This window comes from Lolium rigidum, chromosome 4 (genome assembly GCF_022539505.1).
Source record: "Lolium rigidum isolate FL_2022 chromosome 4, APGP_CSIRO_Lrig_0.1, whole genome shotgun sequence".
Classification (NCBI taxonomy): Eukaryota; Viridiplantae; Streptophyta; class Magnoliopsida; order Poales; family Poaceae; genus Lolium; species Lolium rigidum.
Genome location: NC_061511.1, coordinates 237197391 through 237269479, shown reverse-complemented (window position 1 = coordinate 237269479; position 72089 = coordinate 237197391). Strand labels below are relative to the sequence as shown.

At 43.1% G+C, this 72089-nt stretch overlaps 1 protein-coding gene across 1 annotated transcript; it reads left to right on the top strand.

The window, feature by feature from the left end:
* The first annotated feature begins 20752 nt into the window (after positions 1-20752).
* On the top strand, positions 20753-46879 carry LOC124648453. Its single transcript, XM_047188221.1, has 4 exons — positions 20753-21298; positions 24790-24813; positions 27381-27413; positions 46295-46879. The coding sequence occupies exons 1-4, from the start codon at positions 20753-20755 to the stop codon at positions 46877-46879; spliced, it is 1188 nt and encodes a 395-aa protein (XP_047044177.1).
* The last annotated feature ends 25210 nt before the right edge of the window (positions 46880-72089 follow it).

Genomic DNA, 72089 nt, shown 5'->3' with positions numbered 1-72089 from the left:
GGGATAAAACATCGATGCTTTGTCTAAGGATATTTGTGTTGATTACATTACGCACCATACTTAATGCAATTGTACTGTTGTTTGCAACTTAATACTGGAAGGGGTTCGGATGATAACTCTGAAGGTGGACTTTTTAGGCATAGATGCATGCTTGGATAGCGGTCTATGTACTTTGTCGTAATGCCCTGATTAAATCTCATAGTACTCATCATGATATATGTATGTGCATTGTTATGCCTTCTTTATTTGTCAATTGCCCAACTGTAATTTGTTCACCCAACATCTGTTTATCTTATTGGAGAGACACCACTAGTGAACTGTGGACCCCGGTCCTATTCTTTACATCTGAAATACAATCTACTGCAATTGTTCTTTACTGTTCTTCGCAAACAATCATCATCTTCCACACAATACGTTTAATCCTTTGTTTACGGCAAGCCGGTGAGATTGACAACCTCACTGTTACGTTGGGGCAAAGTACTTTGATTGTGTTGTGCAGGTTCCACGTTGGCGCCGGAATCCCTGGTGTTGCGCCGCACTACACTCTGCCGCCATCAACCTTCAACGTGCTTTTTGACTCCTACTGGTTCGATAAACCTTGGTTTCTTACTGAGGGAAAACTTGCCGCTGTACGCATCACACCTTCCTCTTGGGGTTCCCAACGGACGTGTGTCTTACACGCCATCATGCTGCTGTGGACCTACAAGGAGCGCCACGTCGCACACTATTAGCAGAGGCAGCAGCAGTAGAGAGACATGATGCCCGACCACCTGATGATGCCCCAGCACCAGATGATGCCTGGCCCCTGTCCACATGGATACGAATTTTACCGAACCGGCAAGAAGCATTCAAAGCAAAAAGAATTCCCAGATCGTCTTCGGAAATTAGTGGAACAAATCTTCCCTCCGGGCTGTTGAAATATTCGAAATGAACTGCATCGAATGAGCTCCAGGTGTACTTATCGCAGGGAAGTAAAACCCAGTCTTACAGCGTTTAGAATCACGCGTAAAGCTAGAATCCAGCCTAACCACCAGCCGAAAAGCCAGCGCTGGATCCATCCTATTCGAAAAGCAACGCGGTTAGTTGAGCAACAACGATTGGCGCTCAAAAACTGCTCTACCGTTAATTCACATAGGCGAGACGATGCTTACCCGGATGGAATCCATGCGTTAGATCCCTCCGATTCCCAATCTTCTCCACGGCTGGCGGGAATAGTCGGCGCACCAGACGGAATTACAAAGAGGACAGGGGTAGATCCAGATCCGGTGGAGGCGGAGCCCGGGGGTGGTGGTGGGGGCGGGGCCGGCTCGGCGGCGGACGACGCCATAAGGTAGGTGGGAAGGATGGCGTGGCGGCGGAGGGGCGGTGTGTGAGCTCCTCCAGTCTCGGGCGGAGGGGAAAGCTTTGGGTCAGCTCTTCCAGTCAATAGTCAACACATTTCGAAAGCAACGGTCAAGTCAAAACCACCGCGGCTCCCTAGCCGTCACCTGTAACGGAAGGCCTCTGACCAGATGACAACCCTCCCGTCCGAGCCTCTGCGAGGGGTTTCAAACTAGAAGGAGGGGAAAACTGGGGAAAAGTTAAGAGGCTGGGGAAAACTGAGTACAACTAACGAACCAGGTGCACGAAAATAGAAATCCCTTCATTTTACTTCATCCTTGGAATCATGACAAGGAGATAAACCCTAGGAATATATATATTCTTCTCCATTCCAAATTTATATACATCAAACCTAGAGAGGTGAGAGTTCTATGTTATTTAGAAGAGAAGCAATGACAAACTTGGAGCTAAACCTTGGATATGCATCCATGTACTCAAATCATCATTCTTAAGAGAAACCCCAGGGTATTATTCAAGACAACCCTAGAGAGAGATAACCATTGATGTTAAACATAGATATTGATGATCACATCAACCTCTATGGAGCCTAACCTTAGGTTAGTATTAAAGACCTTCCAAATGAGAGAGAGAACAATCATACCAATCCTAGCTTTACCTATTTAAGAATAAAGGACAACCTTTGAACTAAAGTGTTAGGTTGTAAACCATTTTTCCTTGGAGTGGTGAGATAACCTAATATCACATGGAATAATACCATATCCATGAATTGATAAAGCAAGTAGAGAGTAATTCAACTAAGATATCCAGGTGGAGACATAACCTTTCACACCTAAAGAAATCTTATGAGTACACCATAAACCCTAGAATATCCTATTCATATATGAAAGAGCTCAACCTATGGTGTTATACCCAAGATAGTTGAGGCAACACTTAAATCGAAGGGAGAGAACTATCCATATGTCCTGATGATTAAATCATCATTCCTTAAGAAGAACTATAAGTTATTATCTCAGGCATTCTCCTGGGATATAAATTATTAAGACAACCATAGTAGACTCATCCAAGAAAGTAAAATAGAAGTGTTATATCCTAGTTGATCAAGACAAAGCTTGATCATGGAAGTGAGAACCCCATTTAATAAGAGATCCTTAGGAAGCCAAACCTTGATCATTATAAATTGAGTAATGATCATAAACCCTAAGGACTTGAGGTAAGGATATTAAGAACAAGTGGATCATGCCCAATCCATGATCATGCTCTTGAGGTATGTGAGGATAAGTTAAATTATAGGGAGGTAACTAGTAACCAACCATAGGCTTATGTCCTAACCTTCACTTGTGAATCACTTGGTGATCATAAGTAGAACCCCATTTACATTCCACTTATTCCTCAATTAAAGGACCTAAGAAAACCTTAGAGTCAAACTCCATACTTTATATGGTGAGAAACAATTCACCCATATAACCAAAGTTAACTATAAAAAGAACCATAACCACTTTAGATACTTTAATGATAAATTGAGAATAGTAATAGAAGTTAAATTGGGAGAAGACAAAACTAATTCTCAAGTCCTTAGTAACTAAAGGAGAACCTCAACTATTAAGCAAGTAACCATCTTATAATGGATAGGGAGACTAAACCCTAGTTGGTGCATCACTTAGGTGATCACAACTATAAACCTAGTTCATCTTTAAATTCCAAACCAAATGCTATTAGGTGAATATAACTAGAATACTAGAATCCACAAGATTGAGAGTATGAGTTATCAACATAATAACACTTATTGAACACAAAACCTAGTCATCATCACAATACAAGTATGTAAGCCACATAATTAACATGTTACCATGTTCTAACAAACAAACCATGTTGTCTCTGGAAATAAACCAAAAAAAAGTTAATTGAGACAAACATGTATGAGAAAATAAAGAATTAAAAATCATCTCCATAAAGATTTATACCCATTTGGAATGTTAAGTTATTATCTAAATAAATAAAAAGGAAGTAAATATCCATGGAATATATTAATACAACATATTCCAGAACCATATTAAGATTAATCAAAGGGGTCTATATATTCAAATACCTGCAAATTACAAAAGGGTTCAAATTTGAATTAAAACAGAATTCAAAAACAGAAAATAAGAAGAAAAAGAAGACAGAGAAAAAAATGGAGAAAGGCTTACCTGCAGCAGCAGCCCAGCTACCGAGCCCAGCACTGGCCCAGACCACAGCCCAGGAGCGACTGATGACCCACAAGTATAGGGGATCGCAACAGTCTTCGAGGGAAGTAAAACCCAATTTATTGATTCGACACAAGGGGAGACAAAGAATACTTGAAAGCCTTAACAGCGGAGTTGTCAATTCAGTCGCACCTGGAAACAGACTTGCTCGCAAGAGTTTATCGATAGTAACAGTTTTATAGCGAGTAGCGGTAGTGAAATAACGAGCAGTCGAGTAACAAAGACAGCAGTAGTGATTATAGTAAACAACATGATTAAAATACTGTAGGCACAGGGATGTATGAACGGGCGTTGCATGGATGAGAGAAACTCATGTAACAATAAAAGCAGGGCATTTGCAGATAATAGTAAAACGGTATCCAAGTACTAATCAATCAATAGGCATGTGTTCCATATATAGTCGTACGTGCTCGCAATGAGAAACTTGCACAACATCTTTTGTCCTACCAGCCGGTGGCAGCCGGGCCTCTAGGGAATCTACTGGAAATTAAGGTGCTCCTTTTAATAGAGCACCGGAGCAAAGCATTAACACTCCGTGAACACATGTGATCCTCATATCACCGCCTTCCCCCTCGTTTGTCCCAATTTCTGTCACTTTGGGGCCTTAGTTTCCGGACAACAATACGTGTATACAACTTGCAGGTAAGATCATAAAGCAATGAATATCATCATGAATCAATAACATGTTCAGATCTGAAATCATGGCACTCGGGCCCTAGTGACAAGCATTAAGCATAACAAGTTGCAACAATATCATAAAAGTACCAATTACGGACACTAGGCACTATGCCCTAACAATCTTATGCTATTACATGACCAATCTCATCCAATCCCTACCATCCCCTTATGCCTACAGCGGGGGAATTACTCACACATGGATGGGGGAAACATGGCTGGTCGATGGAGAGGCGTCGGTGGTGATGATGGCGATGATCTCCTCCAATTCCCCGTCCCGGCGGAGTGCCAGAACGGAGTTTCTGGTCCCGAGACGGAGTTTCGCGACGGTGGCGGCGTACTGGATGGTTTCTGGCGATTTCTTCTAACCCCCCGTGCGTTTTTAGGTCGAAGGCATTAAGTAGTCCGAAGGAGGGCGTCGGGGGCCAGCCGAGGCGGCCACACAACAGGGCGGCGCGCCCCCCTCCTGGGCCGCGCCGGCCTAGTGTGTGGGGCCCTCGGGCCCCCACCTGGCTTGCCCTTCTGGCTCCGTCAATATTCCGGGAAAATAGGACCTTTCGCATAAATTCCGAGGATTTTCCCGAAAGTTGGATTTCGCACAAAAACGAGACACCGTGAACAGTTCTGCTGAAAACAGCGTTAGTCCGTGTTAGTTGCATCCAAAATACACAAATTAGAGGCAAAACAATAGCAAAAGTGTTCGGGAAAGTAGATACGTTTTGGACGTATCAACTCCCCCCAAGGTTAGCTTATTGCTTGTCCTTAAGCAATTCGGTTGACAACTGAGTGCGATAAAAGAACTTTCACGAACACATTTGTTCATATGATGTAAATATTCTCATGATATGGCAAGTACTTAAGCAGTTCATAATAAGATACATGCAAATAAAATCATCTAATAGCTATGTCAATCATGGAAAAGGTACCAACAAATTAATAATGAGCATCATGAATCATGTCTATCAGCAGGATTGCAATGTTCATAGAATGATATGATAAAGTGGTATCTCGCTTGCCCGTAATTGTACAGCAAAACATAAATGCTTGGGCACCTTTGAGGTTCATGAGAAGACTGGAAGTAGAGGTTATCAAAGATTAAAGCATCAAAGTTATACCACAATTAATCACATTTTGGGACAAGCATATTATACTAAGAATGACAGTTGTGCTCTCAAGAAGGTGCTCAAAGAAAGGATGGAGACTCAATGTAAAAGTAAAAGATTGACCCTTCGGAGAGGGAAGCAGGGATTAACATGTGCTAGAGCTTTTCATTTGCAAAACAGGAGTAAAATTATTTTGAGAGGTGTTTGTTGTTGTCAACGAATGATAGTGGGTACTCTAACTACCTCGTCAACCAGACTTTCAAGAGCAGCTCCCATGAAGGACGTTATCTCTACCAGGCAAGGTAAATCATCCCTCTTCTCTTTTGTTTACACACGTATTTTAGTTTCATTATGGATGACACTCCCCCAACCTTTGCTTACACAAGCCATGGCTAACCGAATCCTCGGGTGCCTTCCATCAATCACATACCTTGGAGGAGTGTCTATTTGCAATTTAAGTTGCTTATCGATAAATCGGGGCAAAACATGTGAAGAGAATTATTAATGAAAGTTGATTAATTGGGGTCGGGAACCCCGTTGCCGGCTCTTTTTGCAAAATTATTGGATAAGCGGATGTGCCACTAGTCCATTATGAAAGTCTGTCAAGAGTAAATGACAAGATTGAAAGATAAACACCACATACTTCCTCATGAGCTATGAAACATTAACACAAATTGAGAAGCATTTTGAAGGTTTAAAGGTAGCACATGAGAATTTACTTGGAATGGTTCGTGGTGGACACTCTGGAATAACTTGGTTTTCATGTGTTTGGAAGCACGAGCAGCATTCCCGCTCAGTACAAGTGAAGGCTAGCAATAGACTGGGGAGCGACAATCAAGAGAGCAGTAACTGTCATAATCATGCTTGCGACAAAAATAAATTAACGAAGGCATAAAAGTGATACAAGAACTCTGAGGTAAAGTAAATCATTGAGGCTTAATTGACATTTTGTTCAGTCATATGCATGCGTGAGCATGTGCCAAGTTGATTCAAGAGAATTATTCAGAGGAGGACACCACAATGTCATACCTATCTATGAATAAAGCAATGCAAGCAAATATTTATGACATGCTACTCATATTAATAAATTGGAGCTAATCATGAGAGATCATGAACTACTAGACTTTCTTAAATGACATATACCTCACATGAACCAACTAAGCATGCTCACATGGATGAGTATATGTACAAAAATGAAAACAAATAGAGTTCATACCAGCCTCTCACCACAATCAGATCGTCGTATATCGTCATTATTGCCTTTTCACTTGTGTAACTTGAATAATATGAAATGAAAACCACGCTCCAGCCACTGAAGACCATTGAACTCATAAAGAACTTTACAAAACCAAAGAAGAACAGAAAATATTTTTGGTGTTTTTGAATTTGGAAGCAAGAACAAAAGAAAACAAGCAAACAAAGCAAAATCTTTTTGGATTTTCTTATAGCAAACCAACGATAGCAAATAAAGCAAGAAACTAAAATAAACAAGTGGTGAAGAGAAACAACAGAAATATTTTTGGTCTTTTTGTGTTTTAGGAAAGAAACAAAGCAAAAACAAGAAAATGAAAACTAAAAGAGTCACATAAACACAAAGCAGCAGAAATTCGTCAAACTTGACAGCAGTACAATAATCGATTTTTAAGAAATTCTTCGCTGCTCAGCTCGAAAAGTGTTCAACTAATGAAAGTTAGATAATAGCCTGGGGAACATGCACAAAAATTGGCTTCGTAAAATAACGTTCTGGCTATTTTTGGGAATTTTTTTGGTAACAGTCCAGAATCTGTTTTCAATTAGCACTTCCCCAAATATCATCTTCCTCTCATTAGAAAACCACTCAAAGAAACTAAACAAGTATATACAAGTATCCAGCAACCATAATATGCAAAGAATGAGTGGTGCCGGTATACCTCCCCCCAAGCTTAGGCTTTTGGCCTAAGTGGAGATCAACCCCAGCGAGGGTCTGGGTTCCACGCCGGTGGATCATACAGGGCGTAGTCATAATAAGGTCCCGATGCAGAAGAAAAACGTGAAGGCTCCTCATGCCCAGCTTGTTGATGCGAAGAACTTGCTGCATCGGATGACGAATTGAGGTGTTCCTCGGCCTCCTCCGTGTTGTTCCTTGCACGGTGGCCTCCTCCCTCTATGTATGCATTCAGTGCACCTTCCATGACTGACCAATCCTCCCTGGAATCAAGGTTAAATAGAACAGGTGCAGGCAATCCTACTAATTTTTCAGTTTTCTTAGTTGTTCTCCAAGTTTTCTTGTAAAATGTTATTCTGTAAGACAGGTTGCTCAAATTAGACAAATCAGAAACAAATTCATGCTTAATCATGGAGACTATGTCAAGTTTCTCTATGGGGAGCTGAATATCAGGATGGTGAGGTTCTACACCATGCATAGCTAATAAGCGAGAGGCAATGAGACCTCCACAAATTCCTCCCTTCTCACGGTTAGTAGCAAGTCTAAAGGCTATCAAAGCACCAAAGTTGTAAGTCCTATCACCTTGTAATGCAGCAGCTAGAAAGGCTAAATCCTGGATAGATAACTTACTTGCATTCTTTCTAGCAAGAACGCACTTGGTGATGAAATAAGCAAAGTAACGAATAGCTGGGAGTTGAATACTATTGATTTTACCACCATCCTCTGAGTAGCTTCTTCCATGACAAATCATCTTGAAGAGGTTCAAGAGCTCTTGCGGCGATCCCCTTATCTTCTCGCATGATCTCCATTGCGGCACTCTGATTGCTGCACAAAAATCATCGAATGGAAAGTTGACAGTTTTATTATAAATTTTGTACCGAACCATGGAGTTAGATCGCGACCAATTGAATTCAAAATCCTGCACTGCAGACATAGTCAATTTTGCATATTGGCATGGTTCACCAACAACAAAATCATCCAACCCTGCACGAGAAATTAGACTTTGAACATCTTGCAAGATTCCTGCACTTCTCATAAAATCCACGCACGGGTAGTAAGCGGGGTATACTCCTTCTTCGCGGTGAACTCTCATAACCTGTTGCACCTCCAATTCTTGTTGGTTCAGTTGGTGCCTACTCCACTCCATTTTCTGAAATTTTTCAACAAACATTATAAAATTTGATTTGGTGACATATAATTGAGGGAAACTACCATAGGAACTTGCTAGATTACTAATCATGCATCAAAACTAGTTTCTACCACTTAGAACAAGCATGCAAGCTCACTAAACATGTTACCTACAGCAGCAAAATATTCAAGATATACTCCACCAAACAAAATTCTACTTGGATAATCGGAGGAGTCACATACCGGAGAGCAAATGTGCCAAATTTCAGACAGAAATCTGGGCTGAGCAAAGAGATCGAAAAATCTTGAGCTCTTGAGCAGAAACGCGAGCGAGAGGAACCTGGTGCGAGTTTTTTCGGGAGAGAGAAGAGAATGGGAGAAAGAGATGAAGTAGTGGGGCAAGGAGGGGCCCACACAACAGGGTGGCGTGCCCCCTCCTTGGCCGCGCCGGCCTGTGGGGTGCCACCCTAGGGTGCCCCACTGGTCATCCCCAGGTGTTCCCAGGTGCCTCGTCGAAAAATAGGACCAATGGTATAATTTTTGTGAATTTTTGAAAACTTTGAAAAATGCACATTTCTGGGTGTTAAGTTTATTATTACTGGGCAGAAAAAGATTTTTGAAATCTCTAATTAACTAAAGAACTTTGCAAAACGAAAGTGCTACAGCAAGTAGATCAAGTGGAGGAAGAAAGAAATGTTGTTTAGTTCCTCTATGCATATAAAATGAATTTGGTAACAAGGTTGATCAAGTCTTGCCACCAAATAAATTTTACATAACATATGAAGAAATAAACCTCAAATGAATCATGTTACCTTGTATTGTATTGATATGGATCCAATCACAAGAGTTTGATATTCTTCTTTAGGCTCATATATTGGACAATCAATAGTTCCCACTTTGATAGTTCTCACATTAGAAATTGTATTAACTCCACATGCTATCTCAATCCTCTTGGGAAAATAAACGGTATGCTCCTTGTCATCAACATTGAAAGTAACTTTTCCTTTATTGCAATCAATAACAGCCCCTGCGGTGTTAAGAAAAGGTCTCCCAAGAATAATAGACATATTATCATCTTCGGGCATTTCCAACACAACAAAATCAGTTAATATCAAGCAGTTATTAGTAACTTGAACAGGAACATCCTCACATATACCAACAGGAATAGCGAGTAGATTTATCAGCCATTTGCAAAGATATATCAGTCGGTATCAACTTATCTAAATAAAGTCTCTTATAAAGAGAGAAAGGCATAACACTAACACCCGCTCCCAAATCACATAAAGCAGTTCTAACATAATTATTCTTAATAGAACAAGGAATAGTCGGTATACCTGGGTCGCCAAGCTTCTTTGGAACCTTACCATTAAAAGAGTAATTAGCAAGCATAGTGGAAATCTCCTCATTAGGAATTTTCCTTTTGTTAGAGACAATATCTTTCATATACTTTGAATAAGGAGGCAATTTAATAGCATCAGTCAAAGGTATTTGCAGGAATAAAGGTTTCATCCAATCAAAGAATTTGTTATAGTGTTCTTCTTCCTTCGATTTTAGTTTCTTAGCAGGAAAAGGCATTTGCTTTTGAACCCAAGGTTCCCTTTCACTACCATGTTTCTTAGCAATAAAATCTTCTTTAGTATACTTTTTATTTTTAGCATGCTTTTCAGGTTCTTCTTCAACCTCTTCTTTATCGAAGCATCATTCTTATCATTATCTTTATCATGTTCATTACCACTTTCAGTTTCAGCATCGAAATAGAAATACTATTAGGATCATTAACGGGCTCAGAGGATTCTACAACAGTTTTATGTTTCTTTTTCTATTTCTTAGATGGAGCACTAGTTTCAGTTCGTTGAGAATCTTGTTCAACTCTTTTGGGATTCCCTTCAGGATATAGAGGATCCTGGGTAGAAACACCACCTCTAGTTGTTACTTCATAAGCATGTTTTTCTTTAGAATTATCTTTTAACAAGTCATTTTGCACTTTAGTGAGTTGATCAATTTGAGTTTGAACCATTTGAAAATGTTTAACAAGCATCTAAACATCATTGGAGGTTCTCTCCACAATACCAGGCAATTCACCAATAGCTCGAGAATTTTCCATTAAATGATTCTCTACTCTCATATTTAAATTACTTTGCTTAACAATATAGTTATCAAACTCATCTAAGCATTGAGCAGGAGGTTTTGAATATGGAATATCTTCTCTAGTAAAGCGTTCAAGAGAGTGTACCTCAATCATGGATGAAGGGGGAGTGATCTTGCATAAATCTTCTATGGGAGGTAAATTCTTCACATCTTCGGATTTAATACCCTTCTCTTTAAGAGATTTCTTGGCTTCCCTCATATCTTCATCATTTAATTTAATCATACCCCTCTTCTTCAATATTGGTGTCGGGGTTGGTTCAGGTGTAGACCAATCATCATGATTCCGGCCTATTCTTGCCAATAATTCTTCGAGCGTCGTCCGGAGTTCTTTTCCCGAAAACACAACCAGCACAACTATCCAGGTATGCCCTAGACTCAATGGTTAGTCCACTATAAAATATATCAAGTAAATCATGCTTTTCCAAATCATGTTCAGGCCGAGCTCTAATAAGAGAGCAAAATCTAGCCCAAGCCTCAGACAATTTCTCTCCATCTTCCTGATCAAAATTATAAATTCTCTACAAAGCAATATGTTGAGCACTAGCAGGAAAGTATTTTCGGAAGAAAACATCAAGCAATTCTTTTGGACTATTAATAGAATCAGGTGGCAAACTATTATACCAAGTTTTAGCATCATCCTTTAATGAGAAAGGGAAAATTTTAGCAACGAAATAAGTACGCTTCTTAACATCATCAGAAAACAAGCTACTAAGAGTAGACAGCTCGATCATGTGTTCTACAGCACTTTCTTTTTCAGTACCACAAAAAGGTGTTTTCTAAACAATAGATATATGAGACAAATCAAGAGAAAAATCATAATCCTTATCCTTAATGTTTATAGGAGATGTGGCAAATTTAGGATCAGGAGACAATTTATGTCTAACAGTATGTTGTGCAAGAGTAGTAGCATTGCATTTATCAATAAAATCATCATCAAGTTCTACATAATCTTCATCAAGATCATAACTAGAGTATTCAACAGACTCAGGTGAATTAACAGGTGTAGCAGCATTTTCATTAGGAGTTTCAGTACTTTAAATTTGTCTAGACCTAGCAATCGTAGCATCTAGAAAAGATCCCAATGAGCCACTATCCTCAAGCACAGCAGAAGCATCATCAATATTATAAGAATTTTCAGATCTAGCAGAAGTACCAGCATGTGAAGCATGTGGTGGTGAAACAAGTTTATCAATCACAGATGGTGAATCAAGAGCAGCAGAGGTACTCAGAGTTGTACCTTTTCTTGTAGTGGATGGTAATATGGCGACTTTAGGATCGCGAAGTTTACCCATGATGGAGAATTTGTTGTGAACAATATCAATCCAAGTGAACTTCCAAATAAAGCTATGCTCCCCGGCAACGGAGCCAGAAAATAGTCTTGATGACCCACAAGTATAGGGGATCGCAACAGTCTTCGAGGGAAGTAAAACCCAATTTATTGATTCGACACAAGGGGAGACAAAGAATACTTGAAAGCCTTAACAGCGGAGTTGTCAATTCAGCTGCACTGGAAACGAGACTTGCTCGCAAGAGTTTATCGATAGTAACGGTTTTACGAGCAGTAGCGGTAGTGAAATAACAGCAGCAGAGTAACAAAGACAGCAGTAGTGATTATAGTAAACAACAGGATTAAAATACTGTAGGCACAGGGATGGATGAACGGGCATTGCATGGATGAGAGAAACTCATGTAACAATCAAAGCAGGGCATTTGCAGATAATAATAAAACGGTATCCAAGTACTAATCAATCAATAGGCATGTGTTCCATATATAGTCGTACGTGCTCGCAATGAGAAACTTGCACAACATCTTTTGTCCTACCAGCCGGTGGCAGCCGGGCCTCTAGGGAATCTACTGGAAATTAAGGTGCTCCTTTTAATAGAGCACCGGAGCAAATCATTAACAATCCGTGAACACATGTGATCCTCATATCACCGCCTTCCCCCTCGGTTGTCCCAATTTCTGTCACTTTGGGGCCTTAGGTTCCGGACAACAATACGTGTATACAACTTGCAGGTAAGATCATAAAGCAATGAATATCATCATGAATCGATAACATGTTCAGATCTGAAATCATGGCACTCAGGCCCTAGTGACAAGCATTAAGCATAACAAGTTGCAACAATATCATAAAAGTACCAATTACGGACACTAGGCACTATGCCCTAACAATCTTATGCTATTACATGACCAATCTCATCCAATCCCTACCATCCCCTTCAGCCTACAGAGGGGGAATTACTCACACATGGATGGGGGAAACATGGCTGGTCGATGGAGAGGCGTCGGTGGTGATGATGGCGATGATCTCCTCCAATTCCTCGTCCCGGCGGAGTGCCAGAACGGAGTTTCTGGTCCCGAGACGGAGTTTCGCAACGGTGGCGGCGTACTGGATGGTTTCTGGCGATTTCTTCTAACCCCCCGTGCGTTTTTAGCTCGAAGGCATTAAGTAGTCCGAAGGAGGGCGTCGGGGGCCAGCCGAGGCGGCCACACAACAAGGCGGCGCGCCCCCCCTGGGCCGCGCCGGCCTAGTGTGTGGGGCCCTCGGGCCCCCACCTGGCTTGCCCTTCTGGCTCCGTCAATATTCTGGGAAAATAGGACCTTTCGCATAAATTCCGAGGATTTTCCTGAAAGTTGGATTTCTGCACAAAAACGAGACACCAGAGCAATTCTGCTGAAAATAGCATTAGTCCGTGTTAGTTGCATCCAAAATACACAAATTAGAGGCAAAACAATAGCAAAAGGGTTCGGGAAAGTAGATACGTTTTGGACGTATCAGCGACCCATCGTACCGATTCACAGGAGGGGCCTCGTCTTCTTCCTCCTGCGCATGGACGACACGGCGGAGGCGTGAGCCACTTCGCTGGCCACCTCCTCGTCGAGGATAAGGGCGTGCGGACGCCAAGGACCAAGCCTGAGGTGTCCATAACCTCTCTCGCGTCCACCGCATCCAAAATCATCAAGATTCGTATCCAGTAGCTCTGCCGACATCGTCGGAATATCCCGACCATCGGCAGCGAGTGGCCGTCGACCTGGAGCCTCTCTCGGGCTACAAAACTACCAGGAGGATCCCCAGAACCCTAGCTAACCGAAACACCATCCCATTTCCTCTCTCGCTCTCTTAATTCCTCACCCTAACCATCACCATCACCGGACAGTCTCCGGCGACCCATTGATTCCGACCACCCTAGCATCTGTGGCGTAGCTCAATCAACGCGCCTTACCGCATAGATCATCCTGGTAGAAGGAAACAAGAAACGATGCGCTCGGACAGACGAATTCGAGCGTTCCCTTTCGCCGGTGTTCACCGGAAATCAAGTCCGTGAGCTCGTCTCCGGCCACCACTGCCCACGGCAAGCCCTCTACAAACTCCACGGTGAGCTCGTGCGTCGATTGCACCCTTATATCCTCCCTAGCATGCACCATAGCTTGGTTTCGTGGTCACGCCGGTGATGTTCCGCCGCGGGCAAGCTTACCGGCGATGCTCCGATGACCTATTAGCGAAACCAACACTACCATCGTACTCAACGTGTCGCGGAGGTTCAGTAGAGCCTAGCCGCGCGTCCTGGGGCGCCAGAAATCGGCGGCGCCGCCGCACGCGGACTCGCCGGCGTTTAACCGCCGGTGGAGTCAAACACCCTGGTCAAAATTGACCAGTCTCCGCTCGCGTGGCAGCCTGCGTGGCACTGGCCCCACTGGTCAGTGTCTGGCGCTAAGGTCTGCCACGGTACAAAACGTTTTGTTATTTATCTTAAATTACAGAAAATTGTTGAATCTTTGCAAGAGTTTACAAAATTCATTTTAACTCGAAAAAATACATATGAGATATCAAAATGATCCTAAAATAAACTCGATCCAATAAAAATATAAAATGAAATTTTTATTTTTAATAAAAATTCAATTATTTAATACTTGTTATTTAAGCCTTTAATTTTAATTCTAAATTCAATTAAAATTCAATAATTAGTAAAAATTTCCAAAATTAAATAAAAACCAGTAAATAAAATAAAGAAAACATTAAAATTAATTTTCTTTATTTGTTATTTTGTTAAATCATTATTAGAGGGATTTAAACCCTTATTAATAATTACCCTAATTATTAATTGTTTAAAAATAATAAATGCCAAATTCAATATTATTTTTTTATTTAGAAGTTATTAATAACTTCAAATTCAAAATGAAGTTATTAATCATATAACTATATGGTAAATAGTAAACCCTAGTTCCATAAGGAAGAAAACTAGGAACTCATCATTTCATGTGTAATCCTAAACCCTAAATTCATTTAGAAACCTAGCTCTATTATTACATGAGAACCTTAACCTGCCTCTAACCTAAACCCTAGGTTAGAACATATGATCATGATACCTTGATTTCATTCATAGCTCCTTAGTAGCAACTAAACAAGTGCCATACCTGCATAAAATAATAGAGACCCATCTCTAATACATTGGTATTGCATGTGTTCATCTTCATCAGACTTAGATAATCAAGTAGGGTTAACCAAGTGTAAACCCTAGATCCTATTACCAAAACAATCATCCTTAACTATCCATTATTAGCATCACACCAATGTGATGAACCTCAGGAGCAACTATGCCAAACCTTGAGCATTACCTAACCATATTCCACTAAACCCTACTAGTGTTGGATACTTATCAACCATCCTATTTAGGAGCCAATTATTCCTTACTTAATAGAACCAACAGTAAAACCTAGACCACCTCAACCCTAATTGATATACTTCTTATTATTTAAGAAGTATGTTCTTCAAAAGTTATTCTTTTGAAGTAAATAAAGAATCATCATCAACCCTGCTTATAAGGACCTATAAACCCTAGCTAGCTATCACCAATAAGATAAACCAATCTTGATAGCAACCTTGTATGAATAATTGCTTAGAATGCCCAGGCTTAATTCAACCTTACAAGCTCTAGGTGTTGATGAATCCAACTAGAACCATACTTACTCCAGAAACCAATTAGAACCATAGAAAACCATAGAACCCCACAAACCTAATTAACATACTTGTTCTTCGTTAAAGAACATGTTCTTCAAAAGTTATTCTTTTGAATTATATAATAAGTAATCATCAACCATGCATTATAGGACTTAAAATTGACAACTGCTCTTTACGTATTATACAACTACTATTCCTGGGTGTGTATGATTGTTACTATTCATTTTACCACCTGCTTATGATTCTAAAACAACACAACCCTGCATAAGAACCTTGTTTGTGAATCATTCCAAAAGTGCAACACACCCAGAACTAATCATTACCACTTACTAATCCTAAATCATCGGGATTAGGTCACACTTAGAGCGATTGCATCTCATACTTATGCATTATTGCATCCTTGCCAATCTTTTAAACATCGTCCTTACCGGACGATGATGCTATTTCAGAATTTGGAGTTATTGCGTATCGAAGACCTTGTCTGCATAATCTTGCGATCAAGAAAGGCAAGTTCATCACTTGCTCATGTCATTTGAGTATTTTTACCAAATTACTTGCAAAGTACTATGTTAATCACTATTGCATAAAAAGCAAAACCACTATTTTCATAACTATGAATATGACTATGTGGTGGGCAATGGAACCATGGATTGTGTTGATATGGTGGAGGTTCCATTGCAAGGGTTTATATCCATCTAGGATTAAACAACAAATGTCGTCCAGTGATTCTTGTGCCGTAATACCCGTGTTAACCATAAGATCCGGAGTGGGACGGAGTAGTCAAGAGTGTTTCCACCTCTCGTTCATCAACGGATGCGCATTACTGTAAGCACTTGATCTCGAGAGACAAGTTGCAGGGGGGAACCCGTAGAAGTCCCCACGGTAATGTGGTCTATGATGGGTTGCAACTGCCGGCGAATGAATGTATGATAGAGCTCTGCATTGTCGTCGTGGTCGGGGTCCATCCTTAATTGGTGTAAGAGGACCGGCGAGGACCCAGGGTCAAATATTGCAACAAAGGGTGGGTGTTCGAGGTAGCGGAGGAACATGATTGGCTAGACCTTATACCGGGCCTCACACCAAAGGAAGTGTGGACAGGAATGTACACCTGGTTGGCACCAAGGTTAAGATCTCTTATGGGTAAAGCAACACACCTCTGCAGAGTGTAATGAACCGTGACCTGTCACTTCCTGTTCAGGGATATGGAACTGCGAACGCTGCCGGAAAGGAACTCCATGAAGTTCTAGTAAACCGGTGAAGGCTGACGGACATAGTTCTTCTGAATAAAAGCAACCTTTTGAAGAAATGGTTATGAAAACCTGCATTGGTATTAGACTTTCCGGTCTAATGTTGTAGCTAGTGCATTAAACACCTCTTTCCTATAATGAACTTGTTGAGTACACTCGTACTCATCCCACTCTTAAACCCCTGCTTAGATATGGAGGCATCGAAGGAGGATCTACAGTGCAACTCGAAGGCCGAGGAGTCAACAACTACTTCAAGAGACAGGACCCTGTCAGAGGAGTCAGATACCACATCCAACAAGAAGAAAACCTAGTTTAGCCATAGAAGGGAACTAGCTTCCTAATCCTAGCTCCTATTTAGCTAGAATTTATTCATAGCCTCAGTAGCTAGTTAAATACTCTACAAATAGAGTTCGTGTTAGGATTAGACCACGAATCGTTCTTCTGGAGTTTATTTGCAGATTTACATCATTGTAAAGTAGGAGGCTGTGATGATCTTATGTAACAGAGTCTGTGTGTAATTCTATAGACATGCCTTAGACCCGCATATGTTTCTGTTGTACCACTCTGAGCGATATAATACTAGTGGAACGGTGTTTCATTGGTGTTATATCAGACTTGCATACTACACCATGCAGTGGTATGCCGGGTCACCACAATCGTCCCCAGGGACGTAAAGTTCGTCCCCACGAGTGTCCTCCGAGCCATCGACGCCATCGCCGCCAAGCAAGCAAGAGGAGAAGAGAAGGGTCGAGAAGATTGTAAGGAAGTGGGGTAGATGAGCCTCTATTGCTGCCCTAGCCTCACCCCTTTTTACAGAAGTTAGAGGGGAACGGTCCACTTGGAGCAAGCCTTGTCCCCTCCCACATTTTTCTGTGTTTGCGAAGGATTCGAAGCAACTGCAATAAATAAGGACTCTCCGTGGAAGACGAGGCGAGGCACGTTGCCTGCGCTCGCACTCGAGTACTGGCGTTTGCACGGGCCGAATCTGAATAAGACTTGGCGCACCATCCCATCGCTTCGTGCCCCGGGACAGGCTAGGCCCGCACACCGCCGTAGGGAGAAGCCCGGCAACGAATCCTTCTGATGAAAACAAGATGAAGATCGATCGTGGGCTAATCCATGGCGTTGCCGGCCCTTGGCCGGGGGCTTTTGTCAGCGTAATGGGACGTAGGGTCCACACGATTACGCCGCGGTGCGCATGGGATCCAGCCCATGGCATCTCGGATGCAACCATGATCGGCCACCCAGGTATGACTCGTGGTAAAAATAGCCCAACTGCACTAAGATTCACCTTTTGACGTAGGCCACCTAGTGGAGAACAGGCGCTCCCAAACAAAGGCGAGTCTAGACGACAGACAGGACACGAAGATTAGGACAAACTGGGCAAGTAGCTGCCCTTGGCCTCCTCCCAGGAGCATCCCATGGAGAAAGGCCAAGGACCCAGAAGCGGGGCAACCAAGCCAAGGCATGGCTCGGACTACCCCGGGAAGGACTCAGGAGCCTCCTCTCCTTGGCCAGGTGAGGCCGGGAAGGGTTCAGACTGCTGGAATAGATTAGATGTGTCAAGACTTGCGTGGGAAACAGGCCAGGCGCCTGCACCCCCGCGCGCCATCATGGCGCAGACCGACAGAGGCCTACGCCGCGGACAGGAGTGATGACTCGCAGCCCGAGCTGTCACGCCATCATCACAAACATGAGCGCACCGTCTGTGGCCGTCCATTGGCCACGCACACCACCCACCTGCCCGTCGCCCGCGTGGCTCCATCTGATTGAGCCCGGGAACGCTCTTGGGCGGTGCTCGGGCGAGCTGTTGAGACCATCTCCGGAGGTATATACGCCAATGATCGGCTTGGAGGAAAGGGGTTCGGTTCGTTCGGTTCGTTTTGGTTCAAACAATTCATGGTCGGATAGTTCAGCTCAGTCAGATCAATCTCGGTTAGGTTCAGATTGGTTTGATCGAGAGAAGAGAAAGAGCTAGATCTTTGTTCTTGACAACATCAAGGCCAAGATTAAGTTGGAGAGAGTGAGTAAAAGAAAGAGAAATACCAGAAGGTGTAGGAGCTGATCAAAGCGTCCTCCCGGCACCAGAGAGTTCATCTCCTTTGTACTTTGTGCATCCCAGATAATTCACCAAAGCAGTACGTAGGGCTGTTAGCCGAAGGGCGGCCTGAACCTGGGTAAAAAACGACCGTGTGTGCTTTGTGTATGCTTTTCCTCCGCGTGGGAATGATCCTAAGGCGACGTTTGAGGCCGAAACTCCTTCGTTCCCACTAACCAACATAAATGGGGGTGTGCTCATCCCCGATGTCCGTGTAGACGAGACACGACAACCTCAGACACGGTGCGATCTTCGAAGCGATGAGGGGGAGAGTCACCAGTGGCCATACAATGAAAATCCCACGCGGGCACTAGGGACAGCACACGGAGCTATGGGAATCTGCTCGACGGCTCAAGAGTGGCGTCACATGAGATCCCTGCCTCGTCATCGTTTGCAGTGGTTTTCCAAAATCCGCCCAAACAACACGGTGTCGAGGGAGGGGTGTAGGTACGGGCGCAACGATGATGCGCGTCCGACGCAACCATAGGAGACAGAGCACATAGTCATGGGATGCCGCGCAACGACAAGGGAAAGGTGTGACGTGGGAGCTCCCGCCATCGCGGTCGTTCGCCATGGTTCCCAAGAGCACCCAGGATGGCACGGGGCTAAGGGAGCGATAGTGTGGCGGCTCGATCTTGATGACCACCTGAGCGGCTATATATGGCGGAGTAGAGCTCGATCGGCGGACCGGGTGGGCCAGACATCAACTATAGGCCAGTCAACCTGCGCGTGGGGAGGCAGATCGAGCTACGACGAGGCTCGATCCCCCTCTGTTTCGACCTCCTTCAGCCGAAATTGGCGGCGGCACCGATGGAATCGTGGTGAAGATAGCTAGTGTCTCACGTGCGGCCAGGTACAGGACGGAGGGCATAGAGTGTCGAAGAAGCCGTGTTGTTGGACTCTCAGTCGTCAACGATATATCATGCAAAGCAGACGCAGACGATAATAGAAACGTCGCAAGTAAGAATCAGAATCAAACAACACATGCATATAAAATGCTTGTCAGCGGTATACGTGTAGCCATGAAAACCGAGGAAAAACGCATGTCATTAGTTTACGAGAAGAATCGGCGATGAACAAGTTGTGCAACTTTTTGTCAATGATTTGTCCTACATTGTAACACCTGCAAATTGTTCATTGTCGCCAATTTTTTCATGCCCCAGGTTGGACCCCGATGCAACAATCAACGATGTATTTTTATTTAAGCTTCATTGGTAGAAGACGCGGAAACCAGAAAAGGACGTACCGGTGGCGGTTTTTCTTTTTTTTGCCCATCAGCGATACGGGTTACCGCCGACAGACCTTCGGTTTTGCATCATGAGTGCAATTGCGGCTATAAACATTTTCCAAATAGTGAGATGCGTCAAGCAGATTTTCATCTTGACATAAGAGGGATCCTAGGATCGCCACCTTTATTGAAACCAAGCTAGCAGCCTCCATGCTACCGGCCAGCAACCTGCAAGATCCGCCGCTTTCAAATTTAATGACGAGACAAGCAAAGACGATGCCTTCGATAAGGTCACGACGCAGGAAAATGATAACCATGGAATGAATTTATATCTTACCATACTAGTCAAGTCCACGTGGATTTAAGATAATCTTGATAATTTTGTTTCAATATTTGTCCTAAATTAGCTCCTTTAAATGTTTCCTATAAAAACGCTGCATAAATAGTATGTTTTAAATATCGTCCAGAATTAGTTCTTTATTCTTTAAATGGTTCCTTTCAAAAGCTACTTAAAGAAGGAAACATATAATTTATAAAGTTACGGGAATCATCCAAATAAATGCAAAAAAAAAATTTGCGGCTACATATTGTCAATATAAAGCCAAGCAACTCAGGTCTTGAAGAAACAACATTGGTACGAACATAATTTATTGTCAATGACTAGATCGAGAACCATGAAACCCCGCTTCTTCTTCCTCCACATCCAGCTACTAGCCATCACCCTCCAATGCATTGCCAGCAATGCAACACAACCTGTGTTCGACACAGAAGGAAGCCAACTAGATAGCAATCACAATTACTATATCCTCCCGGCCAAAGGTGGCGGCGGCCTCAAAGCCATCCCTACTGGTCTACGATGCCTTAACTTTGTGGTCCAGGAAAGTAACTCAAATCTCCTCGGCACCACCCTGCAATTTACCCCGCTACCACCGAACACTTCGGCCAGTGAGACGATCCATCTGTCCAGCGACATCTGGATTGAATTCCACGATCTTGAAAGCTTTTGCTCTGATAGGCTAGATTGGCACATTACGGAACGTTCTCCGGAGGCGGCAGATCGGCTGAAACATGTGGCCGCTGGCAATGAAGATGGTGTAAGGTCATTTGCGGTGTTCCGGATTGAGAGGCATGGTGCGGATGCGATGGGATATAAGATAATGTCATGTGTTGACAAGGGGCCATGCAAAGATCTGGGTTTGCATGTCTATAAGGATAAGACATGGCTTACGATCAGCGAGGAGCCTTTTATGGTGGTCTTTAGGAAAAAATAGATTTAGGTACTTTAAGTCTGTTTTAGTGGTATCGCTACTACCTGTGTTCATGTTATGATTGTGTCACATCATGTGCAATAATGCGATACTAATTACATTGGATGAGGCTGATTTGTTCTAGAAATTTCTATTTTTTCGATAATGTCTAGAAATTTCTATTGCAGATTGCCGACTCGCTCCTTTTGCCTCTCTCACTGCTCTTGTGTTTGTCTCCACGTGGGACAAGATTATCATCTCATGTAGTATTGGCATTGCATCGGACTAGATGGAATCGGCGCGTACCACGTGGTGCCTTTTTTGTTGATACTTCACGACTTTGTTTCTGGCTCGTTAAGTTTTGGCATTGTGTATAGTAGTATGAGCTGTGTTACGGTGATTGGGTAGTACTACTAAGTGCTACCAAGTACTACCGCTCTGATTAATTCTGACCGTGCGATCAGGCCAGTTAACTTTGCATTTTAAATTAATGTATTAGGGTTATTATTGTAAATTTGTAGGCAACCGCATGACCGCGTCGTGAGCTCCTCCCGATCTGAATCCCCCACTCCCCCAATCCTCTGCCTCCTGTGATCCTGCCTTGAGACGTGAACCCCGCCGCTGCGGCGACGACACCAGAGCTTGCTGATCCTCAGTTCCTTCTTCTCTACAGATCTCCTTTCCCGTGTGCTGAGCCCCTTTCACGCCGATGGCGGCGGTTCGTCGGTGTGGGAGTAGGTGTAGGTGCTGTCGGAGCGGCTCTACGGACTACGGTGACGGTGTTGGCGTCGTCGGTGTCGAAAGATCGGAGTGCAGCCACCGCGCATTGCCGGACGCACATTTCTGCACCGCATCCGCCTCGGCCGCCATTCTGATTACTTAACTTCCGGTATGATTAATGTCCTTGATTCTAATTTTCGCAAAAAAAAAGATCACCGTTCTGATTACTCTTTCGAACAAAAATTATCCATATGTTGAGTATCGTGTGCTGGAGTCTGTATATGAGCATACACTAGACTCCTTCACTTCTACACTTCTAGATCATAAAGACCACCGAGTCACACAGCTCTTCTGAGTAGTTTATTTATCAAGATGTGATTTCAGCATAAGATTCTCCACAAATCCTCATGCTATTTATCTAGGAATTGTCTTGTATGCACTGCTAAACACATTACGGTGCAGACTGTCTCACACGGCAATACGAAAGCAATTTTTCCTTTATACTCTTATTGGAGCCTGGCAACAGTTTCAGCTTTCTGATGCTGGCGGACAGTCTGCACCCAAAATATACAAAGAACAACTAATACCACGATTTGTGCCTTGATTCATGCTACTACTAAAATCTTCAGCTAACTTCACTTGTTACCTTACCTGAATTAGACCAAGAGACCCATCATTTATGGCTAGCATATGCACTGGACTGATGCTTTGTTTCTGAAGTGCAATTGTTTCAATTTCAACTTTAGTGATGTTCATTACTGCAGTATATTTCTTTAGTTAATAAGCTTACACTGAAGAACTCTGCCCAAATGCCATTAAGCATGCCACTAATGTTATTTATCTAGCTTGTTTGTTACAGTGTGGTTATTTATTTCGAAGTCAGTGTGCTAGCTTATTTGCTTGAGCTGCTCTCGCCACCCAGCTTGATTTTGTGTAGCTTAAATCTTTGATCTTATGGTGACTCTTGATCTTGCATACATCATATTAAGATTTCCTTTGTTACTTCCAGATTTATAAGTTTTATAATGCTCCCTCATTACTGGTCTACACTTGATTTTGTTTATACTGCTATAGTTGAATCTCTAATGATAAATAACAATATATGGTCCAAGTATGCGTGGCTGCTTTGTGGTTAGTAAACTTGGGCCGCATTTGACAGTTTATTTGACACAAAAATAATTCTAATTTTTATTTGACATGATATTTTTTATGCGAGGTTGATGGATTCGAGTTCTATAACAGTTATGCTCTTGAGAAAGATTTTAGTCTGTAGAAAAGCTATGTTGAGTGGAATGAAACCAAGCAGGAGATAATTCAGAGGAAACTGGTCTGTACTCGAGAAGAGAAGCACATGAAGAGAGAAGATAGGAACATGAAGCCACAGAATCTCACTCGTGTTGGATGTCGAGCCAAATTTGTTGTTGGAAGACTCAAAAAATGGGCCTATAGTTTGTGAAAGATTTTGTCGATGAACACACCCGTCCGTTTCGATAATACATAAAGTAGATTGCAAAGCTATTAGATGAAAGCTGACTTGTAATACACATTTTATGTTCTGCAAGAACAAAGAAAGAGCTAATTTAATAGCCTAGCTATACTGACGTGCTTGTAATATTATGCTGAATTTTTCCTTTTGCAAGAATGTCGCATTCAATCCGATAGAGTACGGGTTCTTTTACCTCGGCTGTTATCAACAGGGTGATGATATAATCATGTTGTTTGAAATTCCTAATAATATTACTGTTAGAGATTAATTGCACATATACACCAGCTACATGTATCCTTGAAACTATGTTGGAACAGTGATTTCCCCATGATGCCTGTAGGGTACCAATGCCGTTGCTGTTCATATGGTAAACCACACTTAATTGTTGGAGGTGGGTTAACATGTGAGATGTTTAAGAACTGCAATATCGCTCTGAGGGATGTGATATTTGTGAAGAAGCTCCTTCATAAGTATCATACCCCCCCCCCCGTAGCTGGAGGAGCCAGAGGAGGGACCGACCGGAGTGGAAGGCGCCGCCGGAGTACATCATGGTCGCCAACGACTTTAGGTGCCCCAGCGGCCCAAAGGATTTCCCGGGCCAACGTGTGGCCATCCGCGCCTCTCTGAAACCGCCACTACCGTCATCGGTGGAGGCTGGCCGATCCTAGTGGGTGAAGGAGGAACAGGCCTACCGTGCACACCGTGGCGGCGACGGCCTACGTTGTAGTCGCTGCGGCCATCTGTCCCCGCAGCGTGCGACATCACAGCCTCTGCGGATGCTACCACCACCGCCGCCTCGTAGGTTCGAGCCGCGCCCGGCAAGCGATGACCACGGCTCCTCCAACGACGGCGACTACGAGTACATGTACTATAGGCCTAGATATGAGTATGACTAGTCTTTCATTTATGTAATAGAATCAAAATAATTTTATTTAAAATATGCATACTTTGTATGGGGATCACGACTAGGGCCGACCGGCCCCCGAATTTTGGTTAGCCCGTCGGATCCCCCATATGGCCAGGCTGCGCCGGAGCCTATATGGGGGACGAGTGGAGATGCTCTAAGGCTACTTGATCTTCCTACAAAATGAACTCTTTTAATCTGATCCGTCAATTAGCTCCACTGTTTAATTTCTTTCGGCTCCAAGATTCTTTGGATCTCGACTGAATATTCAGCCAATCACTGGAATTGTGTGGTTCATTAGCCAATCGGTGCAATTCTTCATTCTTAAAACATAAGAATAAGAAAACGCAGGCGACATCAGTGCAGATAGACATGCCAAGTTGCCACCAATTCTTCCATTCCATCACACACGATAAGCACTATTGGACCTGTCCTTCGGCGACAGCAGCGCTGATAGCAGATAGCCCTCTGCATCATACTTTGGCTCACTCTTGACCTTCAGTCCATCCACCGCGCGCTTCACGCTGCTGGCCGGCACCTCCAAACGTAGACAACGATGGAATCCAGCCAGGTAACCCGCGACGCCCTCTCCCATCGTCAGGACTGGCTTGAGAGGATGGACTGCGTCGGAGCCGATCAAAAAGGCGCCCACCCGTGGACGACGTTCTCCCTCATGGATGGAGGCATGTAGCTTGAGAGGACAGAGGACACCCCGCCAGGCCCTCACCCATTCCCGGGTCTAGAGAGGATGGACTTTGTCTGCGCATCAGCAGCGGCTGGAAAGCGGATATCTTGTAGGGGCAATGGGATGACGGTGGTGAGAACGCTCGAACGGACGGCGAGGCCGAGGTGGGAGGCCGTCGAAGAACGCGTGGCGGTGGGAGGGGGCAAGAGGGCGCGGGCATCGAGGGCGGCGACGCGCAGAGGCGACAGGGCAACGACTGCCTCCACGGTGCGACTGTCGGTTCTGAACTTCTGATACAGAGTGAAGTCAAGGAGAGACAGACGAGGGACGCGAAATTACCGAACTACCCCTCCAGTAAATAAAAATAAATAAGTATTTCCAGTACTTTCCAATACTTTCCACCACTTATTTTCCAGTGCTACTCAGTACTAGTATTTTTTCCACCGTTGGATTTACTAGCTTGGACGGCTCCTAAAATCCCCAATCATGGTAAAACTTGTAATAGTAGTATAATGTGGCTTACATAATGCAATGAAAACTACATAATATAATTTGAAATTAAATCTATAATGTACTGTAATGAACAGATTCAGATTTGCTACAACCGATTTCATGATTTCTGCGCACGCTTCACCAAGCCGGATGGGATGAGCTCAATGCGTCTAATTTAAAACGTATGATAGCTTCTTCTTTGCCGTTACTAGTTTGGGAAAGAAGGTTTTTTCCCCTTTTCTTACAAAAAAGTGTCTTTGGCTATTGGGCATGAATTCTCCTGCCGTTTCAAAAAATGGAAAATCATAAATAATTGTTTCAAAAAAAAAATCTAAAGGCACTTCATTGAGGTTGCATGACCATTTCTTCATTTTTTCGATAAAGGCGCTTCATTACTCAAATATTTTTAAAAACCTTTCACCCAGCCAGCCGTTCAAAGTATCAAGACTGAAACAAAACGTAGTTATAAAGAAAGATAAATAGAGCCAACTAGACTAAGCTTCAATTGGCTTCGAGAAAATTGTGTATACCAGCAATCCTTGGGGCAGATTTTGCGCAAAACAGTGACTCAAGTTTAGTTTTCGCACAGACCAGCGACTCTAGTTCTAATCGTTGCAAGCAGCTGTAATGATCTGGTTATATGGTTAATATGATCGCTAGAGGGTTTTGGTTTAACGATGGGGACTTCCATCGGTTGCGTGTTAATTTATATGCCAACATCGGCAGAGGATGAGTACACGGAAGGTTACAACAAACAGAGAAAAGGAAGGGATGATCCTGATCTTATAGTTACGATCGGATCATCACAAATACATCTGAACTCCTATCTATCTCTATCTGAACTTCCGTCAGGGTTTAAACTGAACTTCCGTATCATAACAGATACTTCAACACCCCTCCTCAATCACAGCCTTCTTAAGGTTGAGGTTGTACTTAAATTCTTCAAACTGCCGAGCTGGTAAAGCTTTTGTGAAGCCATCTGCCACCTGATCTTTTGATGGAATGAATCTAATCTCAAGTTGCTTCTTTGCTACTCTTTCTCTTACAAAATGGAAATCAATTTCAATATGTTTAGTCCTAGCATGAAAGATAGGATTAGCTGAAAGATATGTGGCACCCATATTATCACACCATAAGCACGAGACTTTATTTCTTTGGATTCCCAGTTCTTTCAGTAAAGACTCAATCCAAATGACTTCTGCTGTAGCATTGGCCAGAGATTTGTATTCAGCTTCTGTACTTGATCTTGACACTGTTGCTTGTTTTCTAGCACTCCAAGAAATTAGGTTGGGTCCAAAGTATACAGCAGAAACCTCCTGTAGACCTCCTATCATCCACACACCCTGCCCAATCTGCATCTGAGAAGGCACTGACTAGTGTAGAAGAAGATCTCTTAAAGGTTAAGCCAAGACTCACTGTACCACTGACATATCTCAATATTCTCTTTACTGCTGTCCAATGTACAGTAGTGGGAGCATGAAGAAATTGGCATACCTTGTTGACAGAAAAAGCTATGTCTGGCCTGGTAAGAGTCAAATATTGTAATGCTCCAACAATACTTCTATACCTTGTGCTATCTTCTGGTCCTAGAAGTTCTCCTTCAGTGACAGAAAGCTTCTCTGATGCTGACAATGGAGTAGGTAATGTCTTGCACTCTTTTAATCCAACTCTGTTGAGCAAATCTGAAGCATATTTCTCTTGGGTTAATATAATACCCTGATTAATTTTCTTTACCTCAATACCCAAGAAGAAGTGTAAATCACCAAGATCCTTTAATGCAAATGCCGAGCTAAGATCTTGAAGGAGTGCATTGATCGCTTTGTTGGAAGAGCTAGTAACAATAATGTCATCAACATATACTAGCACAAACATAATAATGCCCGACTTATTATATATAAAAAGTGATGTATCTCGCCTTTGATGCTAGAAAACCAAGTTCTTGTAGTTTTGAACTTAACTTTGAGAACCATGCTCTTGGTGCTTGTTTCAACCCATAAAGTGACTTATCAAGTTTACACACATGATAGGGTGCATTGGGATTTTCATAACCAGGTGGCTGCTTCATATATACCTCTTCTTCCAGAACACCATGAAGAAACGCATTCTTCACATCTAGTTGCCTCAAGCTCCATCCTCTTGATACTGAAACAGCTAGAACAAGTCTAATAGTAGCAGCTTTAACAACAGGACTAAATGTATCTTCATAGTCTATGCCATATCGTTGTTTAAAACCTTTTGCTACCAATCTAGCCTTATATCTATCAATAGTACCATCAGCCTTTCCTTTTTATCCTATAGACCCATTTACGATCTATCAAATTTGTTCCCTTTTTATATGGTACTAAATGCCATGTTTTATTTTCTATTAAAGCCTTATACTCATCATTCATAGCTTCTCTCCATTTTTTATCAGCTAGTGCTAGTTGCAAAGTTTCGGGTTCATTTGTAGAACAAGATAAGCCATACCTCACAGTTCCATCAGTGTAAACTTTTGGTTTGGCATGACCAGTTTTGGACCTTGTTATCCGGGCTGGAGGTGCTGCTGACTGCGCTGCAGATCCACCATGCGCAGAAGATCTGGTCACTGGCACTTGATCCGAAGTTGCAGCAGGTCTTGATCCTGTTGGGGACGCGTTCCCGCGCGGTGGACTGGCCGCATGCCACGCGGCGTCGTTCTGGTGGTCGCCAGCGTGTGGCGACGCGACTGACAGCGACCGGCCTGTGCACGCGCTCGTGCGCATGCATGCGCCCGTGGGGCTCCGTGACGGGACCACGCGACGTGTCGTCCACGGAATGGCGTGCTGCCGCAGTACGCGCATTCTTCTCTGCTGTCCGAGGTTCCCGTGATCCGAGGAGAATCAGCCTCGTGTCTTGTGCGATTTTGGCTGGTTCCCAAATCTGCTCCGTTTGGCCGCGTTTCTGGTCTGTTTTGCATGGAATTTTCACCTGCATTTTGCTTTTCACCTGCATTTTGCTGTTCCTGCAGAGCACTTGCAACACCAGGAATCACTGAAACATTAGATGTTAGATCAGTGCAATGTTGTGCCCCCTCTTGAGCTAACATGGGTGAGTTTTGGAGAGATTCGGGTAGGAGGAGAATTTCTTGACGAAGGCGGCTACCAGCATTGGAGTGAAGGCTAGCAAAGGGAAACACTGTTTCATCAAAGACAACATCGCGTGAAATATAAACACGACCAGAAGCAATGTCTGGACATTTAACACCTTTGTGCATATGACTATAGCCAAGGAAGACACATTGTTGGGAACGAAAGGCTAATTTTCTTTGATTGAAGGGACGAAGATTAGGCCAGACATGCACAACCAAAAACGCGAAGAGAAGCATAATCCGGTGTTTTGTGGAGTAGTCGTTCCATGGGTGTTTCATGGTTAATGACCTTGCTCGGCAACATGTTAATGAGATGTGTGGCGGTTAGGAAGGCTTCATCCCAAAATTTGAGTGGCATGGATGCATCTGCAAGAAGGGCAAGGCCAACTTCAACAATGTGGCGATGCTTTCTCTCAGCAGAGCCATTTTGCTGATGTGCATGGGGACATGACACATGATGTTCAATGCCTATCTTTCGAAAGAAGGAATTTAATTTCTCATATTCACCACCCCAATCAGATTGGATAGCTAGAATTTTTCTGTCAAATTGGCGTTCAACAAGTTGCTGAAAATTATGAAACACTTGGAAGACATCAGATTTTTTCTTGAGAAGATAAATCCATGAAAATTTACTAAAATCATCGATGAAGCTTACATAGTACTCATATTTCCCTACAGACATAGGTGTTGGTCCCCATACATCGGAGAACACAAGTTGCAAGGGATATGTAGATGCACTAGTAGACCTCTCATAAGGGAGTTGGTGGCTTTTGGCTCTTTGGCAAGAGTCACAAACCGACTTAATGCTAGGTTTATTTGAATAGGGAAGTTCATAATTGCTAAGAACTTGTTGAACAATGCGAAAGGAAGGATGTCCTAAACGACTATGCCATCTCGACAGTCGAAGGCTTGGAGATGCTAAAGGCATGTTTATTCTTGATGGATGGTGAAGATATCAACGGGTAGAGGCCACGCACACATCGTCCTTTAAGAAGAATTTTCTTCGTTGCCTGATCCTTGACATAAAAATACCACGGGTGAAATTCAATAAACACTTGATTATCTCTAGTAAAGCGATGAACTGAGACAAGGTTTTTGGTGGTATGTGGAACATGAAGAACATTTTTTAGATGCAAGGATTTAGGGGGTTTTAACAATTGCATGACCAACATGACTAATGTTCATACCTTGTCCATTGGACGCATGAATCTGCTCACGGCCGGTGTATTTCTCCTTCATGGTGAGCTTGTTGAGCTCACCGGTGATGTGGTCGGTGGAGCCCGTGTCACCATACCAGTTGGTGTCCACGCCGTATGATGCAACGTTTGCGCCCTTCTCCTCTTCCTCTTCATCCTCGGAGTAGCGGTGCCAGCACTTCCAGGCCTCATGGCCCGGCTTACCACAGATTTGGCAGGTGACAAGGTCACGGTCCTTGTGGCCGCTCCTGCCTCTGATACGTCTCCGACGTATCGATAATTTCTTATGTTCCATGCCACATTATTGATGATATCTACATGTTTTATGCACACTTTATGTCATTATTATGCGTTTTCCGGAACTAACCTATTGACGAGATGCCGAAGGGCCAGTTCCTGTTTTCTGCTGTTTTTGGTTCCAGAAATCCTAGTAAGGAAATATTCTCGGAATCGGACGAAATCAAGACCCAGAGATCCTATTTTTCCACGAAGCTTCCGGAACACCCGGAAGGACCGGAGGGGGCCACAGGCCCACTGGACCATAGGCCGGCGCGGCCCGGGTGTGGCCCGCGCCACCCTATGGTGTCGCCGCCTCGTTGACCCTCCGACGCCGCCTCTTCGCCTATAAAAGGTCCCGGACCTAAAACATGATAAAAAAAGCCACGGTACGAGAAACCTTCCGGAGCCGCCGCCATCGCGAAGCCAAGATCCGGGGGACAGGAGTCTCCGTTCCGGCACGCCGCCGGGGCGGGGAAGTGCCCCTGGAAGGCTCCTCCATCGACACCACCGCCATCTCCATCAACGCTGCTGTCTCCCATGAGGAGGGAGTAGTTCTCCATCGAGGCTCGGGGCTGTACCGGTAGCTATGTGGTTCATCTCTCTCCTATGTACTTCAATACAATAGTCTCATGAGCTGCCTTACATGATTGAGATTCATATGATGATGCTTGTAATCTAGATGTCGTTATGCTAGTCAAGTGAATTTTACTTATGTGATCTCCGGAGACTCCTTGTCCCACGTGTGTAAAGGTGACAAGTGTGTGCACCGTGTGGGTCTCTTAGGCTATATTTCACGTAATACTTATTCACCGTTATGAATGGCGTAGTGAAGTGCTTATTTATATCTCTTTATGATTGCAATGTGTTTTGTATCACAATATATCTGTGTGCTACTCTAGTGATGTTATTAAAGTAGTTTATTCCTCCTGCACGGTGTAATGGTGACAGTGTGTGCATCCGTGTTAGTACTTGGCGTATGCTATGATCATGATCTCTTGTAGATTGTGAAGTTAACTATTGCTATGATAGTATTGATGTGATCTATTCCTCCTACATAGTGTGAAGGTGACAGTGTGCATGCTTTGTTAGTACTTGGTTTAGTCGTGTTGATCTTTCATGCACTCTAAGGTTATTTAAATATGAACATTGAATTGTGGAGCTTGTTAACTCCGGCATTGAGGGTTCGTGTAATCCTGCGCAATGTGTTCATCATACAACAAGAGTGTAGAGTATGTATTTATCTATTCTGTTATGTGATCAATGTTGAGAGTGTCCACTAGTGAAAGTGTAATCCCTAGGCCTTGTTCCTAAATACTGCTATCGCTGCTTGTTTACTCGTTTTCATCGCGTTACTACCGCTACCATATTACCACCATCAACTACACGCCAGGCAAGCTATTTTCTGGCGCCGTTACTATCGCTCATATTCATTCATACCACCTGTATTTCACTATCTCTTTGCCGAACTAGTGCACCTATTAGGTGTGTTGGGGACACAAGAGACTTCTTGCTTTGTGGTTGCAGTGGTTGCATGAGAGGGATATCTTTGACCTCTTCCTCCCCGAGTTCGATAAACCTTGGGTGATCCACTTAAGGGAAACTTGCTGCTCGTTCTACAAACCTCTGCTCTTGGAGGCCCAACACTGTCTACAAGAATAGAAGCACCCGTAGACATCAAGCACTTTTCTGGCGCCGTTGCCGGGGAGGAAAGGTAAAAGGTACTCACACTTCGGATCTCGGCTACTAAGCTATTTTCGCCGTTGTAAGTACTCAAAGCTATTTCCTTTAGATCCTGCAATTGCATCTTTTTGTTTCTTGTTTACACTAGTTTGGCATAATGAACAACAATGAGCTTCTTATTCTATTTCCTGATTTAAGACATGGATGGTTTGATGCGAAAATTAAAAAACCTATGGAATCATATTTGCATGCTGGTAGTAATATTAGTATGAACGCTTTGAACACCATTGTTGATAATGATATAGAAAGTTCTAAGCTTGGGGAAGCTAGTTTTCATGATATTTTTAGTCCCCCAAGCATTGAGGAGAAAATTTTCTTTGATGATACTTTGCCTCCCATATATGATGATTATAATGATAGTGGTCTTTTGGTGCCACCTACTATGGAGAGTAATTTTTATGATGATAATACTATGCCTCCTACACTTGATGAGAATAATAATGATAGCTACTTTGTTGAATTTGCTCCCACTATTACTAATAAAATTGATTATGCTTATGTGGAGAGTAATAATTTTATGCATGAGACTCATGATAAGAATGCTTTATGTGATAGTTATATTGTTGAGTTTGCTCATGATGCTACTGAAAGTTATTATGAGAGAGGAAAATATGGTTGTAGAAATTTTCATGTTACTAAAACACCTCTCTATGTGCTGAAATTTTTGAAGCTACACTTGTTTTATCTTTCTATGCTTGTTGCATTGTGCTTCTTGAACTTGTTTATTTACAAGATTCCTATGCATAGGAAGCATGTTAGACTTAAATGTGTTTTGAATTTTCCTCTTGATGCTCTCTTTTGCTTCAAATACTATTTCTTGCGAGTGCATCATTAAAACTGCTGCACCCATCTTAACGGCTATAAAGAAAGAACTTCTTGGGAGATAACCCATGTGTTATTTTGCTACAGTACTTTATTTTATATTTTTGTCTTGGAAGTTGTTTACTACTGTAGCAACCTCTCCTTATCTTAGTTTTGTGCTTTGTTGTGCCAAGTAAAGTCTTTGATAGTAAAGTGAATACTAGATTTGGATTACTGCGCAGTTTCAGATTTCTTTGCTGTCACGAATTTCGACCTGCCTCCCTGTAGGTAGCTCAGAAAATTAAGCCAATTTACGTGCGTGATCCTCAGATATGTACGCAACTTTCATTCAATTTGGACATTTTCATTTGAGCAAGTCTGGTGCCTCAATAAAATCCATCTTTACGGACTGTTCTGTTTTGACAGATTCTGCCTTTTATTTCGCATTGCCTCTTTTGCTATGTTGGATGAATTTCTTTGATACCCAATCCTAACTGAATCCTTCATGTCGCTGTATTCATTACCCTCTGCGAGGCGTTTTTGGGCATTGAGCCCCATTTTGGATTGTGGAAAAAGATCTTTTATGTAAAGAGGTACAACAGTAGTAATGGATCCTTTGTCACCGGAGGAGTGGGGTTTGTGGCTCGTTCGGAGGTTAATTATTTCAATTTCCCAATGAGAGAGTCTGTGCAAGGATGCAGACTGAAGTGGTTTTATGTCAAGGATTCCTTGTCACCCGAGTCCCAGCTTCCTCGCTTTGCCGACACCCTCGAAGCCAAGCCTAAGGATTCCTGGAAAAACATTCTCTCTCCCGATGAAAGGGCAGCAACCGACGAATTATTTGCCAAATTTCTTCGAATTAAAGAGGCCGACGGCCAAACTATGGTTGGCACAGAGGTGGCAGTGATATTCCTGAAACGTCGAGTCCAACCAGTCATGGCCAGAATTCGTCCGATGTGGTTGTATTCAGGTCCGAAGGATGAAACCAGGATTAATGCTGCCGAACTGTCGGAAAAGGGGTTGCTTGATGAAGTCCGTCGCCTTACTTTCTTTAGTCAGGAAGACTCGATCCCATTGATATCTTCTTACACTCCTCTCGATGCCGATCATCCGCCACCAGAGGTAACTTTCCTTTTCATATTCTCACTATGCTATTTCCACTTAGCCAACATAATTACTATTATTCTTATTTGTTCTTCTTTTCGACAGATCCCCATAGTCTCTGGAAACTTGCACGATTCGCCAAATGATACTTCTGAGGGAAGAGGCTCCTCAGTACCTGTTGATTTTCACACTGTCGAGCACGCATGCCCAGAGAGCGAACATGATGATCCGATAGATTCCGAAACTGTTCACACCGATCTTCCTCCTTCATCCGATGACGCTTGCGACACAGAGGGATCAGTGCGTAATGATGATGCTGATCGTGATGCCTTTGTTAATGCAGCTGTGGAGGCGACCAGGGCTTCGCCTGTGAAGAGATCAACCGGTGGCTTTGCCGACGAAGACGATCTCTTCGACATGTAAGCACCTTCTTCCCTGATGCCATAGTTTGTCCCTTTATTTCTCGCATTCTTTTCATAACTCCTGTCGATGATTTCCTTTTTGTAGTGATGAAGGTTTCACTGAGCCTCCGTCTAAGAAGGCCAAATCTGGCGCTGCTCCGCCGGTTGTTGCGGCTTCCGAAGCTTCGGCTCCTAAGGCAGCCCCCGCGGCTCAGGCATCGACTGCTTCTTCCCTTTCCAAGGGGAAAGATGTTCCTGTCGCCACCACGACTCCTCCTTCTGTAAGTCCCTTTTGAATACAACGCAAATTTCTTGAAATGTGCCTTGTCTAACGATTCTTTGTAAAACATCCTTTTTTCCTTAAGGATCTACGAGGTGTTATTTCCTCTTTGGAGACCTTCGCTTCCCAGTTCACTTCTCTGGAGGCAGACAAAGTTCGATTGCAGAGAGAAGTCGAATCTTCTTCCTCGAAGTTGGACGGCGCAGTCAAGATAGCTGCCGGAGCTCGCCAAGAAATCGATTCCCTGAAAGAGGAACTCGGGCAAGCTGAAGGAAAAGCTGAAGGAGGAAGAGGCGTCAAGGCTGGCAGCCGAAGCTCGAGCAGCCGAAAAGATGAACTCCTTCGCCAATCTTCGCTAGCTTTGCTTGGTAATCTCTTCTATACTTCTCTCGTCGATTATCGTACTTTACGAATTCGATCTTCTGTTAATGATCTTTTCCATTCTTTTCTTTTGCAGAAGCCGCCAACATCCCCGTCAGTGCCTTGGACAAGGTTCCAAATAACTCTCCCGCAAATGGTGTATCGATGAATCTCGCCTCCCACCAGCTTACGCGGGAGCTTCTCGAAAAGGGGAAAGGTGCCATGGCGCGGATGCACTCGATGATCTTCCCCAAGATCAAGCAAGACAAGAATCTGGGGCCGATGCCTTCGCGGTTGACACCAAGGAGGTTATCGAGGTATTCAAACGCACCTCGCGTACCTATGGCGCCCTCCTTGCCTTCCAACTTATGATGGGTCACGACTTTAAGGCTGACATCGAAGAAATGACTAAGGAGCTGCCGAAAGAGCAAGATGGGCAGTTCGTTGATTTAAGCGCCTTTAAAACGTCTGCCCTTAATTGTGCTCGCCAGCTCCTTGAACTAGTTTCGTCGAGGAAGACGTCGGCTGGTCCCAGTTTATCGACTCAGACCCAAGCCCCTTGATTTTTGTAACAAACTTATCTTCGAGTTGATGTGAAACATTGTTCCGTTGCAAAACTTGTGTTTGTAATAAACTCCGTGCTAGCAATGTTGCTAGTACACCTTTGTTATGATATTTTTACTTGCACTTCTCCCGATGGGAGTTACTTCGGCTGCTCGAATTGACCCGATCCGTCATCCTTTTTAACGCTGTTTCTTGCAGGTTTTCCCAGTGCCTTCATTTGTCGACGACTCTTCGGGTGCTCTTCCTGAAGGTGATCGAATCCAGCGTATGAAGGATCGGATCACTCAGATGGAAAAAGATCTACGCAGCACTTATGCCTTAGCTGCTATTGTCAATAAGAAGAGCGAGATTGCAGCCGAAGTGGAGCGGTACGCTCTTACTGAACTGCATAAAGCTACCGAGAGTTTCAACTGTAAGTTTCTTGAGCCTTGCGCTTTTTTATCAACAACGCCTTGTCTGATCCTCTATTTGATTCCTTTGCCAGTCATAGCCCTGAACCGTGCGGAAGAGAACAAACGAATTCACGAGCGTGTGCACGCTTTAACCCAGCTCGTCATCAGCCGAAGAGATTTTCTGGCGGGAACACTCGAAGGCTTCGGCTGTCGCACAATTTCAGGATCGGGTTCAGCAAGTCCACCATTTCTTCGACAAGTGCTACAAAGCCATGAGGGTAGTTTGGAAGATGATTTTCCCTTTAAACGCGATTCCCCCTACGCTGCTGACTTTGATGTCTGAGTTTGGGAATGCCAAGAAGATTCGAGACTTGGTGCGAGCTCAGGTTTTCGCAGGGGCCAGGTTTACACTTGCCCTTGTGCTTGCACGTTACCCCTCAGCGAATCTGCTTGCTATCGCCAACGCGGTTGGTGACTTAGAGACTTTATATCCGAAGGTATTGCTTCCTGCCAATATAATTGTCGACAAGCTTGAGGAGTATTCGAAGGTACCTGAGGAAAGAGAAACTCCGCAAGGGTGATTTCATGGATTAGGGTTGTTTTGTAAATAGGTTATTTTGGCTACTTCATCCAAGTGTTAGGATTGTTTAGCCGAATTTTTTTATTCGGTAGATACATGTATATGTACTTTTACCGTGTTGATGCCGTTGGCAATTTTTGAGGGAGCAAATCTTAATTGTCCGTTTAAGAGTTTTTCGTATTCGTTGGTCAGCAAACGTTTGAGTGATCAGCTCGTGTTGCAGGTCTTGCTAAACCCGTTGTATGTGCAACTTTGCTTTCAACCGATGTATGTTTCGACAGTCACTCCCGAATATTTCAGGTGCAATGATTCTGCCGATGAGCCCGTTGTTCTTTGATATTTCCATAAGTGAAATATCGAGTGTGGGTTGTGTTATGTGTATTTCCAAACTATTGCTACTTTCGGCGCTCGTAGAGGCATCTATAGCAGAGGGAAAGGTCATCATCCTTTTTTTTTTGCATCCTTTAGCGCTCGTAGAGGCTTTTTCGGAACACAATCTTTTGCCGCGTACTTCATTGCACCATTGTTCACCGAGGGGTGTAAGCAAAGGTTATGATGATGCGGATTAAGTGCTCCAAATTACTGCATGCTTATCAAGGGATCAAAACTGAAGTTCTCATTAATAAGGTAAGCACGAGACTAGAGGGCGAAAAAAGGAAGGTCATGTTTATATAAAGGAAAAAATTAAACGCTAATAAATTGCTTAAGCAAGGAAAGGGTTCTTCTCATCTTCTGGCTTTTTCACCACGTTAGTGGTTGCTGCAGCGTTGTTGATTTCATCAGGGGTCTGGTCAATGGTTGCCAGCGTCTTGCTGTCTCCTATGTCTTCTGTGTCATCGGCTGCCGAACCTTTTGCTGCCGACCCGGTTAGCCAATTTTTAGATTCTCAAAATTCCAAATGAAAATACGAAAGCAGGAAGATTTTAGTTTTTGCTATAAATTATGGATTTTATATTTTTTAAATTTTTCAAAAAAATAAAATTAATAATTGCATCCAGCATAAAGATTACTATTACTTTTACCCAAATTTTGGATTTTCAAATTTTTAGGTTTTGGCAAAAAAAAAATTTAAAAATTTTAAAAAAAAAATAAAATAAAATTGAAAAGTTAATGTTTATTTATTTATTCACGATTATTATTACATCATTATTTTTGTTTATGAAAAAAATTATTTGAAATTCAAACAATAAAAAAATGTGACATCGACCAACATGTTAATAGGATTGATATGATACTAGTATCACATACATGTGCGCGTAGCACTTGGATGCGGGATGGAATGGAACTCGGAAGTTAAGCGTGCTAGAGGTGGAGTAGTGGGAGGATGGGTGACCGCGCGGAAAGTTTGACCACGAGTAAGTAATTTGACTAGAGATAAGTGTAGTTAGAGATAGAGACTAAGGTATGCAAATAACTGAAATAATAGAAATTCTGAAAAAAATAGAAAAAAAATGGAGTGAAAAAAAATTAGAAACCCAAATGAATTAATTTTTTTTAACGAAATAGCCTTTAGTCGCGGTTGGGGACACCAACCGCGACTAAAGGTCCTTCGCCCAGGCGCACGCTAGCCGCCCACGTGGACGGGCCTTTAGTCGCGGTTCGTAAGCAACCGCGACTAAAGGGGGGGCCTTTAGTCGCGCTTAATTGGTCGCAGTTACGCAACCGCGACTAATGGCAGTTGCGAACCGCAACTAAAGGCCATTTTTCTACCAGTGCGAGTCATTTTGGTGTATTCTCTTATCAACTCTTTGTTGAATAATAAAATGCAAATAGAAACCGTACGGACGAGGTTATCCTCGAAATAGGCTTTCACCCCGCTATATTAATATAGCAACCAACCGATACAAGATAGCAAGCAACGCTGGAGCAAACAGCACATCAAGCCCAAAAGAAAGAAGAAAGAAAATATATAAGAAACTAATGCCGACACCGATAGATTGACGAAAAACGAAGATAGCCCGCAATCGCTGCGCCCTCCGGGAAGTCCCACCGCTTCCTAGCACAACGAGTCATCGCATACGAAGCAACACCTTCAACAAGGAGGCGACGATGACGCCGCTGTTGCCCGGACTCGTCCTAGGGTTTCCCCCCGTATGTGGAGAGGATAGGGTAGGGGTACCCCCGACGCCCTTCAGGAAGGAAAGACGACACCCGTAGGCGTTGCCGTGTCGGCGTCGAACAAGCCGACAGGGATTTCTCCCGATCCCCAAACCACCATCACCTCAGACAACTCGAAGCGCTCCACCCAACTGCCACCAACCAGCATGCGCCACCACGATCAAGAAGCCATCCTCGCCGTCGCACTGTGGTCCCAGACACGAGGCCTCGAGGGAAGAAGGGGCACAACAGGGCCAGGGGAAGCGGCACCGCCGCCGCGCGGGAGGGAACATCCTCCACCGCCATCGCGGTAGCAGACCGGACGTGCCAGCAGAAACACACCGAGCCCCTACTGGCCTGGCCGGGCCCGCCTGGCCCGTAAAGTTTCCGCCGCCACGCTGCAGCTGGCCGGCGAGCAACGCCGCCACCACCCATCCCCGCCGACGCCCCACTTCCACCTCCAGGGAGCAGCACCCGGACCTGAGGCAGCCCACCCCAACCCAGATGGGGCCCAGAGGGCCCAGATCTGGGCCGGGAGGGCCCGGCAGCTAGCTGCCCGCCTGCGACCTCGCTGCCCCGCCGCCAGGCCACCTCGCTGCCCCGCCGCCAAGGAGCAGCGCCTCCGCCTCGAGAGCCACCCGGCTGCGCCGGACCAGTACCTAGCCTAGGGACACCGCCGCGGGCGCCGAGCGCCGCGCCTCCTTGCCACGCGCGCGGAAATGGCCGGCCGCCGCCGCGGCACCGCACACGAGCAACGCCCGGCGGCACGCGCCGGCGGCGGCGGAGGGGAGGGGGAGGCGAAGGGAAGGCGGGCGGCGGCGCTAGGGTTTGCTCCCTCTCGCCCGCGCGGGGGGCGAGAGCGAGCCGAGCGAAACATTTTTCGTCAGTGCAAGCTGCGGACGAGGTTATCAGCAGCAACAACATATATCTACAGACTACATCTACAGGTTTTGGTTGCAAATGAAGTGAGAGTTCCTCCTCTTCACACCACGACTGATCACTCTAACATTAGACCCTTTTATCGCGGTATCACCAAAACTTTTTAACGAAAAACATAAGCGTGACCTGTATTTTTCCCGAAAATCGATCAATCATCGTAGACGTTTCTTGGTGTCAATATTTTATTTTCTATATTATTACGTCATATACTCTTTATTCCTCAATTTTATTTTGTTTAACCAATGTATCAGTGTTTTCACTAATTAAAGTTTGATGAAGCGGGTAATTAGTAGAACTTGCACATAAATAAAGATTTTTTTAATGTATGTGAGTCCTTGATCGTTTCTTCTTCGCCCTATTCCTAGAAATCGCGAGGCCTTCATAAGCTAAAAATAATTGATGGAGTGGAGGATGTTATTGTACCTCTTTGGAAGTTGTTGTGTGCTGCTCTTCATTTGAGAAGCCAGGTAGTGCCGTAGTGGCAGGTGGTAGGCGGCGTCCCTGCGTTGGCGAGCGGTGGATTACCTCTGTCTCATGCTCTTCGTTGGCCAGCTGCTCTCCCCGCATTGTTTGGCTTGACAATCTCCTCCCTATCCGCGTCTGCTTCGCCGCGACGCGCCCCAACTCTCCTCAATGAGCAAGAATGGTCATACAGCGGTTACAGCGCAGCCGGCGACGACGACCAACATCGCAGGGAGAGTCGGTTGGTATGATCGAGAGAGCGTTGGCATCACATTTAGCCGCTACTGGCGAAGGGAACTTCCCGTCCTCGTTGATCGGCATGCAGCTTCAGCAGTCGTTTCGATTTCTCGGCGTCCACGGAAATCCCGGGAGCTTCCCAGTGTGGACCGTGAGGTATCCGTTTCGCTCGTAGTGCCACGCCCAGCTTTCATCAAACCGACGTGAGCTCAGCGGAATTCTGCAAATGGCCTCCACGTCCATGGGGAGGAAAAAATCCTCGAGAGCATGCTTGTTCCACGACAATGAAGACACGTTAATAAAGTCACTGACCCTGATCGGAGGGTCATCTTTCTTGCATGCCAAAGGGCGGAGCATAAAATCCCGCGGGATCCAATTCTGATTCCATGCATGCGTGCTTTCTCTGGTGCTAATTCATCGAATAAGACCTTGCTTCATTGCGTCCCTTCCCTCGATCATGGCACGTAAAACTTGTGAAGGGTGAGACCCACAACTTGCTCCTAAGAAATTTGTCTCTGGAAAATAGATAGCTTTAAGATCCCTGCACTCACCGACTCTGGGTTCTGAAGGAGCCACCATGCCTGACGTGCTAGCACTGCAAGATTGAAGACATCGATGTCACGAAAGCCGAGGCCTCCAGAGTACTTCGGCGAGCACATGACCTCCCATGACACCCAGTGTGTCTTCCTTCTCCCTCTCTTCCCCACCAAAAGTTTCTGCTGAGAGAATTGATATGAAGACATAAACCTCGGGGTAATTTGAAGCATGACATCGAAAATGTTGGAATGGCACGCGCAATAGATTTTATCAATACCTATTTACCGCCCACACATAACAAATGTTCCAACCATCCTTGAACTCTCTTCCATAACCTATCTCTCAAGTACTTGAAGGAAACATTAAGAGACCGACCGACATCATAGGGCATTCCGAGATACTTTTCATTTAGAGTTTCATTAGGGACTTGCAAAAACCCTTTGACCACACCCCTAGTGTGCTCCGGACATCCTTTACTAAAAAACATCAAGGACTTGACCAAATTGACACGTTGGCCCGAAGCCGCACAGTATTAATCCAACAGACTTTTAACATCTCTTGCTCCCTCTTCGTTTGCTTTAACAAACAACAAGTTGTCATCGGCGAAAAGCAAGTGGTTAACTGCTGGGGCAGTAGGCGCCACCTGAATTCCTTGGAGATGCGATGACTGACCACTCTTATTTAGGAGGCCTGAAAGGCCCTCTGCTGCAATCAAAAACAAATAGGGGCAGATTGGATCACCGTGTCGGACCCCTCGAGATGGACGAAACTCCTCAAGTGGTGCTCCATTGAACAACATTTTTGAGACTTACCTCTTATGGACTTTTCTCATGTGTGTAACTAGAAGCCCAATAAACAAGCCTATGGACAAAACAACTACAAGCAAGTTGTTATCATGAAAAAATCAAATATAAAGGAGGTTGCATATAAAGTTTAAAATTGTGTGTGTATATGTAATTACACATCTATGTGCAGTTGCATGCACGGGTGCAATTGCACAACTATATGAAATTGCGCACTTATGTATAATACACATACATGTGTAAACACACATCTATGCATGACGACTTTTCAATTGCACAGATATATGCAATCGCACGTCTACATAATTGCGCTTAAGAAGATTTTTTTCAGCTACACGCGTATATGTAATTGCGCAACTATATGCAATTGCAAAAACAAGTCCAAAATAGATGCTCCCCTCCGGCTTTAAATACTTGCCACGCATTTAGGAAAAATATAGATTATATATGTCTAGATTAATTAAACATGAGACAAGTATTTAGAGTCGGAGAAAGTAGAGAAAAAATTAGGAAGTGCTAGCTCCCGAGCGAATGGGAATTACTTTAGTTCTCAATCGAAATCCTCCACGGTCGACCAAAGTCCTTATAGTGTTTTCCTCTTTTTTTTTTCTCTTTGAGACTTACCTTTTATGGACTTCTCTCATGTCTGTAACTAGAAGCCCAATAAACAAGCCTATGGACAAAACAACTACAAGCCCAGTTGTAAGTTGTTATCATGAAAAATCAAATATAAAAGGAGGTTGCATATAAAGTTTAAAATTGTGTATGTATATGTAATTACACGTCTATGTGCAGTTGCATACACGGATGCAATTGCACAACTATATGAAATTGCGCACTTATGTATATTACACATACATGTGTAAACACACATCTATGCATGACAAGACTTTTGAATTGCACACATATATGCAATCGCACATCTATGTATAATTGCGCATAAGAAGATTTTTTTCAGCTACACGCGTATATGTAATTGCGCAACTATATGCAATTGCAAAAACAAGTCCAAATTAGGTACTGCCCTCCGGCTTTAAATACTTGCCACGCATTTAGGCAAAATATAGATTATATATGTCTAGATTAATTAAACATGAGACAAGTATTTAGACTCGGAGAAAGTAGAGAAAAAAAATAGGAAGTGGCTAGCTCCCGGTCGACTGGGAATTACTTTAGTTCTCGATCGAAATCCTCCAGGGTCGACCAGAGTCCTTATAGCGTTTTCCTCTTTTTTTCTCTCTTTGAGACTTACCTCTTATGGACTTCTTGTTTCAAAAAAAAAAACCTCTTATGGACTTCTCTCATGTATGTAACTAGAAGCCCAATAAACAAACCTATGGACAAAACAACTACAAGCCTAGTTGTAAGTTGTTATCATGAAAAAATCAAATATAAAAGGAGGTTGCATATAAAGTTTAAAATTGTGTACGTATATGTAATTACACATATATGTGCAATTGCATATACGGGTGCAATTGCACGCCTATATGAAATTGCGCACTTATGTATATTACACATACATGTGTAAACACACATCTATGCATGACAAGACTTTTCAACTGCACACGTATATGCAATCGCACATCTACGTATAATTGCGCATGAGAAGATTTTTTTCAGTTACACACATATATGTATATATGCGCAAATATACGCAATTGCACATACACAAAAACAAGTCCAAAATAGGTACTCCCCTCCGGATTTAAATACTTGCCGCGCATTTAGGCAAAATATTGATTAAATATGTCTAGATTAATTAAACATGAGACAAGTATTTAGAGTCGGAGAAAGTAGAAAAAATTACACCTAAAAATGTGCGATTTTACATGAATATGCAATTGCATGCACCTGCGGAAAAAAAGCTACGTAAAAGAAAACGTAAAACAATTCATGCAGGATTCCAAATTAGTTGCAGAGCCCACAAAAAGACAACGAAAACCAGGCCCACCAACACTCAAGCTTATAATTTAACAATAAATAGAAGTACAAGCGGCAGCACAACAGAAAATTTTGGGTTAGCATAATCTGATAACTAGGTGATGCCCTGCGCGTTCCTGCGGAAATTCATACTAATATATAGTAATGAACTTCATGTTGTAAAATAGAGTATTTGGACTCACAATATGATTGGTGAAAGAGTATGGGATATATCTAAGTTTCATATACCTTGATGTACTGTAAAATAGTTTATTGTGTGACTGTAAATATGGTATAGTTTATTGTGTGACTGTAAATATGGTATGAAAAGATGTAGTAGTAGCTGTAAGGAATGTTCCAATGTTTTAAACGTATCAGGTTAAAACACAGAAAACATAAAAATACCATCCTCATTATTGGATTATGTACCAGCAGCCAGATCTCTTTCCTCTCCTATCTCGAACATCATGCATCAAATGCCATGTTCTATATATGTATGTCCTTTATTCTCAGTGCTCGCCTCATTCTTCTGATCTTCCTTGATCAATTTATCAAGGCTACTTCTTTAGATGAAAGAGGAAAATAAAGTGTGATATAATATAGCCAAACTTTTCCTAACCGAGAAAATTAAGTCAAAGCTCCCACCATACTGTCTAACAGGAAGCAATCTCGAGAAATAAATGGACGGTGACGGAAACACCCACACCCATGCGTGAGTGTACAAAAGTATTTCCGATCTATAAGCAATGAAGTAAATAACTATACACACACACCTTAAAGCCATAACTTTCTTAGGAATAACCATGAGTAATTAACTGCAAGTCTGGATAGGAATATCGTTGATGTAATTGTTAACATTGAGCCAATTGTAACATTCACAACAACCATGAGTAATCAGGTGCAGAAACTTACCTGGACCGCAATGAGCAATAGAACCGAGAATTCCATACAAAATGGACTGCTGCACCAGTAGTCATTTTCAGATATATTTGAAAGACATGAAGGATTACAAAAGTATACCATACGAACATTTCATCAAGCATTGAGCGGACAATGTGGCAACCTTGAATATGTATAGGAGTTTATTCTCAGTTGCTAATTACAAAACAAACATTGAGATCCAAATGGCGCCCTCTCAATTTCCATCCATACCCAGGGTGCCTAGTGAATCAAGTAAGAAATAACCCACATAAAAATCTATTGTCAGATAAAACATCAAGCTCTCATGCCGTGGTGGAGTGAAGCGGGGCATCTGCAGGCGTTCTGTCTGACTGGTGAATCACCTGCTGCCGCCATTTGAGTGGTGTTGGTACAGGGCCGCCATCAAGAAGGCCAGGGTATTTTGTATGCTAGTATAAGAGAATGGAAAATCAGTAGACCAAGATGAATACGTGAAAGCAATAACGACAGTAAGCAGGATACATATGTGCAGCGAGTAGGTGCACAGCAGTACCTCGATCTGGTGATGGTGTTGTAGATCTGATCTGAGTATGAAAACAAATAGAAAATAATCAAAGAGAGGGCAGAGAATCAGAGAAAAATAGGCCCGTAATGTGTCCAACAAATTTAAGCCCTCGCCACCTACAGAATGTTAGCATGGATAGAATGTTGTAGCATGGATAGAATCACTGAGATAGGACTTCATAAGCCTGTACCGCATATATCTAATAGGAGGAGGGCGACGTTGAAGGCTGCATCTGCCAGTCCTCCACAGAGCGCGTCTGCATCCGCCAGTTTGGATCGGAATTCTCTAGTGCGGGGAGATGATGAAGATTCAGTATGAAGGCTGGAAGCAAAGAGGCGGATGGTCGAAGAAAAGAGATAATGAGGGCGTTTCATTGAGAAGGGGAAGCGCTAACTAGTCACAATGGGAAGTATCATGCACATGATACTAGTTTATGATACTACTCCCACAATATCATAAGATAGTATCATAGTATCATCATATTTAATGTTTTGTAGAATCTCAATACAAATTTGTGTACATGATGTGTTTGCCGTTAAGTTTTCTAGTTTTACGTGCTATGATACGGTATCATCTTATGATACCACCCCCATCTCTCACCTCATTAATTGGTGCGCCACATCATATTTTTACCAACATGGCATGCATGATACTTATGATGCTCCCATTGTGACTAGTATTATCATTTAAAAGTATCATGTGTATGATACTACTACATGTTACTATTTCTACAATGCAAGGTAGTCTCCTTATATTAATTGATTTATTGAATCTCAATGGAAATATATGTACAAGATTTACTTGACATTAAATTTTTCTAGTAGTATGTGTTATGTAGTATCTACATATGATACTAGTATCCTCTCTCTCATCCTTAATTGCACTGCCACATCAACATTTTGCATGCATGAAATACATGATACTACCTATGATACTCCCATTGTGGGTAGTCTAAGACTAGTCAGAATGCATAGTATCATTTAGAAGTATCATGCGTATGATACTACTACATGTTACTATTTTTACAATGCAGGGTATCATATACTAGTATCATAGTCTCCTTATATTAATTGATTTATAGAATCTCAATGCAAATATATGTACAAGATTTACTTGACATTAAATTTTTCTAGGAGTATGTGCTATGATACGGTATCTGCACATAAATGGTTTTCTTCAAAAGCTACTTTAAAAAAGGAAACATTTTAATTTATAAAATTGCGAGAATCATCCACATAAATGGAGAAAATAAATTGTTGCTACATATTGTCAATATAAAGCCAAGCAACTCAGATCTCGAAGAAACAACATTGGTACAAACATATTGTCAAAAAAAAAAAAAAACATTGGTACAAACATATTTTATTGTCAAGGACTAGATCAAGAACCATGAAGCCCCAGTTCTTCTTCCTCCTCATCCAGCTACTAGCCATCACCCTCCATTGCATTGCCAACAATCCAACACAACCTGTGTACGACACAGAAGGCAGCCAACTAGATAACAATCACAATTACTATATCCTCCCAGCCAAAGGTGGAGGCGGCCTCAAAGCGATCCCTACTGGTCTACGATGCCTTAACTTTGTGGCCCAGGAAAGTAACTCAAATCTCCTTGGCACCACCCTGCGATTTACCCCGCTACCGCCGAACACTTCGGCCAGTGAGACGATCCATCTGTCCAGCGACATCTGGATTGAATTCCACGATCTTGAAAGCTTTTGCTCTGATAGGCTAGATTGGCACATTACGGAACGTTCTCCGGAGGCGGCAGATCGGCTGAAACATGTGGCCGCTGGCAATGAAGATGGTGTAAGGTCATTTGCGGTGTTCCGGATTGAGAGGCATGGTGCGGATGCGATGGGATATAAGATAATGTCATGTGTTGACAAGGGGCCATGCAAAGATCTGGGTTTGCATGTCTATAAGGATAAGACATGGCTTACGATCAGCGATGAGCCTTTTATGGTGGTCTTTAGGAAAAAATAGATTTAGGTACTTTAAGTCTGTTTTAGTGGTATCGCTACTACCTGTGTTCATGTTATGATTGTGTCACATCATGTGCAATAATGCGATACTAATTACATTGGATGAGGCTGATTTGTTCTAGAAATTTCTATTTTTTCGATAATGTCTAGAAATTTCTATTGCAGATTGCCGACTCGCTCCTTTTGCCTCTCTCACTGCTCTTGTGTTTGTCTCCACGTGGGACAAGATTATCATCTCATGTAGTATTGGCATTGCATCGGACTAGATGGAACCGGCGCGTACCACGTGGTGCCTTTTTTGTTGATACTTCACGACTTTGTTTCTGGCTCGTTAAGTTTTGGCATTGTGTATAGTAGTATGAGCTGTGTTACGGTGATTGGGTAGTACTACTAAGTGCTACCAAGTACTACCGCTCTGATTAATTCTGACCGTGCGATCAGGCCAGTTAACTTTGCATTTTAAATTAATGTATTAGGGTTATTATTGTAAATTTGTAGGCAACCGCATGACCGCGTCGTGAGCTCCTCCCGATCTGAATCCCCCACTCCCCCAATCCTCTGCCTCCTGTGATCCTGCCTTGAGACGTGACCCCCGCCGCTGCGGCGACGACACCAGAGCTTGCTGATCCTCAGTTCCTTCTTCTCTACAGATCTCCTTTCCCGTGTGCTGAGCCCCTTTCACGCCGACGGCGGCGGTTCGTCGGTGTGGGAGTAGGTGTAGGTGCTGTCGGAGCGGCTCTACGGACTACGGTGACGGTGTTGGCGTCGTCGGTGTCGAAAGATCGGAGTGCAGCCACCGCGCATTGCCGGACGCACATTTCTGCACCGCATCCGCCTCGGCCGCCATTCTGATTACTTAACTTCCGGTATGATTAATGTCCTTGATTCTAATTTTCGCAAAAAAAAATATCACCGTTCTGATTACTCTTTCGAATAAAAATTATCCATATGTTGAGTATCGTGTGCTGGAGTCTGTATATGAGCATACACTAGACTCCTTCACTTCTACACTTCTAGATCATAAAGACCACCGAATCACACAGCTCTTCTGAGTAGTTTATTTATCAAGATGTGATTTCAGCATAAGATTCTCCACAAATCCTCATGCTATTTATCTAGGAATTGTCTTGTATGCACTGCTAAACACATTACGGTGCAGACTGTCTCACACGGCAATACGAAAGCAATTTTTCCTTTATACTCTTATTGGAGCCTGGCAACAGTTTCAGCTTTCTGATGCTGGCAGACAGTCTGCACCCAAAATATACAAAGAACAACTAATACCACGATTTGTGCCTTGATTCATGCTACTACTAAAATCTTCAGCTAACTTCACTTGTTACCTTACCTGAATTAGACCAAGAGACCCATCATTTATGGCTAGCATATGCACTGGACTGATGCTTTGTTTCTGAAGTGCAATTGTTTCAATTTCAACTTTAGTGATGTTCATTACTGCAGTATATTTCTTTAGTTAATAAGCTTACACTGAAGAACTCTGCCCAAATGCCATTAAGCATGCCACTAATGTTATTTATCTAGCTTGTTTGTTACAGTGTGGTTATTTATTTCGAAGTCAGTGTGCTAGCTTATTTGCTTGAGCTGCTCTCGCCACCCAGCTTGATTTTGTGTAGCTTAAATCTTTGATCTTATGGTGACTCTTGATCTTGCATACATCATATTAAGATTTCCTTTGTTACTTCCAGATTTATAAGTTTTATAATGCTCCCTCATTACTGGTCTACACTTGATTTTGTTTATACTGCTATAGATGAATCTCTAATGATAAATAACAATATATGGTCCAAGTATGCGTGGCTGCTTTGTGGTTAGTAAACTTGGGCCGCATTTGACAGTTTATTTGACACAAAAATAATTCTAATTTTTATTTGACATGATATTTTTTATGCGAGGTTGATGGATTCGAGTTCTATAACAGTTATGCTCTTGAGAAAGATTTTAGTCTGTAGAAAAGCTATGTTGAGTGGAATGAAACCAAGCAGGAGATAATTCAGAGGAAACTGGTCTGTACTCGAGAAGAGAAGCACATGAAGAGAGAAGATAGGAACATGAAGCCACAGAATCTCACTCGTGTTGGATGTCGAGCCAAATTTGTTGTTGGAAGACTCAAAAAATGGGCCTATAGTTTGTGAAAGATTTTGTCGATGAACACACCCGTCCGTTTCGATAATACATAAAGTAGATTGCAAAGCTATTAGATGAAAGCTGACTTGTAATACACATTTTATGTTCTGCAAGAACAAAGAAAGAGCTAATTTAATAGCCTAGCTATACTGACGTGCTTGTAATATTATGCTGAATTTTTCCTTTTGCAAGAATGTCGCATTCAATCCGATAGAGTACGGGTTCTTTTACCTCGGCTGTTATCAACAGGGTGATGATATAATCATGTTGTTTGAAATTCCTAATAATATTACTGTTAGAGATTAATTGCACATATACACCAGCTACATGTATCCTTGAAACTATGTTGGAACAGTGATTTCCCCATGATGCCTGTAGGGTACCAATGCCTTTGCTGTTCATATGGTAAACCACACTTAATTGTTGGAGGTGGGTTAACATGTGAGATGTTTAAGAACTGCAATATTTCTGTTAGATCGCTGTGATATTTGTGAAGAAGCTCCTTCATAAGTATCATACCCCCCCCCCCCCCGTAGCTGGAGGAGCCAGAGGAGGGACCGGAGTGGAAGGCGCCGCCGGAGTACACCATGGTCGCCAACGACTTTAGGTGCCCCAGCGGCCCAAAGGATTTCCCGGGCCAACGTGTGGCCATCCGCGCCTCTCTGAAACCGCCACTACCGTCATCGGTGGAGGCTCGCCGATCCAAGTGGGTGAAGGAGGAACAGGCCTACCGTGCACACCGTGGCGGCGACGGCCTACGTTGTAGTCGCTGTGGCCATCTGTCCCCGCAGCGTGCGACATCACAGCCTCTGCGGATGCTACAACCACCGCCGCCTCGTAGGTTCGAGCCGCGCCCGGCAAGCGATGACCACGGCTCCTCCAACGACGGCGACTACGAGTACATGTACTATAGGCCTAGATATGAGTATGACTAGTCTTTCATTTATGTAATAGAATCAAAATAATTTTATTTAAAATATGCATACTTTGTATGGGGATCACGACTAGGGCCGACCGGCCCCCAAATTTTGGTTAGCCCGTCGGATCCCCCATATGGCCAGGCTGCGCCGGAGCCTATATGGGGGACGAGTGGAGATGCTCTAAGGCTACTTGATCTTCCTACAAAATGAACTCTTTTAATCTGATCCGTCAATTAGCTCCACTGTTTAATTTCTTTCGGCTCCAAGATCCTTTGGATCTCGACTGAATATTCAGCCAATCACTGGAATTGTGTGGTTCATTAGCCAATCGGTGCAATTCTTCATTCTTAAAACATAAGAATAAGAAAACGCAGGCGACATCAGTGCAGATAGACATGCCAAGTTGCCACCAATTCTTCCATTCCATCACACACGATAAGCACTATTGGACCTGTCCTTCGGCGACAGCAGCGCTGATAGCAGATAGCCCTCTGCATCATACTTTGGCTCACTCTTGACCTTCAGTCCATCCACCGCGCGCTTCACGCTGCTGGCCGGCACCTCCAAACGTAGACAACGATGGAATCCAGCCAGGTAACCCGCGACGCCCTCTCCCATCGTCAGGACTGGCTTGAGAGGATGGACTGCGTCGGAGCCGATCAAAAAGGCGCCCACCCGTGGACGACGTTCTCCCTCATGGATGGAGGCATGTAGCTTGAGAGGACAGAGGACACCCCGCCAGGCCCTCACCCATTCCCGGGTCTAGAGAGGATGGACTTTGTCTGCGCATCAGCAGCGGCTGGAAAGCGGATATCTTGTAGGGGCAATGGGATGACGGTGGTGAGAACGCTCGAACGGACGGCGAGGCCGAGGTGGGAGGCCGTCGAAGAACGCGTGGCGGTGGGAGGGGGCAAGAGGGCGCGGGCATCGAGGGCGGCGACGGGCGGAGGCGACAGGGCAACGACTGCCTCCACGGTGCGACTGTCGGTTCTGAACTTCTGATACAGAGTGAAGTCAAGGAGAGACAGACAAGGGACGCGAAATTACCGAACTACCCCTCCAGTAAATAAAAATAAATAAGTATTTCCAGTACTTTCCAATACTTTCCACCACTTATTTTCCAGTGCTACTCAGTACTACTATTTTTTCCACCGTTGGATTTACTAGCTTGGACGGCTCCTAAAATCCCCAATCATGGTAAAACTTGTAATAGTAGTATAATGTGGCTTACATAATGCAATGAAAACTACATAATATAATTTGAAATTAAATCTATAATGTACTGTAATGAACAGATTCAGATTTGCTACAACCGATTTCGTGATTTCTGCGCACGCTTCACCAAGCCGGATGGGATGAGCTCAATGTGTCTAATTTAAAACGTATGATAGCTTCTTCTTTGCCGTTACTAGTTTGGGAAAGAAGGTTTTTTCCCCTTTCTTACAAAAAAGTGTCTTTGGCTATTGGGCATGAATTCTCCTGCCGTTTCAAAAAATGGAAAATCATAAATAATTGTTTCAAAAAAAAAATCTAAAGGCACTTCATTGAGGTTGCATGACCATTGCTTCATTTTTTCGATAAAGGCGCTTCATTACCCAAATATTTTTAAAAACCTTTCACCCAGGCAGCCGTTCAAAGTATCAAGACTGAAACAAAACGTAGTTATAATGAAAGATAAATAGAGCCAACTAGACTAAGCTTCAATTGGCTTCGAGAAAATTGCGTATACCAGCAATCCTTGGGGCAGATTTTGCGCAAACCAGTGACTCAAGTTTAGTTTTCGCACAGACCAGCGACTCTAGTTCTAATCGTTGCAAGCAGATGTAATGATCTGGTTATATGGTTAATATGATCGCTAGAGAGTTTTGGTTTAACGATGGGGACTTCCATCGGTTGCGTGTTAATTTATATGCCAACATCGGCAGAGGATGAGTACACGGAAGGTTACAACAAACAGAGAAAAGGAAGGGATGATCCTGATCTTATAGTTACGATCGGATCATCACAAATACATCTGAACTCCTATCTATCTCTATCTGAACTTCCGTCAGGGTTTAAACTGAACTTCCGTATCATAACAGATACTTCAACACCCCTCCTCAACCACAGCCTTCTTAAGGTTGAGGTTGTACTTAAATTCTTCAAACTGCCGAGCTGGTAAAGCTTTTGTGAAGCCATCTGCCACCTGATCTTTTGATGGAATGAATCTAATCTCAAGTTGCTTCTTTGCTACTCTTTCTCTTACAAAATGGAAATCAATTTCAATATGTTTAGTCCTAGCATGAAAGATAGGATTAGCTGAAAGATATGTGGCACCCATATTATCACACCATAAGCACGAGACTTCATTTCTTTGGATTCCCAGTTCTTTCAGTAAAGACTCAATCCAAATGACTTCTGCTGTAGCATTGGCCAGAGATTTGTATTCAGCTTCTGTACTTGATCTTGACACTGTTGCTTGTTTTCTAGCACTCCAAGAAATTAGGTTGGGTCCAAAGTATACAGCAAAACCTCCTGTAGACCTCCTATCATCCACACACCCTGCCCAATCTGCATCTGAGAAGGCACTGACTAGTGTAGAAGAAGATCTCTTCAAGGTTAAGCCAAGACTCACTGTACCACTGACATATCTCAATATTCTCTTTACTGCTGTCCAATGTACAGTAGTGGGAGCATGAAGAAATTGGCATACCTTGTTGACAGAAAAAGCTATGTCTGGCCCGGTAAGAGTCAAATATTGTAATGCTCCAACAATACTTCTATACCTTGTGCTATCTTCTCGGTCCTAGAAGTTCTCCTTCAGATGACGAAAGCTTCTCCGATGCCGACAATGGAGTAGGTAATGTCTTGCACTCTTTTAATCCAACTCGTTGAGCAAATCGAAGCATATTTCTTTTGGGTAATATAATACCCTGATTAATTTTCTTTACCTCAATACCCAAGAAGAAGTGTAAATCACCAAGATCCTTTAATGCAAATGCCGAGCTAAGATCTTGAAGGAGTGCATTGACTGCTTTGTTGGAAGAGCTAGTAACAACAATGTCATCAACATATACTAGCACAAACATAATAATGCCTGACTTATTATATATAAAAAGTGATGTATCTGCCTTTGATGCTAGAAAACCAAGTTCTTGTAGTTTTGAACTTAACTTTGAGAACCATGCTCTTGGTGCTTGTTTCAACCCATAAAGTGACTTATCAAGTTTACACACATGATAGGGTGCATTGGGATTTTCATAACCAGGTGGCTGCTTCATATATACCTCTTCTTCCAGAACACCATGAAGAAACGCATTCTTCACATCTAGTTGCCTCAAGCTACATCCTCTTGATACTGGAAACAGACTAGAACAAGTCTAATAGTAGCAGCTTTAACAACAGGACTAAATGTATCTTCATAGTCTATGCCATATCGTTGTTTAAAACCTTTTGCTACCAATCTAGCCTTATATCTATCAATAGTACCATCAGCCTTTCCTTTTTATCCTATAGACCCATTTACAAGCCTATCAAATTTGTTCCCTTTTTATATGGTACTAAATTCCATGTTTTATTTTCTATTAAAGCCTTATACTCATCATTCATAGCTTCTCTCCATTTTTTATCAGCTAGTGCTAGTTGCAAAGTTGCAGGTTCATTTGTAGAACAAGATAAGCCATACCTCACAGTTCCATCAGTGTAAACTTTTGGTTTGGCATGACCAGTTTTGGACCTTGTTATCCGGGCTGGAGGTGTTGCTGACTGCGCTGCAGATCCACCATGCGCAGAAGATCCGGTCACTGGCACTTGATCCGAAGTTGCAGCAGGTCTTGATCCTGTTGGGGACGCGTTCCCGCGCGATGGACTGGCCGCATGCCACGCGGCGTCGTTCTGGTGGTCGCCAGCGTGTGGCGACGCGACTGACGGCGACCGGCCTGTGCACGCGTCAGGCGCATGCATGCGCCTGTGGGGCTCCGTGACGGGACCACGCGACGTGTCGTCCGCGGAATGGCGTGCTGCCGCAGACGCAGATTCTTCTCTGCTGTCCGAGGTTCCCGTGATCCGAGGCGAATCAGCCTCGTGTCTTGTGCGATTTTGGCTGGTTCCCAAATCTGCTCCGTTTGGCCGCGTTTCTGGTCTGTTTTGCATGGAATTTTCACCTGCATTTTTCTTTTCACCTGCATTTTGCTGTTCCTGCAGAGCACTTGCAACACCAGGAATTACTGAAACATTAGATGTTAGATCAGTGCAATGTTGTGCCCCCTCTTGAGCTAACATGGGTGAGTTTTGGAGAGATTCGGGTAGGAGGAGAATTTCTTGACGAAGGCGGCTACCAGCATTGGAGTGAAGGCTAGCAAAGGGTAACACTGTTTCATCAAAGACAACATCGCGTGAAATATAAACACGACCAGAAGCAATGTCTAGACATTTAACACCTTTGTGCATATGACTATAGCCAAGGAAGACACATTGTTGGGAACGAAAGGCTAATTTTCTTTGATTGAAGGGACGAAGATTAGGCCAGCATGCACAACCAAAAACGCGAAGAGAAGCATAATCTGGTGTTTTGTGGAGTAGTCGTTCCATGGGTGTTTCATGGTTAATGACCTTGCTCGGCAACATGTTAATGAGATGTGTGGCGGTTAGGAAGGCTTCATCCCAAAATTTGAGTGGCATGGATGCATCTCGCAAGAAGGGCAAGGCCAACTTCAACAATGTGGCGATGCTTTCTCTCAGCAGAGCCATTTTGCTGATGTGCATGGGGACATGACACATGATGTTCAATGCCTATCTTTCGAAAGAAGGAATTTAATTTCTCATATTCACCACCCCAATCAGATTGGATAGCTAGAATTTTTCTGTCAAATTGGCGTTCAACAAGTTGCTGAAAATTATGAAACACTTGGAAGACATCAGATTTTTTCTTGAGAAGATAAATCCATGAAAATTTACTAAAATCATCGATGAAGCTTACATAGTACTCATATTTCCCTACAGACATAGGTGATGGTCCCCATACATCGGAGAACACAAGTTGCAAGGGATATGTAGATGCACTAGTAGACCTCTCATAAGGGAGTTGGTGGCTTTTGGCTCTTTGGCAAGAGTCACAAACCAACTTAATGCTAGGTTTATTTGAATAGGGAAGTTCATAATTGCTAAGAACTTGTTCAACAATGCGAAAGGAAGGATGTCCTAAACGACTATGCCATCTGACAGCTGAAGGCTTGGAGATGCTAAAGGCATGTTTATTCTTGATGGATGGTGAAGATATCAACGGGTAGAGGCCACGCACACATCGTCCTTTAAGAAGAATTTTCTTCGTTGCCTGATCCTTGACATAAAAATACCACGGGTGAAATTCAATAAACACTTGATTATCTCTAGTAAAGCGATGAACTGAGACAAGGTTTTTGGTGGTATGTGGAACATGAAGAACATTTTTAGATGCAAGGATTTAGAGGGGGTTTTAACAATTGCATGACCAACATGACTAATGTTCATACCTTGTCCATTGGCCGCATGAATCTGCTCACGGCCGGTGTATTTCTCCTTCATGGTGAGCTTGTTGAGCTCACCGGTGATGTGGTCGGTGGCGCCCGTGTCACCATACCAGTTGGTGTCCACGCCGTATGATGCAACGTTGGCGCCCTTCTCCTCTTCTTCTTCATCCTCGGAGTAGCGGTGCCAGCACTTCCAGGCCTCATGGCCCGGCTTACCACAGATTTGGCAGGTGACAAGGTCACGGTCCTTGTGGCCGCTCCTGCCTCTGATACGTCTCCGACGTATCGATAATTTCTTATGTTCCATGCCACATTATTGATGATATCTACATGTTTTATGCACACTTTATGTCATTATTATGCGTTTTCCGGAACTAACCTATTGACGAGATGCCGAAGGGCCAGTTCCTGTTTTCTCGCTGTTTTTGGTTCCGTAAATCCTAGTAAGGAAATATTCTCGGAATCGGACGAAATCAAGACCCAGCGTCCTATTTTTCCACGAAGCTTCCAGAACACCCGGGAAGGACAAGAGGGGGGCCACAGGCCCACCAGACCATAGGCCGGCGCGGCCTGGGTGTGGCCCGCGCCACCCTATGGTGTCGCCGCCTCGTTGACCCTCTGACGCCGCCTCTTCGCCTATAAAAAGGTCCCATACCTAAAACACGATAAAAAAGCCACGGTACGAGAAACCTTCCGCAGCCGCCGCCATCGCGAAGCCAAGATCCGGGGGACAGAGTCTCCGTTCCGGCACGCCGCCGGGCGGGGAAGTGCCCCCGGAAGGCTCCTCCATCGACACCACCGCCATCTCCATCAACGCTGCTGTCTCCCATGAGGAGAGAGTAGTTCTCCATCGAGGCTCGGGGCTGTACCGGTAGCTATGTGGTTCATCTCTCTCCTATGTACTTCAATACAATAGTCTCATGAGCTGCCTTACATGATTTAGATTCATATGATGATGCTTGTAATCTAGATGTCGTTATGCTAGTCAAGTGGGTTTTACTTATGTGATCTCCGGAGACTCCTTGTCCCACGTGTGTAAAGGTGACAAGGTGTGCACCGTGTGGGTCTCTTAGGCTATATTTCACGTAATACTTATTCACCGTTATGAATGGCGTAGTGAAGTGCTTATTTATATCTCTTTATGATTGCAATGTGTTTTGTATCACAATATATCCGTGTGCTACTCTAGTGATGTTATTAAAGTAGTTTATTCCTCCCGCACGGTGTAATGGTGACAGATGTGTGCATCCGTGTTAGTACTTGGCGTATGCTATGATCATGATCTCTTGTAGATTGTGAAGTTAACTATTGCTATGATAGTATTGATGTGATCTATTCCTCCTACATAGTGTGAAGGTGACAGTGTGCATGCTTTGTTAGTACTTGGTTTAGTCCTGTTGATCTTTCATGCACTCTAAGGTTATTTAAATATGAACATTGAATTGTGGAGCTTGTTAACTCCGGCATTGAGGGTTCGTGTAATCCTACGCAATGTGTTCATCATCCAACAAGAGTGTAGAGTATGTATTTATCTATTCTGTTATGTGATCAATGTTGAGAGTGTCCACTAGTGAAAGTGTAATCCCTAGGCCTTGTTCCTAAATACTGCTATCGCTGCTTGTTTACTGTTTTACTGCGTTACTACCGCTACCATATTACCACCATCAACTACACGCCAGCAAACTATTTTCTGGCGCCGTTACTACTGCTCATATTCATTCATACCACCTGTATTTCACTATCTCTTCGCCGAACTAGTGCACCTATTAGGTGTGTTGGGGACACAAGAGACTTCTTTCTTTGTGGTTGCAGGGTTGCATGAGAGGGATATCTTTGACCTCTTCCTCCCTGAGTTCGATAAACCTTGGGTGATCCACTTAAGGGAAACTTGCCGTTGTTCTACAAACCTCTGCTCTTGGAGGCCCAACACTGTCTACAAGAATAGAAGCACCCGTAGACATCAAGCACTTTTCTGGCGCCGTTGTCGGGGAGGAAAGGTAAAAGGTACTCACACTCCGGATCTCGGCTACTAAGCTATTTTCGCCGTTGTAAGTACTCAAAGCTATTTCCTTTAGATCCCGCAATTGCATCTTTTTGTTTCTTGTTTACACTAGTTTGGCATAATGAACAACAATGAGCTTCTTATTCTATTTCCTGATTTAAGACATGGATGGTTTGATGCGAAAATTAAAAAACCTATGGAATCATATTTGCATGCCGGTAGTAATATTAGTATGAACGCTTTGAACACCATTGTTGATAATGATATAGAAAGTTCTAAGCTTGGGGAAGCTAGTTTTCATGATATTTTTAGTCCCCCAAGCATTGAGGAGAAAATTTTCTTTGATGATACTTTGCCTCCCATATATGATGATTATAATGATAGCGGTCTTTTGGTGCCACCTACTATGGAGAGTAATTTTTATGATGATAATACTATGCCTCCTACACTTGATGAGAATAATAATGATAGCTACTTTGTTGAATTTGCTCCCACTATTACTAATAAAATTGATTATGCTTATGTGGAGAGTAATAATTTTATGCATGAGACTCATGATAAGAATGCTTTATGTGATAGTTATATTGTTGAGTTTGCTCATGATGCTACTGAAAGTTATTATGAGAGAGGAAAATATGGTTGTAGAAATTTTCATGTTACTAAAACACCTCTCTATGTGCTGAAATTTTTGAAGCTACACTTGTTTTATCTTTCTATGCTTGTTGCATTGTGCTTCTTGAACTCGTTTATTTACAAGATTCCTATGCATAGGAAGCATGTTAGACTTAAATGTGTTTTGAATTTGCCTCTTGATGCTCTCTTTTGCTTCAAATACTATTTCTTGCGAGTGCATCATTAAAACTCGCTGCAGCCCATCTTAACGGCTATAAAGAAAGAACTTCTTGGGAGATAACCCATGTGTTATTTTGCTACAGTACTTTATTTTATATTTGTGTCTTGGAAGTTGTTTACTACTGTAGCAACCTCTCCTTATCTTAGTTTTGTGCTTTGTTGTGCCAAGTAAAGTCTTTGATAGTAAAGTGAATACTAGATTTGGATTATCGCGCAGTTTCAGATTTCTTTGCTTTCACGAATTTCGACCTGCCTCCCCGTAGGTAGCTCAGAAAATTAAGCCAATTTACGTGCGTGATCCTCGGATATGTACGCAACTTTCATTCAATTTGGACATTTTCATTTGAGCAAGTCTGGTGCCTCAATAAAATCCATCTTTACGGACTGTTCTGTTTTGACAGATTCTGCCTTTTATTTCGCATTGCCTCTTTTGCTATGTTGGATGAATTTCTTTGATCCATTAATGTCCAGTAACTTTATGAAATGTCCAGAAGTGTTACGAATGATTGTGTCACCTCTGAACATGTTAATTTTTATTGTCCACTAACCCTCTAATGAGTTGTTTCGAGTTTGGTGTGGAGGAAGTTTTCAAGGATCAAGAGAGGAGTATGATACAATATGATCAAGGAGAGTGAAAGCTCTAAGCTTGGGGATGCCCCGGTGGTTCACCCCTGCATATTCTAAGAAGACTCAAGCGTCTAAGCTTGGGGATGCCCAAGGCATCCCCTTCTTCATCGACAACATTATCAGGTTCCTCCCCTGAAACTATATTTTTATTCCGTCACATCTTATGTACTTTGCTTGGAGCGTCGGTTTGTTTTTGTTTTTGTTTGAATAAATGGATCCTAGCATTCATTGTGTGGGAGAGAGACACGCTCCGCTGGTTCGTATGAACACATGTGTTCTTAGCTTTTAATTTTCATGGCGAAGGTTGAAACTTCTTCGTTAATTGTTATATGGTTGGAAACGGAAAATGCTACATGTAGTAATTGGTATGATGTATTAAATAATGTGATACTTGGCAATTGTTGTGCTCATGTTTAAGCTCTTGCATCATATACTTTGCACCCATTAATGAAGAAATACATAGAGCTTGCTAAAATTTGGTTTGCATAATTGGTCTCTCTAAGGTCTAGATAATTTCTAGTAAAGAGTTTGAACAACAAGGAAGACGGTGTAGAGTCTTATAATGTTTACAATATGTCTTTTATGTGAGTTTTGCTGCACCGGTTCATCCTTGTGTTTGTTTCAAACAACCTTGCTAGCCTAAACCTTGTATCGAGAGGGAATACTTCTCATGCATCCAAAATCCTTGAGCCAACCACTATGCCATTTGTGTCCACCATATCTACCTACTACATGGTATTTCTCCGCCATTCCAAAGTAAATTGCTTGAGTGCTACCTTTAAAAGTCCATCATTCGCCTTTACAATATATAGCTCATGGGACAAATAGCTTAAAAACTATTGTGGTATTGAATATGTACTTATGCATTTTATCTCTTATTAAGTTGCTTGTTGTGCGATAACCATGTTTCTGGGGACGCCATCAACTCTTTGTTGAATATCATGTGAGTTGCTATGCATGTCCGTCTTGTCTGAAGTAAGAGAGATCTACCACCTTAATGGTTGGAGCATGCATATTGTTAGAGAAGAACATTGGGCCGCTAACTAAAGCCATGAATCATGGTGGAAGTTTCAGTTTTGGACATATATCCTCAATCTCATATGAGAACACTAATTGTTGCCACATGCTTATGCATTAAAGAGGAGTCCATTATCTCGTTGTCCATGTTGTCCCGGTATGGATGTCTAAGTTGAGAATAATCAAAAGCGAGAAATCCTAAATGCGAGCTTTCTCCTTAGACCTTTGTACAGAGCGGCATGGAGGTACCCCATTGTGACACTTGGTTAAAACATGTGTATTGCGATGATCCGGTAGTCCAAGCTAATTAGGACAAGGTGCGGGCACTATTAGTATACTATGCATGAGGCTTGCAACTTATGAGATATAATTTACATGATACATATGCTTTATTACTACCGTTGACAAAATTGTTTCATGTTTTCAAAACCAAAGCTCTAGCACAAATATAGCAATCGATGCTTTCCTCTTTGAAGGACCTTTCTTTTACTTTTATGTTGAGTCAGTTCACCTATTTCTCTCCACCTCAAGAAGCAAACACTTGTGTGAACTGTGCATTGATTCTTACATACTTGCTTATTGCACTTGTTATATTGCTTTGCATTGACAATTATCCATGAGATATACATGTTACAAGTGGAAAGCAACCGCTGAAACTTAATATTCCATTGTGTTGCTTCAATGCCTCTACTTTAAATTATTGCTTTATGAGTTAACTCTTATGCAAGACTTATTGATGCCTGTCTTGAAAGTGCTATTCATGAAAAGTCATTGCTTTATGATTCAGCTTGTTTACTCATGTCATTACCATTGTTTTGATCGCTGCATTCATTACATATGTTTACAATATGATCAAGTTTATGATGGCATGTCACTCCAGTAAATTATCTTTGTTTATCGTTTACTCGCTCGGGACGAGCAGAACCTAAGCTTGGGGATGCCGATACGTCTCCGACGTATCGATAATTTCTTATGTTCCATGCCACATTATTGATGATATCTACATGTTTTATGCACACTTTATGTCATTATTATGCGTTTTCCGGAACTAACCTATTGACGAGATGCCGAAGGGCCAGTCTCCTGTTTTCTCGCTGTTTTTTGTTCCGTAAATCCTAGTAAGGAAATATTCTCGAATCGGACGAAATCAAGACCCAAGCATCCTATTTTTCCACGAAGCTTCCGTAACACCCGGAAGGACCGGAGGGGGCCACAGGCCCACCAGACCATAGGCCGGCGCGGCCTGGGTGTGGCCCGCGCCACCCTATGGTGTCGCCGCCTCGTTGACCCTCTGACGCCGCCTCTTCGCCTATAAAAAGGTCCCATACCTAAAACACGATAAAAAAAGCCACGGTACGAGAAACCTTCCAGAGCCGCCGCCATCGCGAAGCCAAGATCTGGGGGACAGGAGTCTCTGTTCCGGCACGCCGCCGGGGCGGGGAAGTGCCCCCGAAGGCTCCTCCATCGACACCACCGCCATCTCCATCAACGCTGCCGTCTCCCATGAGGAGGGAGTAGTTCTCCATCGAGGCTCGGGGCTGTACCGGTAGCTATGTGGTTCATCTCTCTCCTATGTACTTCAATACAATAGTCTCATGAGCTGCCTTACATGATTGAGATTCATATGATGATGCTTGTAATCTAGATGTCGTTATGCTAGTCAAGTGAATTTTACTTATGTGATCTCCGGAGACTCCTTGTCCCACGTGTGTAAAGGTGACAAGTGTGTGCACCGTGTGGGTCTCTTAGGCTATATTTCACGTAATACTTATTCACCGTTATGAATGGCGTAGTGAAGTGCTTATTTATATCTCTTTATGATTGCAATGTGTTTTGTATCACAATATATCCGTGTGCTACTCTAGTGATGTTATTAAAGTAGTTTATTCCTCCCGCACGGTGTAATGGTGACAAGTGTGTGCATCCGTGTTAGTACTTGGCGTATGCTATGATCATGATCTCTTGTAGATTGTGAAGTTAACTATTGCTATGATAGTATTGATGTGATCTATTCCTCCTACATAGTGTGAAGGTGACAAGTGTGCATGCTTTGTTAGTACTTGGTTTAGTCCCGTTGATCTTTCATGCACTCTAAGGTTATTTAAATATGAACATTGAATTGTGGAGCTTGTTAACTCCGGCATTGAGGGTTCGTGTAATCCTACGCAATGTGTTCATCATCCAACAAGAGTGTAGAGTATGTATTTATCTATTCTCGTTATGTGATCAATGTTGAGAGTGTCCACTAGTGAAAGTGTAATCCCTAGGTCTTGTTCCTAAATATCGCTATCGCCGCTTGTTTACTCGTTTTATCGCGTTACTACCGCTACCATATTACCACCATCAACTACACGCCAGCAAGCTATTTTCTGGCGCCATTACTACTGCTCATATTTATTCATACCACCTGTATTTCACTATCTCTTCGCCGAACTAGTGCACCTATTAGGTGTGTTGGGGACACAAGAGACTTCTTGCTTTGTGGTTGCAGGGTTGCATGAGAGGGATATCTTTGACCTCTTCCTCCCCGAGTTCGATAAACCTTGGGTGATCCACTTAAGGGAAACTTGCTGTTGTTCTACAAACCTCTGCTCTTGGAGGCCCAACACTGTCTACAAGAATAGAAGCACCCGTAGACATCAAGCACTTTTCTGGCGCCGTTGCCAGGGAGGAAAGGTAAAAGGTACTCACACTTCGGATCTCGGCTACTAAGCTATTTTCGCCGTTGTAAGTACTCAAAGATATTTCCTTTAGATCCTGCAATTGCATCTTTTTGTTTCTTGTTTACACTAGTTTGGCATAATGAACAACAATGAGCTTCTTATTCTATTTCCTGATTTAAGACATGGATGGTTTGATGCGAAAATTAAAAAACCTATGGAATCATATTTGCATGCTGGTAGTAATATTAGTATGAACGCTTTGAACACCATTGTTGATAATGATATAGAAAGTTCTAAGCTTGGGGAAGCTAGTTTTCATGATATTTTTAGTCCCCCAAGCATTGAGGAGAAAATTTTCTTTGATGATACTTTGCCTCCCATATATGATGATTATAATGATAGTGGTCTTTTGGTGCCACCTACTATGGAGAGTAATTTTTATGATGATAATACTATGCCTCCTACACTTGATGAGAATAATAATGATAGATACTTTGTTGAATTTGCTCCCACTATTACTAATAAAATTGATTATGCTTATGTGGAGAGTAATAATTTTATGCATGAGACTCATGATAAGAATGCTTTATGTGATAGTTATATTGTTGAGTTTGCTCATGATGCTACTGAAAGTTATTATGAGAGAGGAAAATATGGTTGTAGAAATTTTCATGTTACTAAAACACCTCTCTATGTGCTGAAATTTTTGAAGCTACACTTGTTTTATCTTTCTATGCTTGTTGCATTGTGCTTCTTGAACTTGTTTATTTACAAGATTCCTATGCATAGGAAGCATGTTAGACTTAAATGTGTTTTGAATTTGCCTCTTGATGCTCTCTTTTGCTTCAAATACTATTTCTTGCGAGTGCATCATTAAAACTGCTGCACCCATCTTAACGGCTATAAAGAAAGAACTTCTTGGGAGATAACCCATGTGTTATTTTGCTACAGTACTTTATTTTATATTTGTGTCTTGGAAGTTGTTTACTACTGTAGCAACCTCTCCTTATCTTAGTTTTGTGCTTTGTTGTGCCAAGTAAAGTCTTTGATAGTAAAGTGAATACTAGATTTGGATTACTACGCAGTTTCAGATTTCTTTGCTGTCACGAATTTCGACCTGCCTCCCTGTAGGTAGCTCAGAAAATTAAGCCAATTTACGTGCGTGATCCTCAGATATGTACGCAACTTTCATTCAATTTGGACATTTTCAGTTGAGCAAGTCTGGTGCCTCAATAAAATCCATCTTTACGGACTGTTCTGTTTTGACAGATTCTGCCTTTTATTTCGCATTGCCTCTTTTGCTATGTTGGATGAATTTCTTTGATCCATTAATGTCCAGTAACTTTATGCAATGTCCAGAAGTGTTAAGAATGATTGTGTCACCTCTGAACATGTTAATTTTTATTGTCCACTAACCCTCTAATGAGTTGTTTCGAGTTTGGTGTGGAGGAAGTTTTCAAGGATCAAGAGAGGAGTATGATACAATATGATCAAGGAGAGTGAAAGCTCTAAGCTTGGGGATGCCCCGGTGGTTCACCCCTGCATATTCTAAGAAGACTCAAGCGTCTAAGCTTGGGGATGCCCAAGGCATCCCCTTCTTCATCGACAACATTATCAGGTTCCTCCCTCGAAACTATATTTTTATTCCGTCACATCTTATGTACTTTGCTTGGAGCGTCGGTTTGTTTTTGTTTTTGTTTGAATAAATGGATCCTAGCATTCATTGTGTGGGAGAGAGACACGCTCCGCTGGTTCGTATGAACACATGTGTTCTTAGCTTTTAATTTTCATGGCGAAGGTTGAAACTGCTTCGTTAATTGTTATATGGTTGGAAACGGAAAATGCTACATGTAGTAATTGGTATGATGTATTAAATAATGTGATACTTGGCAATTGTTGTGCTCATGTTTAAGCTCTTGCATCATATACTTTGCACCCATTAATGAAGAAATACATAGAGCTTGATAAAATTTGGTTTGCATAATTGGTCTCTCTAAGGTCTAGATAATTTCTAGTAAAGAGTTTGAACAACAAGGAAGACGGTGTAGAGTCTTATAATGTTTACAATATGTCTTTTATGTGAGTTTTGCTGCACCGGTTCATCCTTGTGTTTGTTTCAAACAACCTTGCTAGCCTAAACCTTGTATCGAGAGGGAATACTTCTCATGCATCCAAAATCCTTGAGCCAACCACTATGCCATTTGTGTCCACCATATCTACCTACTACATGGTATTTCTCCGCCATTCCAAAGTAAATTGCTTGAGTGCTACCTTTAAAAGTCCATCATTCGCCTTTACAATATATAGCTCATGGGACAAATAGCTTAAAAACTATTGTGGTATTGAATATGTACTTATGCATTTTATCTCTTATTAAGTTGCTTGTTGTGCGATAACCATGTTTCGGGGACGCCATCAACTCTTTGTTGAATATCATGTGAGTTGCTATGCATGTCCGTCTTGTCCGAAGTAAGAGAGATCTACCACCTTAATGGTTGGAGCATGCATATTGTTAGAGAAGAACATTGGGCCGCTAACTAAAGCCATGAATCATGGTGGAAGTTTCAGTTTTGGACATATATCCTCAATCTCATATGAGAACACTAATTGTTGCCACATGCTTATGCATTAAAGAGGAGTCCATTATCTCGTTGTCCATGTTGTCCCGGTTTGGATGTCTAAGTTGAGAATAATCAAAAGCGAGAAATCCAAAATGCGAGCTTTCTCCTTAGACCTTTGTACAGGCGGCATGGAGGTACCCCATTGTGACACTTGGTTAAAACATGTGTATTGCGATGATCCGGTAGTCCAAGCTAATTAGGACAAGGTGCGGGCACTATTAGTATACTATGCATGAGGCTTGCAACTTATAAGATATAATTTACATGATACATATGCTTTATTACTACCGTTGACAAAATTGTTTCATGTTTTCAAAACCAAAGCTCTAGCACAAATATAGCAATCGATGCTTTCCTCTTTGAAGGACCTTTCTTTTACTTTTATGTTGAGTCAGTTCACCTATTTCTCTCCACCTCAAGAAGCAAACACTTGTGTGAACTGTGCATTGATTCTTACATACTTGCTTATTGCACTTGTTATATTGCTTTGCATTGACAATTATCCATGAGATATACATGTTACAAGTGGAAAGCAACCGCTGAAACTTAATCTTCCATTGTGTTGCTTCAATGCCTCTACTTTAAATTATTGCTTTATGAGTTAACTCTTATGCAAGACTTATTGATGCCTGTCTTGAAAGTGCTATTCATGAAAAGTCATTGCTTTATGATTCAGTTGTTTACTCATGTCATTACCATTGTTTTGATCGCTGCATTCATTACATATGTTTACAATATGATCAAGTTTATGATGGCATGTCACTCCAGAAATTATCTTTGTTTATCGTTTACTCGCTCGGGACGAGCGAGAACTAAGCTTGGGGATGCTGATACGTCTCCGACGTATCGATAATTTCTTATGTTCCATGCCACATTATTGATGATATCTACATGTTTTATGCACACTTTATGTCATTATTATGCGTTTTCCGGAACTAACCTATTGACGAGATGCCGAAGGGCCGGCTCTCGTTTTCTCGCTGTTTTTTGGTTCCGAAATCCTAGTAAGGAAATATTCTCGGAATCGGACGAAATCAAGACCCAGCATCCTATTTTTCCACGAAGCTTCCAGAACACCCGGGAAGGACCAGAGGGGGGCCACAGGCCCACCAGACCATAGGCCGGCGCGGCCTGGGTGTGGCCCGCGCCACCCTATGGTGTCGCCGCCTCGTTGACCCTCTGACGCCGCCTCTTCGCCTATAAAAAGGTCCCAGACCTAAAACACGATAAAAAAAAAGCCACGGTACGAGAAACCTTCCAGAGCCGCCGCCATCGCGAAGCCAAGATCTGGGGGACAGGAGTCTCTGTTCCGGCACGCCGCCGGGGCGGGGAAGTGCCCCCGGAAGGCTCCTCCATCGACACCACCGCCATCTCCATCAACGCTGCTCGTCTCCCATGAGGAGGGAGTAGTTCTCCATCGAGGCTCGGGGCTGTACCGGTAGCTATGTGGTTCATCTCTCTCCTATGTACTTCAATACAATAGTCTCATGAGCTGCCTTACATGATTGAGATTCATATGATGATGCTTGTAATCTAGATGTCGTTATGCTAGTCAAGTGAATTTTACTTATGTGATCTCCGGAGACTCCTTGTCCCACGTGTGTAAAGGTGACAAGTGTGTGCACCGTGTGGGTCTCTTAGGCTATATTTCACGGAATACTTATTCACTGTTATGAATGGCGTAGTGAAGTGCTTATTTATATCTCTTTATGATTGCAATGTGTTTTGTATCACAATATATCCGTGTGCTACTCTAGTGATGTTATTAAAGTAGTTTATTCCTCCCGCACGGTGTAATGGTGACAAGTGTGTGCATCTCGTGTTAGTACTTGGCGTATGCTATGATCATGATCTCTTGTAGATTGTGAAGTTAACTATTGCTATGATAGTATTGATGTGATCTATTCCTCCTACATAGTGTGAAGGTGACGAGTGTGCATGCTTTGTTAGTACTTGGTTTAGTCGTGTTGATCTTTCATGCACTCTAAGGTTATTTAAATATGAACATTGAATTGTGGAGCTTGTTAACTCTGGCATTGAGGGTTCGTGTAATCCTACGCAATGTGTTCATCAGCCAACAAGAGTGTAGAGTATGTATTTATCTATTCTGTTATGTGATCAATGTTGAGAGTGTCCACTAGTGAAAGTGTAATCCCTAGGCCTTGTTCCTAAATATCGCTATCGCTGCTTGTTTACTTGTTTTACTTGCGTTACTACCGCTACCATATTACCACCATCAACTACACGCCAGCAAGCTATTTTCCGGCGCCGTTACTACTCGCTCATATTCATTCATACCACCCGTATTTCACTATCTCTTCGCCGAACTAGTGCACCTATTAGGTGTGTTGGGGACACAAGAGACTTCTTGTTTTGTGGTTGCGGGGTTGCATGAGAGGGATATCTTTGACCTCTTCCTCCCTGAGTTCGATAAACCTTGGGTGATCCACTTAAGGGAAACTTGCTGCTGTTCTACAAACCTCTGCTCTTGGAGGCCCAACACTGTCTACAAGAATAGAAGCACCCGTAGACATCAGCCTCCTCCACGACGACCACCATTGCCGCCGCGCTGCTGACGGCCATGGCCACGGCTGCTGTAGCCCCGGCCTCCTCTGCGTCCACCACGTCCACGCGGTCCGCCATGTCTGCGCTGCGCCGAGTTGACGGAGGAACCTTCGCTGGTGTCACCACCAAGCAGCTCGATGCGGCTGTCGTAGGCGCAGACCTGGGCGTACAGGTCGCCCACGGTGAGATCTTCTGCTCCATTGACCCCAATGGCGGCGAAGACAGGGTTGTAGGATTCGTCGAGGCCGGCAAGGAGATACTCGACGAGCTCTTCTTCATCGATTGGCCGGCCCGCTGCGGCGAGCTCATCAGCGAAGCCCTTCATCTTGGTGAAGAACTGGGCCGTGGTCATGTTCTCCTTTTTTGTTTTGGCCAGTGCGACGCGCAGATTGGAGATGCGTGTTCGGGACTATGAGGCGAACATGGACTTGATCGCGCTCCAGACATCTGCCGCTGTTTCCATCCCAATAACAGAGATGAGAATATCAGGTGAGAGAGTATTTAGCAGGAACGATAGAACCTCGCCGATCCGTCGCCACCCATGCGTCGTAGGCTGGGTTGGCCTCCTGGGACGGCTTGCCGTCTTTTTCGACGGTGATGGTTTCCAGCGGAGCATCCGTCTTGGTGTCGAGGAAGCTCGTCAGACGGGCTCCACGGATCGGCGGAAGAACCTGTGACTGCTAGAGAAGGTAGTTGGATCTGGTCAGCTTCTCGCTCACGGCTAGACCGGCTAAGGGGTTCGTCATGGCGACGGTGGTGAAGCGGCGAGGCTGTAGATGTGTTTTAGGAAGTCGGCTCTGATACCATATGATCGCTAGAGGGTTTTGGTTTAACGATGGGGACTTCCATCGGTTGCGTGTTAATTTATATGCCAACATCGGCGAGAGGATGAGTACACGGAAGGTTACAACAAACGAGAGAAAAGGAAGGGATGATCCTGATCTTATAGTTACGATCGGATCATCACAAATACATCTGAACTCCTATCTATCTCTATCTGAACTTCCGTCAGGGTTTAAACTGAACTTCCGTATCATAACAGATACTTCAACAGTTAATACAGTATATAATAAGAAAGGCCTATCTTATTAGGACATGGTGCTTTTGCTCCTGATGCATATGATTCCATTATTTAAAATGCATTTCAAACATATTTAAAAATATAAAAAAAATCAAAACAAAATGTTGCGCATACGTCTCCACATCGTACGTGTTCACGAAGTCATTTCAGGAAAAAATGGATTGTTATGTGGCTTGTGCAAAAATGACAAACAAATGCCACAAAAAATATCATTTTACTATGGAACCGTAAGAGAGGACATAGAATGTAGAGATATATAAGCTAAAAAAATCTCCAAACTTTTTAATATTTTTTAATTCTTTTTTTACGTAAAGGGAGCATATGCACCTGGGATCAAAAGTGCATTTCTATATCTTATTAGGTCATCTCTAATAGCCACTACATAACGGACCGCTTTTTGGATTGTTTGGGTCTGGATGGAGCGGTTTGCGGACAGGAAATAGGCCGCGGTCCGTTTGCGGGCGGCAGAAACCCCAGCGGCTAAAATCGCAAAAAAAAACTAGATTAATTTAAAACATAATTGCATATATATGGGTCCACAAAGGGCCAGTTTTACAACAGGAAAAAACAGAAATATAAATCCAATGGGCGTATACCTAGGCATTTTTCAGCCGGGCCGAGCTTGAGGCCAGGCCAAAAAAAAAAACCCTATGCTAAAAGTCTAGCCCGGAGCATGATCGTCGGACCAAGAATTCAGGCCCGAGCCCATCCTGAAGCCTGAAAAATCCTAGCGGTGGCTTCTAGCCCTCCTCGCCGAGGTCAATGAAGACCTGCGGCAACGACACATTTGCCACCGGAGGAGGAGGAGGCAGCAACTCAACTGTTGGCGGTGGAGGTGGCGGCGCTGGGCGACCGCCTGCTGTGGGAGCTGGATGGCCTCCTCGAGGCCAAACCATTTGGCCTGCTCCTCCGCCTCGGAGACGAGCATGGCACAACGGATGGCCTCATCTTCCGTGAGGTCGTCTTCCCTCGGCTGGCCATCCTCGTCCTTCAGCGGGTCTTCGACGGACCTGCCTAGTAGTACGCCTCCTCCTACGCCTCGTAGTCCACGTCGTCATCGTCGAGGTCCTCAAGGTTTGCCTCAATGCTAGCACACCGCTCCTTGTATTCGGTCTCGAACCACCTCGCCCACAGTGGCGAGTCCACGACGTAGGCTGGGTATGTGTCGTCGATGGAGTCCGTGTCGAGCTCCACCTTCACTGGGAGCGGCTAGGGCCTCCCATGGCGGCGGACGCAAGGACTGCATCGTTATGACGGCGAAAGCATGAGCAGTCCCAGTTTAGACGGTTGTAGGATATATACCATTGGGTATGTCCCAATTTATTTTGCAATTCATAAAACTCATGAATTTTTTTATCTCTTTAAATAAAGCGAGCATGGGAGTTTTAGAATAAATAATCCCTACCCTATTAGGATTAGGTTCACGTTAGGTCATCCGATTAAGCGAAACCGAATAATTGGATGTCCTGTTAAGTGGTCATTAGAGCTCTCTGCAATATTGCGCAACAAAAAAATTAAGTGACTTGTTTGTGCAACATCCTCCCCAAGAGTTGCTGGTCCTTGGAATTTCCTTATTGGCTTCGATCCGTCTATTATGCATCCATCCATGTTGGGAAATAAACTCTTTAGCGTATTCTTCAACCGTGTAGACACCTCCGTAAAGAGGTCTCGGTCCTCCAATCGTTGAAGTGGCGACCATGAATGGAGCAAAGCCGTACATCGGTAGATAACCTGCACAAGAGAAGAATTTTTATCATTGAAAACTTTGTCATTTCTACATAGCCAAAGCGACTATACCACAGCAATCGCGCCCACTTTTGTAAGTGTTTTATACCTAGGATCCACCCATCTAGCCAATCGCCAAAAATATTTGCAACACTACGAGGTGGGTATAAGATAGAACCCATCGGAATGATTGACCATATAGATCTAGCAACCCGATAGTAGAAGAAAAGGTGTTTTATTTGTCTCATCTTCATGACAAAAACATATTTCTTACAGTCCTTACAGTTGCGTTTTACAAGGTTGTCTTTAGTAAGAATCACACCCCGACGAAAATACCACGCAAAGACTTTTGTTTTTAGGGGTATCTTCATTTTCCAGATGGGTTTATTGTTGACAATTGGTTGACTGGGAATACTAAGAGCCTTATACATGGAGTTAACCGAGAAATCACCGTCCTTGATTAGGCTCCATCGGAATTCATTAGTCCCCTAAACTAGTTCTATTGAAGCTAACCTTTGTAGCAATTCATTCCAACTATTTATACGGGGGCCAATAAGATCATGCATGAACTTCATAGAGGGTGGTGTAGTTTCCATGACCTTCTGTAAGGTATCTCCCTTATGACGAACAATATTGTACAAGGTCAGATATTGTTCGCGGAGAGTGGTTATTCCCAACCATCTATCCCAGAACCTAATCTCCGCACCATTCCTAATGGAGAAAGAACCATATGGGAAAAGGTGCTTCTTAGTCGCCATAATGCCAGCCCAAAAGTGTGAATCCTCCGGTTTCCAAATAACCTGAGATATTGCTTTTGAACATACATACTTTTTACGTAATAGTTGCTGCCAGATACCATACTCAATTAACAACCTAGCCAGCCATTTTCCTAGCAAGGCCCTGTCCTTAACTTCAAGATCATGAACTCCAAGTCCACCTTGATCTTTTGGACGACGAACGACACTCCATTTTGTCAACCAATATGTTTTCTTCTCACTATCCCCTTGCCAAAAGAATCTTGATCGGAGATAATCCAATCGATGTCAGACTCCTTTAGGTAAGTGGAAGAAAGAAATCATATATAATATCATATTCGTAAGTAATGTTATGAGAACTAATCTTCCCCTTACAGATAGTAATTTACCTTCCAACTACTAAGACATTTATGTAGTATTTCCTCAACAAGTTTCCATTCAGCCATAGTCAGTCTCCGATAATGAATCGGAATACCGAGATAACTAATCGGAAAACGACCAAACCCACATCCGAACAACTAGACATATAGGTTAACATCGTCTTTGGCCTCACCGAAACAGAATAATTAATTTTTATGGAAATTTATCTTAAGACCTGACAACTGCTCGAATGATGTAAGAATTAACTTCAGGTTTCGTGCTTTTTCCAAGTCATGATCCATGAATAGAATTGTATCATCGGCATACTGAAGAATAGATAATCCCATGTCCACCAGATGAGGAACTACCCCTTCAGTCTGGCCATCAACCTT

Excerpts from the sequence above, each read along its gene's own strand:
- LOC124648453 (XM_047188221.1), top strand. The coding sequence starts at position 20,753 with ATGACTAGATCGAGAACCATGAAACCCCGCTTCTTCTTCCTCCACATC. Across the intron at positions 24,814-27,380 it reads AGAAAACGCAGGCGACATCA|AAGTGTAAATCACCAAGATC; the intron begins GTGCAGATAGAC and ends ATACCCAAGAAG. Across the intron at positions 27,414-46,294 it reads CAAGATCCTTTAATGCAAAT|TTCTTCTTCCTCCTCATCCA; the intron begins GCCGAGCTAAGA and ends ATGAAGCCCCAG.